At 31.6% G+C, this 71,514-nt stretch overlaps 4 protein-coding genes and 3 pseudogenes across 25 annotated transcripts; 5 read left to right on the top strand and 2 right to left on the bottom strand.

The window, feature by feature from the left end:
- Window positions 1-12,173: 12,173 nt before the first annotated feature.
- LOC111282447 (amino acid transporter AVT3C-like) lies at window positions 12,174-17,136 on the bottom strand. Of its 3 annotated transcripts, none has more exons than XM_022870527.2 (3): window positions 16,120-17,136; window positions 14,525-15,487; window positions 12,174-12,680 (listed from the first exon to the last, which is right to left on the bottom strand). In XM_022870527.2, exons 1-2 carry the CDS (start codon window positions 16,473-16,475, stop codon window positions 14,545-14,547), a joined length of 1,299 nt encoding a protein of 432 aa, XP_022726262.2. In that variant the 5' UTR covers window positions 16,476-17,136; the 3' UTR covers window positions 12,174-12,680; window positions 14,525-14,544. The 3 variants fall into 3 exon arrangements, with proteins under 3 accessions (XP_022726262.2, XP_089617169.1, XP_022726260.2); XM_089761043.1 differs by lacking the exon at window positions 12,174-12,680 and adding an exon at window positions 14,033-14,304 and having other exon boundaries at window positions 16,120-17,135; XM_022870525.2 differs by lacking the exon at window positions 12,174-12,680 and having other exon boundaries at window positions 14,033-15,487; window positions 16,120-17,058.
- Window positions 17,137-23,627: 6,491 nt separating this feature from the next.
- LOC111281627 (alpha-1,3-mannosyl-glycoprotein 2-beta-N-acetylglucosaminyltransferase-like) lies at window positions 23,628-27,463 on the top strand (annotated as a pseudogene).
- A 909-nt stretch (window positions 27,464-28,372) lies between these two features.
- Window positions 28,373-32,290, top strand: LOC111281810 (putative anion transporter 5 pseudogene; annotated as a pseudogene). Of its 5 annotated transcripts, none has more exons than XR_016342271.1 (3): window positions 28,373-28,814; window positions 30,039-30,097; window positions 30,414-32,290. The product of XR_016342271.1 is annotated as a putative anion transporter 5 pseudogene, transcript variant X5 (transcript). The 5 variants fall into 5 exon arrangements; XR_016342268.1 differs by lacking the exon at window positions 30,039-30,097 and adding an exon at window positions 29,844-30,038; XR_016342269.1 differs by having other exon boundaries at window positions 29,844-30,097.
- A 2,378-nt stretch (window positions 32,291-34,668) lies between these two features.
- Window positions 34,669-39,872, top strand: LOC111281809 (glutamate receptor 3.2-like). 9 transcript variants are annotated; one of them, XM_022869508.2, is made up of 7 exons: window positions 34,669-34,718; window positions 35,388-35,582; window positions 35,780-37,116; window positions 37,220-37,497; window positions 38,261-38,292; window positions 38,401-38,795; window positions 39,157-39,872. In XM_022869508.2, exons 2-7 carry the CDS (start codon window positions 35,471-35,473, stop codon window positions 39,643-39,645), a joined length of 2,643 nt encoding a protein of 880 aa, XP_022725243.2. In that variant the 5' UTR covers window positions 34,669-34,718; window positions 35,388-35,470; the 3' UTR covers window positions 39,646-39,872. The 9 variants fall into 9 exon arrangements, with proteins under 9 accessions (XP_022725243.2, XP_089617167.1, XP_022725239.2 ...); XM_089761041.1 differs by having other exon boundaries at window positions 35,298-35,582; XM_022869504.2 differs by having other exon boundaries at window positions 35,294-35,582.
- A 9,989-nt stretch (window positions 39,873-49,861) lies between these two features.
- On the top strand, window positions 49,862-51,088 carry LOC111281808 (homoserine kinase pseudogene; annotated as a pseudogene).
- LOC111281806 (monosaccharide-sensing protein 2-like) lies at window positions 50,999-56,201 on the bottom strand. 4 transcript variants are annotated; one of them, XM_022869496.2, is made up of 7 exons: window positions 55,939-56,108; window positions 55,788-55,802; window positions 55,554-55,688; window positions 54,699-55,265; window positions 53,318-54,261; window positions 52,575-52,762; window positions 50,999-51,649 (listed from the first exon to the last, which is right to left on the bottom strand). In XM_022869496.2, exons 3-7 carry the CDS (start codon window positions 55,630-55,632, stop codon window positions 51,205-51,207), a joined length of 2,223 nt encoding a protein of 740 aa, XP_022725231.2. In that variant the 5' UTR covers window positions 55,633-55,688; window positions 55,788-55,802; window positions 55,939-56,108; the 3' UTR covers window positions 50,999-51,204. The 4 variants fall into 4 exon arrangements, with proteins under 4 accessions (XP_022725231.2, XP_022725233.2, XP_022725230.2 ...); XM_022869498.2 differs by lacking the exons at window positions 55,788-55,802; window positions 55,939-56,108 and adding an exon at window positions 56,158-56,201; XM_022869495.2 differs by lacking the exon at window positions 55,788-55,802 and having other exon boundaries at window positions 55,939-56,182.
- An 8,743-nt stretch (window positions 56,202-64,944) lies between these two features.
- Window positions 64,945-69,929, top strand: LOC111282520 (mitochondrial phosphate carrier protein 1, mitochondrial-like). Of its 4 annotated transcripts, none has more exons than XR_016342485.1 (7): window positions 64,945-65,454; window positions 66,765-67,114; window positions 67,190-67,233; window positions 67,923-68,137; window positions 68,229-68,353; window positions 68,629-68,802; window positions 69,217-69,929. XR_016342485.1 is itself a non-coding variant. In XM_089761501.1 (6 exons), exons 1-6 carry the CDS (start codon window positions 65,317-65,319, stop codon window positions 69,230-69,232), a joined length of 888 nt encoding a protein of 295 aa, XP_089617627.1. In that variant the 5' UTR covers window positions 64,945-65,316; the 3' UTR covers window positions 69,233-69,927. The 4 variants fall into 4 exon arrangements, 2 of the variants coding, with proteins under 2 accessions (XP_089617627.1, XP_022726367.2); XR_016342484.1 differs by having other exon boundaries at window positions 68,629-68,844; XM_089761501.1 differs by lacking the exon at window positions 68,629-68,802 and having other exon boundaries at window positions 69,217-69,927.
- Window positions 69,930-71,514: the final 1,585 nt, after the last annotated feature.

The following is a 71,514-nucleotide window of genomic DNA, read 5'->3' as shown; positions in this document are numbered from 1 at the left end:
TCTTCATTGTATAGAATATTAAATCATTCTTGATAAAAGCTTACATGTGTAATAGAAGAAGATTTACTGATAGCTCAACCTATAATACTCTTTATGTAAACGTGACAGACGAAGCTTTGGATGCTCTTATAAATTCTTTGAGATTACTACTACTACATATGTGGTTAAAAGATCTAAACTATATTCATCGCACTTGTTTATAACTATTAAAATGGTCATCAAGTAGCTTATTGAAATGGGATGGCAACTTGGAGCCAAACTTTGAAAGAATCTATAAGGAATTATGTTGCCACCAGCAATACAAGACAAGAAAGATAGATTTGGCTTAGGGTATAAGCCAACAATAGGGGATAGAATGAAAATGATGAATGAGAGGAAAAAAAAAAAAGAATGGCTAGTCTCAATGAATGTGAGCTAAAGTTAAAATCGATGGTTATTCCTTACCTATATGATTATTTTCGATCGAAAGAATGTATCTATCCAGATTCATTTAAAGCCCCAAGTATAGAATAAGTGGAAACTTTTTTTGAGCTAGTCATTTAGATGGTGGATAAAGAAAAAAAGAAGAGTCAGGATGAATCTGTTCGTGCACCCTTGCCTATGGATTTTGAGCTAAAAAATTGAAAAGTCATAGAGCTACTTGTTTTCTTTGCAACTCTTGAAAAGTAATGTGTTATGAAACTTTAAATCCCTATTTGCTTGTTTTATAAGCATTAGAAGATCTTTTATGTTGTGTTTTAAGTTTATCATCTTAATAAAATATTTAAAAGATGTATCCACATTTCTTCTATTATTTTCATTTTCATTCATTCCTTAATTTTTATTTTTCTTGCCATGCCAGTGTTGTGTGCCAATATTCTCTTAATTCCACCCATTTACAAGTTCTCAAATAATGAATATAAAAATAATCATGATAATAATCTTGGATTTGATTTTGAAAACCCAATTCATATTGATGAACTTGATAATAAAAAAGGATTCAGATGATTACATTTTGTTTCTTGATTTGTTGAAATTAATAGAGCATAAAGATAAGCCAATTGAGCTCCAATAGGAAGTTACTAAATTAGTGGTTTGGGAGATGATGAAAATAAAAGAAAAGTTAAGGTTGGTGTATCCCTTTTAGTAGCTGATAGACAAATGTTAAAAGAATTACTTAAAGAATACGTGGATGTTTTCGCATGGTCTTACCAAGATATACCAAGACTTAACACTGATATTGTAAAGTAAAAATTAACTTTGAAACCTGAATACAAATTGGTATAGCAAAAGTTAAAAAATTTAAAACAAAAATTATTGCTAAAAATTAAAAAAAAAAGTGAAAAAGTAGTTCGATGCTATATTTTTAGATGTGACAAAATATTCTGAATGGATAGCCAACATAGTGCCAGTTTTCAAGAAAGACGAAAAAATGAAAATATTTGTTGATTATCAGAATCTAAATAAGGCAAGTCTGAAGATGATTTTCCCTTGCCCTATATTGATTCCTTAGTTGATAACAATGTTCGAGATTTCACATTTTCTTTTATGGATAGCTTCTCAAGCTACAATCAGATTAAGATGGCTCGAGATGATATAGAGAAGACAAGATTTGTAACTACGTGGGGCATATTTTGCTAAAAAGTCATACCTTTTAAATTAAAAAATGTTGGTACTATTTATCAAAGAGTAATGGTGACTCTCTTTCATGACATAATGTATAAAAAGATAGAAGTATATGTGGATGATATAATTGTAAAGTCTTATGAATGAGATGATCATTTAATCATTCTCAAAAAGTTGTTTGATAAGTTGAAAAAATTTCAGTTAAAGTTTAATCATATCAAGTGTACATTCGATGCTAAACCAGAAAAATTATAGTGCTTTGTGGTCAATGAAAGAGAAATCAAAGTAGATCCAGATAAGATATATGCCATTCAGAACTTATCCCTTTCTTGTACCCAAAAAGAAGTGTGAGGCCTTTTAGAAAGATTAAATTATATTGCTTGATTCATCTCTCAACTCACCTACAAGTGTAATCTCATTTTCAAGCTTCGTAGAAAACATAATCCAAGAGAATAAAATGATGAATGTCAAGAAATATTTAATAAAATGAAAGAGCAATTTTCAAAACTACCTATGTTGGTACCACCAATTTCGAGAAAACCCTTAATTTTGTACTTAACAGTATATGAAAATTCAATGAGATATGTACTAGGGCAAAAAGATGAAACCAACAAGAAGGGACGAGTAATATACTACTTGAGTAAAAAGTTCACTAATTATAAGTCAAACTATCCACCAATAGAAAAGATATGTTGTGTACTGGCTTAAACATCTCAAAGGCTCAAACAATACATACTTTATCACACTACTTAGCTCATACCAAAGTTGAATCCCATTAAATATATCTTCGAGAAGCCTTCATTAATAAAAAGAATAATGCGATGGCAAGTTATGCTTTCAAAATATGATATTATTTATGTAACCCAAAAGATTAATAAAAAAAGTGCAATAATCGAGTTCCTTATTGATTATGTGACTGAAAATTATGAATTAATGAAGCTTGATTTTCTCGATGAAGATGTGATACTTATTTCTCAAATTGAAAAAAAAAAAGAACCTATTGAAAAATCTTGAAAAATGTATTCTGATAGAGCTATTAATGCCCTAAATCATGGTATTGGGGCAATTTTAATATATTCTAATGGATACTATTATCCAATCACAACTAGATTGAATTTTAATTGTCTAAATAATGTAACTGAATATAAGGCTTGTTATGAGTTTACAAGTAGTAATTGAAAAAAAGATGAAAGTATTAGATGTATTTAGATATTCAACGCTGGTTATATATTTGTTATGAGAAGAGTGGGAAATAAGATATCCAAAGTTGATTCAATACAATAAGTATGTCTCTTAGCAAGTTAAACAATTTTAAAAACTTCAATTCGAGTATCTGCCTAAATATGAAAACTCAATTGCTGACGCATTGACTACTTTAGCTATAATAATCAAACTAGATGTAAATATTAAGATCCAACCCATCAAGTTAAATGTAAAAGATATATCAACACGTTGCTCAAGTATTGAAGAAGAAGTGGATGGGAAGCCATGGTTGTATGATATTCTGTAATACATCAAAAGTCAACAATATGTGAAGTATGTAACAAAAAATGATAAAAAGATTATTAGAAGTCTGGCTATAAGTTTCTTCTTTGATGGAGATAACCTTTATAAAAAAAGCCGAGATCAAGTGCTTCTAAGATGTGTGAATGCAGCTGAAGCAAAGAAGATTCTTGAAGAAATACATGATAGGGTTTGTAGGGCATACACTAATGGTCACATGATGGCTAGACAAATTATAAGGGTTGGCTATTATTAATAGACAATGGAGAATGATTGTATTAATTACGCTAAAAGATATCATAAATGTCAAATTTATGCTGATAAGGTTCATGCTTATCTGTCAACTTTGTATGTTTTGGCACCTTCATAACAATTTTTATTGAAGCATGGATGTCATTGGTCCTATCACCACAAAAGCTTTAAATGGGCATAGATTCATTTTTGTAATAATTGATTATTTCATGAAATAGGTAGAAGCTACATCATATGCTAATGTGACTTGATCGGTGGTATGTAAGTTCATTAAAAAAAAGATAATACACAAATATAGGCTTTCAGAAAAGATTATTTCTAACAATACCAAAAACTTGAATAGCAAAATGATGAATAAAATGTGCATTCAGTTTAAGATCTATTATCATAATTCAACACCATATCATCGAAAGATGAATAAGGCAATATAAGTTACAAATAAGAATATCAAGAGACTATTAAAAAATATGACTGACACTTACAAAAATTGACATGAGAAGTTATCTTTTACTTTGCATGCTTATAAAACATCAGTTAAAACATCTACTAAGGCTACCTCATTTTCATTAGTTTATGGAATATAAGTCATGTTGCCAGTTGAAGTGGACATTCCTTCATTGAGAGTTCTAATAGAAGTTAAGCTAAAAAAAGTAGAATGGGTCTGAAATCACTACGAGTAGTTAAATCTCATTGAAAAGAAAAGACTTACAATATTTTACCATGGTCAACTACATTAGAAGAGGATGATGAGAACATGTGATAAAAAAATCCATCCTTATCATTTTCAAGAAAGAGAATTAGTGCTGAAAAAGATCTTTTCAAATCACTATGACAATTAAGAAAAATAGACAGCAAATTAAAAAGGTTCATATGTGGTAAAGAAAGCTTTTTTCAATAAGGTATTGATTTTAGCGAAAATGGATAGAAATGATTTGCCTACTCCAATAAACTCAAATTCTGTGAAAAGATACTTTACTTAAACAAAAAATAAGAAAAAAAAAAGAGAAAAAGTGGATATATCTAAGTTGAAAACCTAAAAAGGTAACTTGGATATAAATGAGAGATAGCATCGTAAGATGACCTCACAACACAAAGGCAAATGTGTTTTGATGAGCTATGAATGATCAAGGATGTTATCTGGTTGAGTTTTGAAAAAAGAATATGAGAATAACTTGTTCATGATTATCTTGTAATTATTCTTTAGGTGCTTTTATCCTACCTAAACATTTTTATTGTTATGCTTTTGTTATTTGTTTAATGAAATGTGTTCCCTCTTTTTTGAAAAATAAAAATAATATATCCATTCCTTTATCTCATGTACCTCATTTGTCCACCCTACAAATGAATAAGAGAAATATATGATGCATTTTATTTATCTTGAACTTAAAATGATGAAAAACTAACCAATAACATGAAAGATCCTAGCATTACTTTTTAAAAGTTGATAAAGGTAGATAAAAAAAGATAAGAAAAGCATGACATGATATTGGTATTACAGACTTCTAAAAAAAGGAAAGAATATTGTTGAAAAATGCAATGACCAAATGTCAATGACAAGTTGGTCTTATGGCAATTGTTGAAAATTTTGATGACCAAAGCAAAAATGGTGAGATATTTTGATAACCTTTTACCATAATTGAAAGTGAATAATTTGATTGCATTACATGTATTGCATTTAGAGCATTTGGTACATGCATTTATGAAAGGTTAAGATCACAAGTTGTAGTAAGGACAAAGATTTTTCATTCCTTAATGAAAATAAGATTTTTGGCCTTTGTAAAAAGATAACGAAGATAAAATTTCAATCCTCAAAAGAGAGAAATTTGCTTTTCAAAAATCAGATTTCAGTTTGAAGAAAAAATGAGAATTTTAAAATTGTAGAGCTTCTACTTAGAGGAGTTTTTTAACTTTTTTAAAGTTGTTAAGCTTTTGCTTAGAGGTGCATTCATTATCAAGATTTGTAAATCCTCTAAATATAATATTTTAAATCTTCAAAAGTTGTAAAGCCTCTACTTAGAGGAGTTTTTTTTTTTTAAGTTGTTGAGCCTCTACTTAGAAGAGCTTTCATTATCTAAATTCGTAAGTCCTCTAGGTAGAATATTTTAATTTTTCAAAGTTGTTGAACCTTTGCTTAAATAAGCCTTTTAAAGTTTCAAAATTGTTGAGCCTCTATTTAGATGAGCCTTTTAAAGTTTTTAAAATTGTCGAGCTTCTACTCAAATGAGTCTTTTAAATTTTTAAAGTTATTAAGCTTCTGCTTAGAGGAGCTTTTTAAAATTTCAAAGTTCTTGACCTTCCACTTAGAGGAGTCTTTTAAATTTTTCAAAATTATTAAGCCTCTAATTAGATTAGCCTTTTAAAATTTCAAAGTTGTCAAACCTTTGTTTAAAGGAGTTTTTTAATTTTCAAAGTTGTCGAGCCTTTGTATAGAGGAGTTTTTAATTTTAAAAAATTATTCTACTTAAAAGAGACTTTAATTTTTAAAAGTTGTCAAGCCTCCACTAAAATGAGCCTCTTAAATTTTTTTTTTAAAAAAAAAACCTTCATGTCCAACATTTAATTTTTTCATATCTATTTACTAGAACAAAATTGTTATCCTTTGGTCTTTGCATTATTCTTAATTTTTAGTAATATGCAAAAAAGGATAGCTGTGACACCAATTTTTTCTGAAAAATAAAAAATAAAATAAAATAAAAAGTAAATGTTAATCAATTTATATATTTTGATAAATCTAATTTAAAATTTTTATTATTAATTTGTTTTGCCTTTCCATTTTTTTTCTTCTTGTTTTGCCAGCCTCTTTGCCCTTATTTAACTTGGCAATGTAGAATCTGATCATCAAAAGTCCATCAGTGACTTTAAAAATTTACCATAAACTTTTGAAAAATTGAGATCTCAATCTCAAAAAATTTGGGATTTGAATCCCATAAGCTGTATAAATAGTGCTCTTTTCTTGCAAGCAAGGGATAAAAAAAGAACCCAAACAAAAAAAAAACTAAACAAAAAAAAAAGTTTTGCCAAAACAAAAAACCAAACCTTTGGTTGAAACAAAAAAAAAAATCTTCTTAATCTACTAGAAAAAACAAAAAAAAAATCTTCTTAGTCTACTAAAAAAAAAAGAAAAAACACACACACAAAAATAAAAAGCCATTGCCCCTAGAACAAAACCTAATGCCAAAAAAAAAAAGAAAAAAAAAAAAAGGTTTGACTAAAACTTTCAAAGAGGATTTGGGATTTTGGTGGCCATTTTTGGTGAAAAAGAGGCTAGATAGGGGTAAAGGAGGTCAAAGGAAGACATTTGGTGTTTTTTAGGAAATATTTTGGTCATAGGCAATGGCGGCAGTGCAACGACAGTGACTGGCTATTTTATGAGTAAAAGTTGAAAGAGTTTTTTGGGAGTTTGTAGTTTTTTTCCTAAAATGTGTTGAAATGAATCTTAAAAAATAAAGTTTGATTTATATAGCAAAAAAAAAAAAACCAAAACGATGTCGTTTCAAGCCCAGAGAAAATCTCTAAGTGACCCGCGACCTGAACCCAAGGTCCATGCACCCAACCTGGCTCCATCTTAATTAATCAGCTCTTGATCGATCTGAATGAATCGTAGGTGATCGCTTCGGTCTGCTCAAACCGCAAGAAAAAACCACCAGAAACTAGGATAAACAGCGAAAAATCACTAGAAAATTGTCTCAGATTGACTGAACCATGCCTAGATTGTTGATTAACTGTTGACCAACTATTTCTGGTTTGTTTTTTAATTTTTATTTAATTTTTATTTTTGTTATATATATTATTTAAATAATATGCATGTTTAAACTTTGAACTTATTATAATATAAGATATTTATAAAATAAAATTTTAATTAAATTTTATTTACATGACTTTACCCTAAAATTTAACAAACTTTAAGAAAATTTAAAAAATATAATAAAAAGAATAAATAAAATAAAAATAAATATTTTTTAAAAATAATAATAATAAATTTTCAAACAGTTGCGAATGTGCAACTGATAAAAGAAAACCTTTTAAATTCTACCATAATAATGGTAAATTTAAAAGAAAATTCTAAAAATATTTATTTTGAAACAAAAATAAATAATAAAATAAATAATAAAAATTAAATAAAAATACGATAAAACTAACAATAGAAAAATCTAAAAAATTACCAACAAGCAATTTTTTATAGAAGAATTTTTTTTTAATTCTATTAGAATGATGAAAAATTTTTAAAAATAAAACAACAAAGGTCACAAAAAAAAAAAACAAAAAATAAAGCTTGGGAATAATGAAAATCCCCTCAATCATGAAGTTACAAGAAATCACGAAAAATTGATTTTTAAAGTTCTTATAAGCGAAAATTTATCGAAATTTTATCAAAAAGTTGAAAATTTTGAAAAAAAAACTTTTACTGATGATTTACATTTATTCCTAAGTAAAATAATAATAATAATAATAATAATAATAATAATAATAATAATAATAAATGCTATAAAATTTCAATAAATCAAAATAACTAAGAACGATTGTTAATCGATAATAAGATTCTTTTAAAAAATTACGAACGAATAATTTTTTAAAAATAATAATAAAATAAAAATATTTCGATTTAAATTATTCCAGAACGATGGATAATTTATGATTTAAATCATTTTTAAAATAATAAAAAAATCTTCATGAAATTCTAAAAATTACGAATGAGTAATCCTTAAAAAAACTTTTTAAAGAATAAGATATTTCTAAATTTTGCCATAATTATGGAAAATTTAGAATAAAAATTTTTTTATAAAATTATAAAAAGTTTTTTTTTTAATTTATTAAAGTTTTTATGAATATGATGAAGTCTTTTTAAGAAAATGAATGAATTTCTTAAATACTTTTGAGGTGAAAAAAATTTTCTAGATTTTTTACCAAAATGATGGAAAAATCTTACAAAATTTTTTTATATTTAAATATTTAAATTAAATTAAAAAAAAAAAAAACAAAAACCAAAACAAAACAAAACAAAGCAAATTACCATTTAATTAAAGACCAATTTAGTGCAACACAAAGTTATTTGGTGTTGCTTTCGGACGGACGCTATAAGGGTGTTAATCTTTTCTTACGCGTAACCGTACTCTCGAACTCAGCTCTATAATGTAGACCAAAACTTATCCTTTTTACAAAGTTTTAAATGAACTTAGGATTTCTTTAAAAAGGATAATTTTAATTTGGTGGCCAATTGCACTTCGACAAAAAAATTTGGTGGTGACTCCTCTTATATTACATCTAGCGATCGAATCCCAAGATCGATAAGATATGACAGTGCTTTCCAATTTAATCAGTTCAACACTTGGAGTAGTTGTTAATATTCCTATCTGTATAACCTTCTGCTCATTCTTTTTTGTTTTCACCTTTGCTGTTACATCTCATAGTGCAAGTTGTTGTCCATAATGCAAGTTGTTGTCGTTTCTTAGCTCCAGCTTCATTCTCTTTAATTTCTTGTGCAATTTAAACAATGGATTTCCTATCACTGGTAGCTTCCAAGAGTTTTCAACTATGTTCTTGAACTCTTGGTTCCTAGTCCAAAAATTAAAGAACTTAAATGGCTTGGGAGGGCAATATCAGGCCATATTAAGTTTTATTAGTGTAACACAATGGTTTATGTTATTGTGATTGTGCAATGAACTTCACCTGTGATTGTGCAAATGCAGTGATTCATAAGTCATTTATTTATACCCTATCCAACTTTCTTGCTACATGGCTTTCTTGCTGATGATTAGTCCACGTGAACAGAGGGCAAGTTGCTGCGTGATCAAACAATGCTAGTTAAGTCATGTAGTCCTATAGCTCTTTCATCTCTGAACTGGCTATTGAGAATTATTGAAATCTGAACTCTTTGAAGGATATGCTATAACATTGAAATCACCAGCTAAGATCTAGGGACTATTTGAAAGTATTCCTTTTAAAGATAGCAAGTGTGACCCTAGCCTCATCTCAACTCTATTATTACTCTTATAAATGGCAAAGAAAAAGAATATCTAACTTTCAAAGAACATATTGCAGGTAATACTTTGATCAGTGAGATTCACCATGTCAATCTGCACATATGATCTCCACAAAATCCAAATCCTCCTATTGCATGCTTTTGAGTAGTTATGGTACATATCCCAACCTTGGAAATTACTGTCTAGTATAGCCTGCATCCAATGCTGCTTGACTCTTGTTTCAATTAGACAAATCAAATCAATATTTAATCTTTGTATTCTATCTACTACATCTTTTCTTTTTAGAGGACAGTTAAATCCTCTAGTGTTCCATACTATACAACTCATATTAGAGAATTGGAATTATGATCTATCAAGGCACAAGTGCCTGCCTTTACTCGTTTTTTTCCCTTGTCAATTGGTCTTTTCTTTTTACTTTTGATAACATTCATCAAATCTGCCACCTTAGCAGCTACAGCTCTAGGCTTCTTTGGTGAATGAAGAATCATCACATCCATTATTCCTTTAAAATCACTAATTTCACACCTTATAGTATGTAATTCCTTTATAGACTCCAATATAGCAAATTTGATCACAGAATTAGCCTTAGTAGAAGGGTTTTATGTTACTACCTTGTCATCATCCTTAGTAGCAGAGAAAGTTTTTGTTACTTTGACTTTCTTCATTTCACTCATTCTTTTACTTGTAGACGGCTCTGTATTTCCCTCATTCTTTTTATTCTCTAGCAATGTAGCATTAGCCTTATCCTTAGTCATCCACACTTTAGTTGTAACTATCACTGGCTTACTTAGACAACTTTTATCAGAATGTCCAAAAATGCAACAAGAAAAGCACTTTTAAGGCATCCATGGTATTTCCATTTTGACTAAAACCAGAGATCCATCTTTCACTACAACATCAATCGTTCTTAGAACTTCTAGTACTGCCCGCATCTTTATACAAACTTCAATTGTATAAAGACCTAATTGGTTTTTTCATAAAATACACATATAATTAGAAATTAACTAAATTTAACCCTGTATAAAATACATAATAATATGATTAAAATAGCGATACTAGAAGATTTTGCTAATTAATTAGAACATAACTTACTAATTAATTAGAGAAAATGACAATTTTTTCTTAAATACATGAGTTTTAATGATAAAATATCTAAGGTCCCGTTTAGTGTTGTATTTGGGTTACAATATCTAAGTTTTGAACACAAAAGCAATGATAAACAAACAATGATTTGTGTTAAAAATATTTTTTTTACTATTAAAAGTGAGCTAACTGCAAAAGTTAATTAAGAAGTGTAGTTGTAGTTTAAAATTTATGATTTGAAAACAATATAATTAAATATTCAATTATTTATTTTTGGCAAAAATAACATAAATTAAATTAGACTTCAAATTTAAAATAACAACACTTTTTATGCATAAAAACAACATTAATCTGTGATGCCAAAAAAATTTAAGATTTAGTCGTAGTTTTACTCACTTCTAGAATCTAGACAACTCGAATTAATCTAAGTCGGATGTGAAGTCTTCAATGACCAAATTGATTACCATGAGTGTCAGGCTGTCAGCTACTTATCTTATCATTTATTTGCATTGGATTTTACACATATATATATATATATATATATATATATAATAGGACGTAGTAGTATTAAAAGAAAAGATGGTAACTGATGGTATTTGAAATTAGATTTTTTTTAAATGTTATTTTTTAAAAATATATCATTAAATTAAAATTTGAATTTATTTTTATTACAATCTTTTTTTCATGTTTCTTTATGAATTTATTTTTCCGCTAAATGCAAGGACTACATTTTTTTTCCTTTGTATAAATAATGGTATAATATATTAATTTTCTTTTGGAATAAACAATTATAATTTTAAATGTTGTTTAATCTTTCAATTATGGGATTTCGAATTAAAACTCCAAAGAATGTGATTAAAAGAAAAGTTTTCCTTTTTTTCTAGATTATACATGTAAAAAAAGCATTAAATTTTTTTTTTGTTTGTAATGAGATGCTTAGTAAAATAAATTAGCTTATCTAGTAAAATGAGGACAAAAATATAATTCTTCAATTTAAAGTGGTTTTTTTAAACCTGACAATTTGAATCATGACATAGTGATACAATACAAAAACAATAAGAATAAAAAATATAGAGATAACATGATTTAAAATTAAAAAAATTATAAATAGATTTAATAAAATCAAAAAATTATTTGTTATGTTTTCATATTGACATAAACTGTAACATGCGATTTTCGTGTAAAAAACAACACGAATATAATATTTTACACGATATAATAATATGAATCGTCAAATCTAGTTTTTTCCTCTTAGTGAACTGATATTTTATATTTGTTCTTATACCTTAGTATATTTTATAGGATAAATTCAAATCCATATGAAAAGGGTTTATGAAAATGGATCCAAGGAAATTTATAGCTTCATTTTTGAGAAAAGCAAGTAAGAATCAAATAACTATATACTATAATATATACACATAATAAACGCAAAAATTAAAGAAGTCAATATTGCATGTATTAATTCCATATTTACTATAACGCGTGAAGGAAATAAAAGCTATGAATGAAACAAAGACTCCCAGAAATGTGTAAACAACAAACTTAATAGAGGAATTCAACTACTACTTGGAATCCAAGCTCTACTAACGTCCTACTGGGAATCATGGTTTTCTTTATGATTATGCATTATTGTACTTGTGAGAGGACTCGATACTGAGGATCAAAAGCGTGAGATAAAAATAGTTTTTCCCCAGTTGAGCCGGAAATATTGTGTTGAAATCAATGTAAAGTGTTTTAAGCTGTGAAGTGTGAACTAGTACAAGTGTCAATCTAGTTTACTTATGAAATGAATTAAAATTCAAGGGCTTTAATATAAGAGCAGCTGCTCCCACCAACATATAATGTGCTCACATGGCACATGTATGAGATATGAGGCAGTTTGACATTGTTAAATTAATTACACTTAAAATACAAAAAATAGATAACAAAAATGAAAGAAGCTGAACCCTAACACCATTTTGGGGGCAGGCAAATGCCCCATATTTCTGATGAATGTGGGCTTGCATTTGGACTTGGGGAACACGTATTGTTAGGCCCAAGAGTGGGGGCCTAGCCCCAATCCCCCTCCTCTCCGCCTCTATCAAAACCATTGTGTTTAGGAAAATAATTCATATCTTAATTATCAATCCCAGCCTTTTTTGGTTGATAAAGGAAAGACTCCTATTCCTGCTTTTTATTATTTTTTAGGTCCCACCTTTAATAACATATGAAAAACTGTTGCTGTCTTTGACTTAAGCAATCATCAATCCTCAAACCCTGTTCCAAAAATATTAAGAAATCAATAATTTTCTTTCTAGAATGGTTGCTATTTTTTTTCTTGCTAAAAATAAATCCAACTAACCAAATTATATTGAACCATATTATTATTATTAAATTAAGTGGGTTGCTTATCTTAACATTTTAATAAGTTAATAGAAAAAGAATCCAATTATTAAAGTCAAATGAATAACAAAACACTTCTAGAAGAAATATTAAATGGAAATAATATTTTCAAGATTAAGAATTTTGATATTATATTAAGTTGGGTATCCGATTATCTCTAAAACTTAAACTAATAGAAAGGGTTAAACTATTATATTTAAGTTTTAACATAACTATAAAATATATATAAAAAAGAGTAAAATTTTGTGTGAGAAATTAAAAAAAAATGGAAAATTGAAAAGCAAATTTAGAGCCAAAAGTAGGAAAAAAAAAGGCTCCAGTACACTGGCAGGGGCCTTTTGTGGCTTGAAAACACGTTCCCAATTCCCTCCTAAGTCGAAACATACAAAATGTATAATGGAGACACCATTACCACCAAAGACATCGGCGACAAAGCCAGGCATGCAAAATCATTAGAAGGGCTTAAAAGGAGAACAATATTCACCCCAAGGCCTAGCTTGGCTCCGTTCCCCCTATCATGCAGTGACGGATACAATTTTGTTTTTTAGTGTTTATTTATAATATATATATATATATAAATATTAACAAATTTATTATTTTTATCAATGAAAAGATATCCCAAAAATAATTCAGCGTTCGGAAAAAAAATTTTATTTAAATTTTCTTTTTCTAAAAATTTTGACTCTATATGTGAATACGCCACTGCTACTATGTGATGGATCTATTTGCTGGATTACGCAGATACATATACCTTTGCTTAATGCTCTAAGCTTAACTTTCTGGCAGTGGTTATCTCTAACTGGATCATCTTTCTATATGGCATAAAATTTGGAAACTGGTTATAACATATGATGAATGTATTTGTTTTATAGCAAGGTTGCAACTCGCACCATGCTACACTGCACCCTTAGCTTTCATTGAACCCCCAAGGCTAGTGGTGCAAAACAAAACCTAATATGGATGTCAATGGAACAGCCACAAAGCAGAGACCATTTTCCATCACAGTCCCCACCCCCCCCCCCCCTTTTTTTACTATATTCCCATCTCCATATTCATACTTGTTTTCAGACAATAAATTATGTTCATTCTCATTCTCGTGGAGATTTAAAGAGTACAGATTTTAAAATAAATTAAATAAACATTAAAATATATTCAATATTTATTAAAATAAATAAAAATGTACAAACAATGATGCATATTAAAAGTTTAAAACAAATACAATAACGTTAAAACAAATTTAAACAACAATAATTTAAAATAAGTAAAAATTTATACATATTTATTAACATAATAACAAAAATATATTTATATTTATATATTTATTAAACATACATACAATAAATCCGTACGATATAAGATGGATGCTATGCAATTCGTCCCCATCCCCGCACCTCATGAGTATTTCAAGAACATACCCATCTTTTTTCCTGTCCTCGAAATTTGATACTCAAACTTGTCTTCATTGGGATAAAAAATTAATAGTTCTAACATCTACCACCTAAGAGATGGATGAATGGGGAACAGTTACTAATTATAGCACAACTAATGTCCCACACTAGACTATCAACGATTCACACTTGCGTTGAGGTAAAATATCATGTCTTTTCAACTTTATGATGATTGATGAGGTAATTTCTTACCTAAAGATAATAATTAGATTTTATAAATGAGATACTAAAACAAAGAGCAGTTTATCAAGGAGCAGTTCAGAACTTCACCTTCGTTGTAAACTGTAGCTCTACACCTTAACAGATAAAATCTCCATCAGAGAAGACCAAGTTCCTGAAACTCCAAGAACAAGGCCCAAGACCACAATTCCAACATCCAAAGTCCATCCCTTCCACCCCAGCTCTTCCTTGAACACCAACAAATGAAACAAAGCTGGCAATACAAACCCCAAACCACAGCACACACTGCTTCCAACCAAGGACAAGAAATCAGCGAAATTTGGCACGAACAAAGCCACCAAACTTACAATCAAAACCAGCAGCCATCTTAGCCACAAACAGTAACTCCCTCCCCAAAATCGCCTCTCTACAATCTCATAAACTGGATTCATCATCAATGGGAAAGTGAAAAATAAATTAATGCAAAGACCTAGTTGAACCAAAGTGCTGACCCAGCCTGCCCCCATATTAGCAGTAATAATATCTTTGGTTTCTGCACCAAAAGCAAAATAACCAAGCGCACCAAATGCTCCATATATCAAAGAAATCAAACCCATGCTCAGTGCCAATATTTTTCCAAACTTAGCATTGTCTTTCATCTCAGATTCTATAGGCAAAACCATACCAATCCCTTCAAATGCATAAACAGCCACACCCATGCCATAAAAGAACACAGAGAGACCCCCAAAAGCCATAACCTCGCGCCTTTGCTTCAAGATCAGTGACAAATCCTCAACCAACACCACTCCCATTGCCCCAAGATCCACCACATCAGCGAAAATACTCAATGGGGCTAAATGGGTTAATGTTGCAATTGAATTCAACCCCAACTGAAACGGAAAACATCCCCATATATACATACTCTTAGCTGTAAAACTGGACATCCCCAAACTTAAGCTTGAAATCATGGGTATTTCATTGTTAAAAAGATTGGCTAGAGTGTTAGCAATGAATATAAGATACCCAACACAAAATCCAGCTTGAGAGAGAATAATAAGTATATCGACAACAAGCCTGCCAACAGAAATATTAAAAGATTTAGCAACAAGAGGATAAAAAATAATCAAATTAGGATGCTTTCTCATTGGAAAAAGATTAGCCATAAAATTATCAACTAGTATAAGACGCAGCTTTCAATTCAGCCAAAATTTACTGGCTCATTTTTAGTTTCATTGTTGAAAGAGGATCCAAGTTTTAGTAACCAAAACCAATCCTATTGTACAATAATAACTTTAAAAAGGAACCTGACATAATAAGTAATCCAATGCAGACTAATGAGCATCTTTTGTGTTTCATAAACCATAAGATTAACCAAATTAGCAGCAATTTCCACAACACACCCAATATAAAACCAGCTCAAGCAACAATAATGATCAGAAAGTCTATTGATCTACCAAAGAACATAATCAATAACAACCAAAGTTACCCAACAGAAAAACTTAATTTTAATACCTAGCTTTAACCCCCAAATCGTGGATTTTTTTTTTTATCGTTCAAAACAGATATTAAAATGCAATTTAATGGACAATTTCGTGTTTCCATCACAAAAAATATTTCCCCAAAAGCATAGACAATCAAAAGCAAGGCAACCCCAAAAAAATCCAAATCAAGATAGAATTCAAAACGTAACAAAAACAACAACAAACCTGCCAACGGTGCCACAAACAATGAAACCCAGATCACCAAAAGAAGCGATTTTGGAAAGACCATTGTCAAAAGACTCGAGCTTCCGGCGGGTGTAAACCAAAAGCATCATACAATAGGTGGTCAAGCCAGAAACGGAGAAAAGCATGAGCAGGCCCATGATCCATCCGGTTCTCTTGAAGGCGTAAGGCAAGCCCAAAACGCCAGCACCGACTATGGCTATGAAAACATTTGCAAAGGTCTTGGATTGCGACGACACCGGCTCTGCCTTGCCTAGAAGAGGCGTGTCTTCTTTTGGTAGAGGAGACTTCAAAATTTTTGAAGATAAGGACGAGATCTGTTTCTTCTGAAAAACCATGGTTGATTTTGGATAAAAATTAAAAATTTCGAGTCTGAGAGTTTGTCTGCAGATAGAAATTTTGATTTTTATCAGAAAATTCAAATGCAAAATTTTAATTGGTGTTGTTTATTTTAGAGAAAATAATTAGTGGTTCAGCAGAACGGCGCTGTAAATTTGGAGGCGTGGAGAAGAGACCGTTTCAAAACGATGGTGGTTCCGTGAATGGTCAGCGTTTTGGCTATGCTCAAGTGCTTAAAATAATAGCGGCACACGTGTTAAAATGAGCCATTGTTATTAGTACAAAACCAACGTGTTCAAGTTGCCAATGTCTTTCACCTGAAGTCGGGTAAATCCGCCTGATGGAATTTCTGAATGGGCGGCACGACGGAATTATGGTCGAATCTATCTCCAAGAAGCTGGGAACTGAAATTGAAATTTACATGAGATTTGACCAATGATGTTTAGAAAAAAACCATTGACGTCTCCGGGTAATGGCAGCATTTAGCCTGTCCTGACCATGTGGATAGGCTGGAGCTCTTCTAATACTAAGATGAAGACACGATCACCCGGCCACGGCCATGTACTTTCGAGAACAAGCTCTAGTTCTAGTAGTAGTATTCGAAACTGTTTTGGACTTGACGATTGAGACTCAACTCCTGTGGTAAGTTTTCATTGTGAAGTTTTCAAATAATTTTGGCTTTGTTGAAAATTGAAAATAAGTATGGTAAACAGTAAACACCTCGTACTCGGGGGTTTCGCCTTGCCTTGATTTAATAGAACTTTTTTTTTTTTTTTTTGTTTCAAAATGGAGGCGAGTGACATGAAAATAAAAAAGTTAGGTCAGTATAAATTTAGAATATTTTCTCTCAATCAAAATATATATATTTAAAAATATATCATCTATAATTATTTTTATTATAATTTTATAACTATTTAATTATAATAAAAAATTATGTAAAGACTTTTTACTCATAACATTAGATTTCACATAAAATTTTAATGAATTTCGTATTATTTTAAATTATAATGATTGTAAGTAAAATGCTTTCATATTTTTTATTTTTTAGTTTTGTATTGCTAAACTTATGTATAATATTTTAATAAATTTATTATTAAATACCAATTAGGAAGATTAATTCAATTTTATATAGTCTGAGTTCGTTTTAGGACAGATAAAAAACTATCTTGCCCTATCCTATTGTCAAATCTAATTGAAAAGTCTCTTTAGAAGAGATTAATTGAATTAGTAAATTGGTGAAACAACTCACGAATAAAATGGGTTAAAATTCATTTTATTTTTGTTGCATTTATTAAAACATAAAATGCATTTAGAATTTGATGATAATTAATTATATTACAATCCTTAATTTTATATGTCTATAATTTATTGAAATACACGCTTAGTTCAAAATATTAGGGAAAAAAAAGAAACAGATACAAAATAATAAAAATTTTGTAGAAGAGAAAAACCTCAAAATAAAAGAATAGAAAGTGGAAGGCGCATGTTAGCGAAGACTTTGTAAATCGGACTCAGCGGCCAAGTCAAAAACATAGTAACATCAAAAACAAAAAAGCCCCCCAAAGTCTAGTTTTCTATTTACTACTGCTTCTTCTTCAATCACTATAATTCAAGAAATGAAGATTGAATAACAAAAATCAAAATCAAATTGGCGAAAAAAAAAGAAGATCAAAATCAAAATCTCTATAGTTCTGAGTCAGCTGAAGAAGAAGTATACTATACCTGGCTAAGGCAAGTTACGATTACCTGGTTTTTTGTTATATTCATTTATTCGACCAACAAAGTTAATTCTTGTGATTACGTAGTCTATATGTCACGAATTTAAAAAAAAATCATGAATCTCACATCAAATATAATAGGAAGATCATTTAAATATAAAAAGAGTTTACATTATTTTTTCATTATGATATATCTTTTGTAAGATAAAATCGTGAGATTAAAAGATCAAAACGAATAATACATCACAAAAGTATAAACCGTTACAAATAAATTGATCTAAAAAATTAGATGAGTGAATGTTCGAATCTCAAAATTACACGAATTCAAAAATTAAGTCTTAATCCGTAATATATGCACGTTCAATTGTCACGTTTTAGCTGGTCCTTCGTCGAAAAAAAAATCATCTAATACCTCTTATTAAGATATTGTTTTAGAATTAAATATTTGATTTTTAATTTATCTGAAATGATCAAATATAATTTGTGTTTGTTTTAAATTATTAAATGTAGTTGAAAATCATTTACGTCGATTTTTTTAAATATTTTTTAAATTTATTATCATCTATAAATTGTTTTAATTAAGTTATTTTATTTTATTTCATATATAAAATAAAAATAAAAAAAAAGTTAAAGTATAGAAGACTTCAACATTTTCTTTCCATTTTAACTTTTTTCACATAATTCATCTTTTCTTTCATCAAATCCTAAACGCTTTATTGGCTCGAAGTCTGATTTGAAATGTATCGACCCGCAATGACGATATAATTGTTATAAAAAATTAAGCTAACAGCAGTTTCAAACGTTATTGTGATACGTTGAAATTTTCATCAATTGTTCACTGGACGCAATTTCTTCAATTTTTCTTTTTCATTTTTTTCCTTAAATTAACAATTTTTAACTTTTCTTTAAATATTTTTATTTGATTTTTTTATTATTTTTTCTCCAAGTTTTTTATTTAAAAATTATAAAGTATTTTTGTTACTTTAATATAAAAATAAATTTTATTAATATATAATTAATTAATTAAAAAATCATTTAAATTTATTTATTAATAAAACTATTATTTGATTTTAAAATAATTTAATAATAATTTATTAATTTTAAAATATTAAACAATTAAAATTTTTTAATATAATTTTTAGTTAATATATTTAATATTCTTAACAGTTATTTTTTTTATTATTTATCTTATCACAATCATTATTTTTATATTTAAACACATATTTCAACACAAATTTTAATTTTATCACTATAATAATTAATCTTATTTTTATACTGTTCATCGCCCTTCCAAATCAACCGAGTATTGGTGTTGGTGTTTTGATCGTACTTTCTTTAGGTCTAGGTTTCCTCATCCTCAACCACCAACCAGCTCTCGGCCAGAACACTAAAAAATGTTAGGGAACACCATACTTCTAATACCATTTGTTGGGGATCACCACAACTCTGATATCACTTATTGGGGAACATCACGACTCCGATACCATTTGTTGGGCTAAAAGCCTCCAATCTAATCACATCAGCGAAAGTGAAATCAAATAATAAATCAAACACATAATATAAAATAATTTAACGTGGTTCGATCCAATCAACCTGCGTCCACGAATGATAACAATTGAGAAACCAATTTATTAAACTCATTCAGGTGATTATAAAGACTCATACCTTCTTTCATCTTTAGAGAATACAGATCCATCTTCAAACATAATCTATTAGTCAACGACTTCGAAGCATAAATACTTTCAAGCTTATCCTATAAACTTTTCGGAGTACTTTCAGTCAATACACTGTATTTTACCTCTAGAGCTAGCGTCAATCTAATAGTACTAACAGCTTTCTTCTGAATCATATTTCAATTAGCGTCAGACATTTCTTCAGGCTTACTACTCTCTAATGCCTGATCCAACCCTTATTGTACTAATAGATCTTGAATCGTACTTTGCCATAACATAAAATTATTCTTTTCATCAAATAACGAAATCTCAAACTTAGGCATAGGCATACCAGAAATATTTTCTTCAGACATCTTCAAACACTGCTTCACGATCTCTTAGGTCTACGAACCTTAAACCTCGAACCTTGCTTTGATACCACTTGTTGTACTAACAGATCTTGAATCAAGGTTTAAGGTTTGTGAACCTAAAAAATTGTGAAGTAATGTTTGAAGATGTCTGAAGAAGATATGTCTGGTATGCCTATACCCAAGTTTGAGATTCTGTTATTTGATGAAAATAGTAATTTTATGTTATGGTAAAGTACGATTCAAGATTTATTAGTACAATAAGGGTTGGATCAGGCATTAAAGAATAGTAAGCCTGAAGGAATGTCTGACGTTAATTGGAATAGGATTCAGAAGAAAGCTGTTAGTACTATTAGATTGACGCTAGCTCTAGAGGTAAAATACAGTGTATTGACTGAGAGTACTCCGAAGAGTTTGTGGGATAAGCTTGAAGGTATTTAGGCTTCGAAGTCATTGACAATAGATTATGTTTGAAGATAGATCTATATTCTCTGAAGATGCAAAAAGGTATGAGTCTTCATAATCACCTGAATGAGTTTAATAGATTGGTTTCTCAATTACTAGCGGTTTTCTGTTGATGAGTTAAAAGATGAAAAGAAGGCTTTAATTTTGCTGTCATCTTTGCCCAAGTCTTATAGGTCTTTAATTCAGACTGTGTTGGTAGGCAAGTCTACTTTGAAGTTGGATGATGTGGCTACCTTGTTGCGTGAGAATGAAAGGTTTATGAAAGCTCAGAACTCATCACCTAAGGGAGTACACTAGCTGTAGAGGGTTTTGATCGAGGGAGGACTTAAAATAGGATTGATGGATCAAGAAGGAGATCCAAGTCAAGAGACAGAGATTACAGTGATATAGAATGTTATTATTGTGATGAAAAGGGACATATCCAAGTGCGCTGCAGGAAGTTGAGAAGGGATATGACTACTTTTAAAAGGGCAAATGATGAGAAAAAATCATATGAAAAAAATAGTGATATTGCTATTATCGTGTCTGATGATGATGATGTTGTTTTGACAACTTATGTTGATTTCAGACTTTGAAAAGTGATAAAGGTTGAGTTTTAGATTCAGCTACTACAATTCATGTTTGCAATGATAGGAGTTACTTTGTAGAGTTGGATGAGAATGAAAAGTATGGAGATATTGTGGTTACTAACAAAGAAAATGTGAAGATTCAAGGCATTGGGAGTGTTTACCTTAGATCTTACAATGGTGTTATTAGGACATTTCGTCATGTAAGGTATGTTTCAAGTTGTCACTACAATTTGATTGCTTTGGGTGAGTTAGCTTCTCGAGGGTACACATATTATGATAGTAATGATTGATTGAAAGTGTACAAGAATGGTAGTGTGATTCTACAAGAGAATAAGTTCAAAAATCACTTGTACATACTTGATAAAAGCTCAATTGCTGGGATCCTTATGATGAAAGAAAAGAAAAAAAATAAGTGTGTTAGCTTTATAGATACTGTTGAAGTGTTTAGAGATTCAAGTCAAGGGAGGATTTGTTGAGATTTGCCTTGAATCTCATAATCTCACATCGAAAGTTAGTGAGTTTTGAATTTGTCCAGTATCCCACATCGAGAGTTTAGTAAAAGTATAAGGGGTTTCACCCTTATAAATAAGGTATTTTATTTTTAATTTGATAATCCTAGAAAGTTAGACACCAAGAGAATAGCTAAGTGAGTAGGCTATTAAAGGGTGTAATTGAATTTTGGGAGTTTTAGGAGACTTTTCTCATTCTAAAAGTCTCACAGTTGTAAAGATTTATTTGTTAGTGGATTGTGTTTGGAGTAGGTCATTTTGAGTTGGACCGAACCAAATATATTTGTATATTCTTATTTTTTATTTAAGCTTGCTATTTTATGTGTGGTTGTTGTGTGTGGGTGTTATTACCATTTGTTGAAAAAAAATAACAACCACACGTAGTAATCATACACAAAACAGCAAGCTCAAATTAACAATAAGAACATATAAATATATTTGATTCGACCCAACTCAAAATAACCTACTCCAAATCTAATCTACTATCAAATAAATCTTTACAATTGTGAGACTTTTAGAATAAAAAATATCTTCTAAAACTCCTTACTCAAAACTTAACCCAAAACTCAATTATACCCTTTTAATAGCCTACTCACTTAGCTATTCTCTTGGTGTTTAACTCTTTGAGATTATCAAACTAAAACCAAAACATCTTATTTATAAGGATGAAACTCCTTATACTTTTACTAAACTTCGATGTGGGATACTGGACAAATTTAAAACTCACTAACTTTCGATGTGGGATTATGAGATTCAAAGCAAATCCCAACAAATTTTATTAGGCTAAAAGCCTCCAATCCAATCACACCAGCGAATACTGGACAAATTCACCAGCGAATACTGGACAAATTCAAAACTTACTAACTTTTGATGTAGGATTATGAAATTCAAGACAAATCCCAACAAATTTTGTTGGGCTAAAAGCCTCCAATCCAATCACACCAACGGAAGCGAAATCAAACAATAAATCAAACACACAAGAGACAACAATTTAACGTGGTTCGATCTAATCAACTTACGTCCATGGATGAGAAATAAGATCCATTAGTTGTAGAGAATTACAAATATACATCAAATCATCAACCTCACTCAACAATTAATACTCATAAGACACTCTCAATCTCCTCTAGTCCTATGAAGTATTCTCAGCCCAAAACAAACATAAACCCAAACCTTTGTGCACCCTTTCAACATAACGAAACACATACTCATATGCTCCCATACATCATACCTATATGAACCTTCTCAGTCTCCTCTAGTCCACTCACAAATATATACACCCATAAGACATAGAGCCCCAATACTCCTATAGGATGTTTATCCCATAAAACCCTACAGCTCTCTTACATCTTTTTCTCATCCGTGGACGTAAGTTGATTGGACCAAACCACGTTAAATTGTTGTCTCTTGTGTGTTTTATTTATTGTTTGATTTCACTTTCGCTGGTGTGATTGGATTGAAAGCTTTTAGCCCAACAAATAATATCAGAGCGGTGATGTTCCCCAACAAATGATATCATAACTGTGATGATCATTAACAAAAAAACACCATTAACACTTCTCATCTCCCATTGCAATTGTATTCATTTACGTCCAGGCAGTTAAAAAAAAAAAAAAAAAAAAAAAAAACCCTTGTTTCCTTTCCATTTGCTCTTTATTATCGAAATTCAAAATTTTCAAATCTATGTATATGAAATTATATGCTTGTTTCCAAAATTGCTTTCTAAAAAACTTCAGTGTTCTTTTAAAGTTTAAACTCAATAAGGATTATGAAAAGTTTGTCTTTTCCATTCATATCTTGTCTAATTAATAATGGAGAAGTTTTTTAATGATTGTAGTACTGGGGATATTATTATGTTTGAATTTGGCACATGGATGCTAAGCACCATTGTACTAGTGAAGTGCAACTTCTTAGTGATCAAATAAGTATTCAACAAGAACAAATTATGGCTCTGGAAGGTGTAAATTTCCCCCCTTTAATACTTTATACATGCTTCTTTTCCGTATACAAGGTCGAAATTGTTGTTGTTTTTCTTTTTTTATTATATTCAATTCATTCGCTCCGATTGTGTTACAATTTCAGAGGGGAAGACGCGAAAGAAGCAGGAGTGTGCACAACTGAAGGCTCTTGTTCAAGATCGTGAAAGTACTTTCCTATCTGAAACAAACTGTTTATGTCTTGTTGTTTCCTTCTTATTGGATTGTTACTACTATTTTATTTTGCTTGATTGCTAGTATACAGTATTTCTTTAGAAGATTCTTCTACTAGGCAGACATTAAGTGATGTTCATGCCGTATGATCCGTTCAAAATTATTATCTATGTAGTTATTATGTACTTCTGTTTATTAGGGCCTTTAATTGCAAATAAATTTCATTACCATTTATAAGGTTGTTATCCATGTCATTGCATCACTCACTCAATGTGGGTCTGTAGCTGGCTCTTGAATGAAGGCTATTATACTCCTTCAGCTATGTAGTTTGGCATTTATTTCCTACCTTTTATCTAATTATTTTTGCTAAGCGTCTTTAAATATTTCTTCTAAAATGTTATTTTTTTTATTTTTGTTTTTTCACGTTTGTTTCTACCAGTCTTTTTTGTATTATTCCTTCAACTAAAGCATTTTCTTTGATTTGGCACTTGGAATCTTTTATAGACACTTAGTATTCTTTCTTTTTGGTTGCTTCAGAGAAAGGCTTTCAAAGAATAACTGGAAAAAACACAGGTTTGTGAGAAATGACTAATGAGCATTCTTATCTCCACAAATCACCGCTTGTAATAATTGCAACCATCTTAGGGTTGAGTGTTTTAGGTACCAGTGGCAGCGGTTGTCATAATGGCACGCAATCGGGCTGATTAAGTGGAAAGGACTATTGCTTCTGTCTTTAAGTATGTTGATATTGACATGAGTTTGTTTTGATAGTTAGACTGTTTGACCAAATAGTTTGTAATTTTTAGCTGACTTACTTTGGCTTAAATCTCTGCAGGTATCAGAGCTCTGTTGCTTCAAAATATCCCCTTTTTCTATCTCAGGTATTTAGTACTTTATAATCTTATTCTTTATTTGCGATAAAAGGTATGATTTGTCTGACTTGATTGACACCATTATACTTCATGCACAAAGAACGCATAGCTGTTCTTATGTAGTAATTAAAAGAAGCAAGGCTTCGAATTGTGATAGTTGCCTCTCAGGATGGATCAGATCCAAATGTTAGAAGCAAGGCTTCTAGTTGTAATTGGCTAACTTATATGTGGGTAAATTGTGTTTTTCTAGATCTCCAACTGTGTTTTTCTCCCCATTGGAAAAGTTGATTTGGATGAATCCTCTTCTTTTTTCCTGCCCCACTCATATGATTTATTATATCCCTATATCAAAACCAATCCAGTCAATACTTACTTCAGTTTTTTCAGCACTTGGATTATGGTCTGGGGAACTGATCACATACTACAAAATTGCTCGTAAGGATTGTTCTCTTTTTTCTTCATGTTCACATGGCTTCTATAAATTTCAGATCTTAAACATTTGGTTTCTTAAGGTCACTACAAATGGGCATTGGATGAGTTGTTCTACAAGCACAATTGTGACCTGAGTACTCATACTTGAAGCTGATGTTGTCTTCTTTGGGATTTTTGTTTTGAATTTTCTTCTGTATATTTATGGAAAAAAAGAAATTGTACTGACTGAGAATCACTTTTGAAGACAGATGGTATGGAAATTGCCCCTGATTTTTTCAATTACTTTGAGGCAGCTTCAGCCCTTCTTGACAAGGATAAGTATGTTACATGAATGAAATCAAGCTCTCTCTCTCTCTCTCTCTCTCTCTCTCTCTCTCTCTCTCTCTCTCTCTCTCTCTCTCTCTCTCTCTCTCTCTTTGTGTGGAGACCCACACTTAACTTGCGAGATTTTGTATGTTTTGACCGGCACCCAAAGCATATCCTTCTTGATTAAGTATATTGTAATTGGTCTAATTTGCACATTAGACTAATGCATATGATGTAGTTTCATCAATGAATTTTCCTTGACAAAAGATCACTTACTGGGATGACTGGTTGAGATTAAAAGAGAATCACAAAGGTTGACAATTCCTTCACCCTGAAGTATGCTGAACATATAATTTTGGTGAGCATGTATGTATGTCACCTTGCTGTTGAGAAGATTTCTTGTTTAAATGGCTGTGATAACAAATTTGTGAATGTGTTAGCTCTGATGAGAATATTTGCATGGTATACCATCCAGTGATATGCTTGTCTTTGTTGTGCATAGGAACTAGGTAGAACAATGATGCACAAAATGTTTTATGTTGAGAATTTTATGTGCAGTTATTCTGCTGCATTGCTTTTGCAAGAATGTACAATAAACATGGACGAATATAATACCTTAATGGCTTGAGTCATTTTTTTAATTAAGGAATTACCTTCTTCAAGTTTTGGAGGGACTTGTTTTCATGCTTAAATAAAAGATTTCCTCAAATTTAGGTGCATGTTCTTCTCATTAACTCAGCCTAGGCAGCTTCAGTAATTTTAAATTTCCTTCAGAAAGGGTGTTAACATTTTGTGGCTTTTTGGTAGGATCTTTACATCTCCCTTTTACAACTGTGGGTTCATTTCCTGTTTTTCAATCTTTTATTTCATTCAGGGTTCTAGCCTGGGACAGTTTTTCCGACAATATCTTGAGCCTATAAAGATGAATGACGTTAAGGTTGGCATAAAAATTGTCTATAATTCTCGTTAGAATTTAAAATTTCTGTATATTCCTGTCATCATCATCATCATAATGCTGTTGCTTTTCTGTGTGAAAGGTGGACTGGAAGTCATAGGATTTGAGCTACCTAATGGAGGTAAAATCAGTGGAACTGAAAACTGCTTTTCTCTCTGTTCTATTTTTTTTACATTTTTCATGTATAATTGTGTTTTCTTCTTTCTAGGACAAATATAAGAAATATTTTGCTGACATTGTAAAAGAAGCGAAACCTGTCCCTGCAGCAGATGCTGTTCTCAAGGTATCTAATATAAAACGTGATGTGCGTATTCAGTATAAAGACCAATTAGACTTTGAATGCATTGCACGCCATTTTGGAGTTTTTGAAGAATGGAATGTAAAATATTTTTGTGATATGTGGGATATTTTTCTTCTTTATTTGCTGAGAAAATGCTTAGAGTTTTTGCTGATAATAGTGGAGAAATGCCTGCACTATCATATCTGGTTTCCTTGGTTGATACTTGATTCTTGGCCTTCTAGTACCACTTTAAAAATTTTTGGTGGATATGTGGTTTATTAACTGTTAAGTACCATGTGAACCTATTTATTATCAATTGCATATAGTCTTTGCAACAACATTATGAAGCACCATACACGACATTTGATACTGTTGAAATAACTTATCTTATTTTCATGTGCTCTATAAGCATGTAGAGCATAATAAGCATACATTCACTTTCACCTGATGCATGATAAATTAACGACCTTTAATTTAAAGAGCATTGCTGCTCTACTTTTGTTGTTGCAATACAAAGAAACCACAAAAATTTTCTCATGTCTATGATTTAATAGTTCCATTCTTCTAAAAAACTTGCATTGCTTCACTATCTAGGATGGTGCACCAAGGACAGCATATAAAGGAGTAGTGTTTTTCTGATACAAGCCACTGAAGCGTGTCTTTCTTGTTGTTCCGGACTCTCTACAGCAGCTCGGGGTTGAAAATGCTTGAAACCTAAAAGGTTAGCAACAATGTCTAGTTTTGTTTATTTCCTTTTATTATATAATCATAGCAGTCACTAAAGTTTGTATAGCACAATTATAGGAGGAATCAGTAACGACACAAAGTTTTTATTTGTTTTAGTTAAGAAGTTTGAAATTTTTACTGATAATGATTTGCATTGTAATCTTTGGTTGTGTGATCAGTGATCCTGACGAAATATTTCCAAATGAAAGGCAGAGAAACACTGGCAGACAAATTTAATTTTGAAGCAGAAGGGATTAAAGTGGGATGGAGATAAAGAGTAGCTGGTCATGCTTCTCGTCGTCCAAAAGTTCTATGGACTCGAGGAAATTTGACTTGAATACATCCGCACTGGCGCAGGCATTCTCACATCGAAATACGCACAAATATGGCTTTTGATACGATGACTTGCTCTTTTTATCTTTCTTTTTACTTGATTGTTAGGTACTTCTTCCATGTTGGGCGTTCAAATACGAAGAAAATGAGGAAAATTACACTGCAAAGAAGAAGCAGAGCACTGCAAATACATACGAAGATGATGTTAACGACATGCCCGGTTCAGAATTTGTGCCTTTGCCTGTTTAGTTTTAAATTTTTTTTTTTTAAAAGAATCACAGTTACGAAATCCCCATACCCATTAAATTAAAAAAAAAATGAATATAAATTTTTTTCCGGAAATAAACATGATAATAAATATAATATAGAAAAACGGAGACGAAGATTAAAAATGTTATACCGACCCACGCCCATGAGACCCGTGTCATTGGGCTCTGACATCTTAGATCTAACTGTCTTTTAATAATTTAGTCGGTAAAAAGGTTCAATGTCTGTTCCATTACGAGTTGTCGTTATGGAAAGGCTTGTCCTGTTATCGGAATGAGATGGTTTTTAATACTGAACGAAGACAAACCAAGCACAAAATGAATTGCACTACTATAGGAAAGTAGAGTTGAGCCCGCTTCAATTCAACTTAACTGTTTGATGATTTCTTTTTGGTACTTTGTTTAGCCGATTCTTAAACGCAAACAAGGAAGGAGAAAATGAAAACTTAGCGATACTCTCTTCCCTCCCTTAGTAGTAGTAGTATAGGAAGAGAGGGAAGCCAACGAACACGTGAAGTTGGAAGTAGTTATCAGTAGGACAAGCCCCTTCACCACGTTGACTTCCTCTTTCACTCTCCCTCTCTTGTTTTTTCTTTCTATCAATGTGCTTACATTTTTTTCTTTTGACGCTGACATAAAACATTTACCTGCCTGCCTGCCTGCCTGCATCCCATTCACGCTTTTCTTTCTTGGATTTAGCTTCTTCCATGAAATTCCAATGACCCCAAAATTTCAAGGTATGCTTTTAATGTCTCTGCTTTCTGGGTCTTTCCTTATTGTTTCATTTTGGCCAATCTTTTCCTCTCTCTCTCTCTCTCTCTCTCTCTCTCTCTCTCTCTCTCTTTTTGTTGATTTTGCTTCCCCTCTGTTTGTTGAAATTTCCCAATTAATTGCATTTCTCGCTTCTTCTTTTCTTAAGAATTGCGGGATTGTTGGTTACTAAGATTTTTGGGTTTTTTTTTTCTTGTTCATTAAAGTTGACTCGCAGGTAGATTTCTGGGGAAAGAAACCGAATTTTAAACCGAAACTCAGCTCTCTGATCCCTTTCATATGATGAGATCGGAAATGATAATTTCTTCTTGTATTTAGACTCAGCTTGAATAGTATATTTCTTGAATATTTTATTGCCTTGTTTCTTTCCTGCCAATGTCTGTTCTGATGTTGAATCTGTCAGTACTGGGATCAGTTCATTCATTTGGTAGATATTTGATAAAATGGTTAACATACTGAAATCGGTGCACTTTTCTAGATCTTGATTAAAATGCCAATCCCATTTGAAAGGTAAAATACCATGGTGTCATGAAATTGCAAACGCTGGCCGTTATCCTGTGTTCAAAATTCATGAAAGGAAATAGGTGTGTGAAAATTTCATGACCAATTTTAGTTCATTGGCTAGATGTTTTGACTTGTGAAAATCTCATCTTTATGTCTGATAACGCTTTCATGGGAGAATTGAAACTTTTCAAGCATATTGTTAGATGTGGTTGTTTTGAATTTATTATTGCAATGTCTGCTAATGAGTTTCATCTTCTTTTTTTTTTTCATTTTTCTTCTTATAAACTTCTATTGATTCTTGGGCACAAATGTGAGTGATTAAATATGTCTCCAGGAATATGTGGCTGCTGCTTTTTGTGTCAACATAGCACTTGTATATTACATGTTAAATATTATTAACATTTATATATATATATATATGTATATTTTACACTTAAATAGTTAAATATTATTAGTTTGAAACTTCTCTTATTACGTTACATGTTAACTAGATATCTGCACCAATCCTAGTTACCGGTTATCATCCGGATGCAGTTAAGGCTAGATGCCAAACTTTACTTCATGCTCGTACCAGCAATCTCTCTAAAAGAAAATTTTGATGTGCTGCAACAATCTGTTAACCAATATTTTCATGATTGGCCTTTGCAAATACTGCAGCTCCTAAACTTTTTTTTGTGTGTCAATAGGTAAGTCATTTCTATCCCCTTTGCCATTTGTGGGTTCAATATTTTGGGTGAGATTTCAGGTAAAGTCTGCTTGAAATACTGCTGTTCACACATGATTTTGGTAGATTAAGAAACTCTTTTCATGGTCATGACAATCTTTTTTTATCCGATATTTTGGACCATTTTCAATGTGTCATCCATGCCTAAGAAGTCAGTGAATCATACTGATAGAATCGAGCAATCACTGTGAGGTTTTCACTTAAAATATCACCAATAAAGCAAATTGAGCATGTATTCCTTCTTAACTAATGTCTACTTAACATTTAGCTTTGGGAAGTTGATGTGATGGCACTTTATCCTGCATTTTTAACATTTGCATGATTTTTTTCCATCCAGGCTTCGCTAATATCTTGAAGGCCTGGAACAGCAATGAAGAAACTGCTGTCTTGTTATGAAATGCTTCCTAATAGGGATTGAAAAACCAAGCTGTTGGATAGTTGATTTGTTTGAAGACAGTTGACAATAAAGATTCCTTTATAAGAGAAAGTGAATTATGAATTGGATGAAATTCCCAAAACGATACTTAATTGTCATTTTAACCTTTGTCAGCACATGTGTTTGTTATATAGAACGTGTGGGCTTCTCCATAGCATACACAGTTGCAGCTGATGCGGCTGGGATTAACCAATCAAGCAAAGGCACTATACTTTCTACATTCTATTATGGCTATGCTTGTTCTCAGGTGCCTGGAGGATGGGCTGCTCAAAAGATTGGGGGAAGGAAGGTTCTTCTTCTCTCATTTGTATTATGGTCATCAACTTGTTTTTTGGTTCCACTAGATCCATATAGAGTCACAAGCTTGGTTGTTACACGCTTGCTTGTTGGTGTGGCACAAGGTTTCATCTTCCCTTCCATCCACACTGTCCTAGCACAGTGGGTTCCACCACATGAGAGATCAAGATCTGTTTCACTTACAACTTCTGGGATGTACCTTGGTGCAGCTATGGCAATGCTTGTCCTTCCAAGCCTGGTGAAGTTCAAAGGTCCTCAATCTGTATTTCTTACAGAAGCAGCATTAGGTGTCATGTGGTCTTTGCTCTGGTTTGAATATGCTACTGAACCCCCTCGATCCGAGCATCAGAAAGCCACTGCTGCTGGTTTTGGAGAATCATTGTTACCTAACAAAGCAAGTCAGAAGATAAAAGTGGAGAATGGAGTAAGTACTGTCAGGACTTCCAAAATCCCATGGAAGAGAATTTTAGTTAGCATGCCAGTTTGGGCAATTGTGGTAAATAATTTCACATTCCACTATGCTCTTTATGTATTGATGAACTGGCTTCCAACGTACTTTGAGCTGGGCCTCCAGCTCAGTCTTCAGGAGATGGGTTCTTCTAAAATGATGCCCTATTTCAATATGTTCATATTCTCAAATATTGGTGGGGTTCTTGCTGACCACTTGATCACCAAAAGAATAATGTCTGTGACTAAAACTAGGAAGTTCTTGAACACAGTAGGATTTATAGTTGCTTCTCTTGCATTGATGGCACTTCCAATCTTCAGAACTTCTGGTGGAGCTATTTTCTGTTCTTCCGTGGCTCTTGGTTTCTTGGCACTGGGTAGGGCTGGATTTGCAGTGAATCATATGGATATTGCACCCAGATATGCAGGAATTGTAATGGGTGTCTCTAATACAGCTGGTACACTAGCTGGGATTATTGGGGTTGATATGACTGGAAAGCTTCTTGAAACTGCTAAAGCTGAATATTCAGATCTTTCTAGTCCAGAAAGCTGGAGAGCGATCTTTTTCATTCCTGGGTTGCTGTGCATTTTTAGTTCTTTCATATTCTTGCTATTCTCAACAGGGGAGAGGATTTTTGACTGAAGTAAGCCATGCACACTTCTATTTTTAATTGCTACAGCCCTCTGGTCAGGGGTTTCATTCGCAAATCTATCATTGTGATTGGTGAGCTATCTGATATTAATGAATGGTACGGATATATTAAAATTCAGAAGACCATAGAAGGTCAAAAGAAATCAACACAGATCAGTAGCGATTAGAAACCATTTTTTGATTGTTAATGTGATTTAGTTGGAGCTCATGTGCTCATTTTTGTTTGCACATGGAAGGATGAAACTTTTATTACAAGCATATAGAGATGGATTTGTAATGAGGTAGTTGCTCTGAGATGGTAAAAACTTATGGTAGTATTATTGTGTAACTAGAAAAGTTTTAATTTTGCACTAATGAAATTGAATAATTATTTCTCTTTAAATATTATTATTATTATCAAAGTTTTAAAGAAAAATTATTTGGTAGGATTTGGATTGCTTTAACCTAATTATTAGGTTTCATTCAATTTAAAACCGGTAAGGGAGAATTTAATTGTCCAATGAAAAATATAATGCATATCAGAACTCAAGTCATGCAAGTCTTTAAAACTATAGTAGTAATTGTTTGATGAAAGCAGTGAATATCATGCTTCTGAGAATTAGGAATATGTATGTTGTTAGCCAAATTTTAAGTTTCTACTGTACTCTTGAATCAATTTGATGTATAGTTATTAAGGAAATACAGATTTACAACATTCGATTGTATGTATTTTTTTGGTTGAAAGGAGGTTGTAGCTAGGGAAAACATTGTGATTTGAATATTTAATTTATTAGATATCATTTTTTAAAATAATTATATAAATAAATTGAATTAATTTTTTATTTCAAACTATTAGATTGCGAGAGCATTAGACGCGAAAATTTTGATGGACTGGCTGCTAGTGGTGTTTCTACAAATTTGCTGTCAATGTTAGTGGAACACCGTCCGCCTGTCAATGTTATGCTGCGCACTTCAAAACTTCAAATCTCATTTTTCTAGCAGTATCCATGGTAGGATTTCTTTTACACAACTTGGAGGGACATTATGAAATTATTGCTTGGATGCCAACGAAACTGAACCGAAATATCTTCTTGCCAGGATAAAGTCTAAGTACCTTGCTATCCGATCAAATTTTCTTTTTCTGTATTCACGTTAAATCCAAACCACAGATCATCTGAATTACCTGTTAGTGCATGTCGGAACAAAATCTCAACTCTAATCCTGAAGCGGAAGACTGCTGAAATCCTAAAGCAATGTGGGCCAAACACACTGAAACCGTGAGTGGTTTCCATCCATTTCAATCAGCTAAAGCCACCGAGGAATTGAATAGAAGGCCCTACCATTATAATAATGAACATATGCTCCAAAATAATACTGACAAAATGAAAAATCATAAAGCCAAAAGCATTAATAGTCCCTGCTTAATTGTACCGCTTTCCAGAATTCTAAGCATTCTTCATGTTTCTGTTCCTTTCTCTCATCCGTGTCAAAAGTTGAATGATCCGTCTCAAGCAAGTTGCTTTGTTCTTTTCACGAAACAGAAAATCAAGATTGACATCGATACGAAAAGAAGAAAAAAAAAACCTAAATCATTACTCTCATCCATGAATCATGATCAATTAAAATAAAAAGTTTAGAACCAAAATCCCCATTATGACTTATAGCTTGGAAATTCAATTGACAGTGGCTTCCATTTAAGATCACCATCACAGTTTTACAGCCACTAACATTGTTTTCAATTCATATGTGGTCAGTCACCATATCTCGGATGGTACATATGCTTTCCTTGAAAAAGTCTTTCTCCTAGTAAACTATGTAAATTATTAAAGACTTTTGTTGCTGAAAAGAGACTGAGAACGGAAAGGGAAACAGCGAGAGTCGCCGGAACCCAACAACATAAAAGCTAAGTTGCTCCTTTTTCTCTATCTTATAGTATTTGGATTGGACTATTGGTATAAATAACACTAAAATATATAAGGGAAAATTGCTTTTTTTCTTCTTGAGAAATTTTAAATGCACCTCAAGTTTTGATATTTACATTTAAAGAAAATTAAGTAAAATTATTTAATTATTTTTTTAACAAAATTTTTTATATTAATGGCCAGTAAATTTGCTAACTGTTGAAAAGTTTTTAAAAAATTATAAAAAAATTTTATTATAAATTTTTATAAATTAGTATAATGAAAAAATTATAAATTTTAAAATTAATAAAAAATAAGATGATTTTATTATTTTGATTTAAAAAAATAAAATTTTTTTGAAATCTTAATTAAATATTTTATTTTTGGATATTACGAGATGATAAAAAATTTATTAGGTTCGATCAACATTTAAAACTTAAAACTCTTAAAAATTATATAAATAATATTATTTAATATTTATAATTTTAACAAAATTTAATATTTTAATTGAAAAAATTCATTATGATTAGTAGATAAAAAGATTTTTTTAAAGAGTAATTTAATTAAAGTTATTATAAAATTTTAATAATTAATATAAAAAAATATTTATTAAAAAATAAATTTTAAATATATAAAAAAATTATATTTATTATTTTATTTTTAGTTTAATTATGATTTCATAAAATTTTATTTTTTAAAATTAAAATAATAAAATTAATTTTTTTATTAATTTTAAAATTTATAACTTTTTTTAATAATAATTTGTTTTTACACGAATTAAAAGGATAAGAAGAAAGAAAAAGAGTGTTCGTAAAAGCACACTTTTTTTTTCCTGTAGCACCCGAAAGCTTTTTTACTTGACATTTTCTCTTGCTCGTTTGCTGCTCTATTGATTGTTTCCATTGACGTGTTCTTTTTGAGCTCTTTGTGGTATGGTTCTTGCCTTCCTTTCATGCACTTCTTCTGAATTTGATCTCCTTGTCTTTCCTTTGAGCTTGTGGTGAGTGTTTGTTCCCTCGTGAAAATTCAGAAACCACCTCAACTTTTACATTTGCAACTTTGCTTGCTGTTGATGGGGTATTTGTTGCTTTATCCAGTTTGCTATCTTCAAGTTTCGTGCTTTCTTTGCTGTGCTTGTTGCTTTTTGTATTTTTTTTTAATCAATAAAGCGTTATGCTGTTGGTTAATTAATTGTTCTTTAGTTCTCCATGCCAAGAATTGAAATGGATTTGTCTTATTCTTATGTTTGACTTACTTTTTTTGGCCAATTTTATGCGACTGACTAGTAAACTAAATTTCTTTAAAATGTTTTTTGGTCTCTTTGCCTTTTGGGTTTGTTAATGTTGCTACTTGCTTGAAACTGAATGACTCTCTTTCTTTCTGTGGATAAAACGGGTTTCTGGTTAATTTTGGGTTAGCACTGTTAGTCTGCTTATCTGATTCTAATATTCGTTCAGTGTGAATTTGAGAATTCAGTTTATTCATTTTCCGTTTGTTGCATGAAGATAGAGGATCAGTGGTCAAATATGTCATTCGTTATCACCATGAACCTGGTTTTGTTGCTGTCAACTTTCATTCTCTTTATTGGAGTGTTTTCAGAAGAGACTTTGAAGCCTGATGTTGTGAATGTTGGAGCTATTTTCTCATTTAAAACTATTAATGGGAAAGTTGCAAAGGTTGCAATGAAGGCTGCTGAGAATGATATCAACTCTGATCCAAGTATTCTTGGTGGAAGGATATTGTCTATAACAATGCATGATTCTAACTTCAGCTCATTTCTTGGCGTTATTGGAGGTATATTCTTCGCTAGTCTCTTCAATCTCCCCTTATTCCTAACTTTTAATTCTATATGCCCCCTTATTCCTAACTTTTAATTCTATATGCTTGGTTAATTTCATTCATATCCCATCACGAGACCTATGATCAATCATTACAGATATTTTCATTGGGAAATAACAATACTCATGATTTGAATTCTTTGCTATTCACAGCATTACGGTTTATGGAGACTGATAAAGTAGCAATAATTGGTCCACAACATGCTGTGATGGCCCACGTTCTATCACATCTTGTAAATGAACTCCATGTTCCACTATTGTCATTCACGGCCCTAGATCCCAGCCTATCACCTCTCCAGTACCCTTTCTTTGTTCAAACAGCACCTAGTGATGAATTCCAGATGATTGCCATTGCTGAGATAGTTAGTTATTTTGGTTGGGCTGAAATAATTGCAGTTTTTAGTGATGATGATCAGAGTCGAAATGGTATAATTACCTTGGGGGATAAACTTGCACAGAGACATTGCAGAATTTCTTATAAAGCTGCACTTCCGCCAGACCAAAAAGCAAAAAGAAGTGATGTTTTGAGAGAATTAGTTAGGGTTCAAATGATGGAATCTAGAGTAATTGTTCTGCATACTTTCTCAAAAACAGGTCTCTTGGTCTTTGAAGTGGCCAAGAGCCTAGGAATGACGGAGAGAGGATATGTGTGGATAGCTTCCACTTGGCTGTCCACTGTTCTAGATTCATTGTCCCCTCTTAAATCAGAGACAGCAAACACAATCCGAGGAGCACTTACACTTCGCCCTCATACACCTGATTCAAAAAGGAAAAGGGATTTTCTGTCACGTTGGAACCGGCTCAGTAATGGTTCCATTGGGTTTAACCCTTATGGTCTATATGCTTATGATACTGTTTGGATGGTTGCTCATGCAGTAAAGTTGTTATTAGATCAGGGCGGCACCATTACATTTTCCAACGATACAAGATTAAATGGTCTTGAAGGGAGGACTCTAAATCTTTCTGCTTTAAATGTATTTGATGGAGGGAAGCAGTTGCTTAAGAACATACTGGAGACAAATATGACTGGTCTGACAGGCCCTGTTCAGTTTAATCAAGACAGATCCCTAATAAATCCTTCGTATGACATTATTAATGTGGTTGAAACAGGGTATCGACAGATTGGATACTGGTCTAACTACTCCAGTCTTTCCATAGTGCAACCAGAGACACTTTATAGTAAGAAGGCTAATCGTTCTAGTTCAAATCAACAATTAGACAGTGTGGTATGGCCTGGAGGAGAAACAACAAAGCCTCGAGGATGGGTTTTTCCAAACAATGGGAGAGAATTAAGAATTGGAGTTCCAAGGCGTGTTAGTTACAGAGATTTTGTCTTTCTAGTCAATGGCACGGTACAAGGATATTGCATAGATGTATTTCTTGCTGCAATTAGATGTCTGCCATATGCTGTTCCATACAGGTTCATTCCATTTGGAGATGGCCGTAGCAACCCAAGCTATCATGAGCTTGTCAGTCAAATCAATTCTGGTGTGAGTAGACTACAATGAAAAGTGCTACTGGTTCCTTAAATGATAAAATGATAGATAAAAGATAATTATTTTTCATATCAGTTCTGATATTGTGTTTCTGTAGGTCTTTGATGGCGTGGTAGGTGACATTAACATTGTGACAGACCGAACAAAAATAGTAGATTTCACTCTGCCGTATATAGAATCAGGGCTGGTTGTGGTAGCTCCAGTAAAAAAGATAAGTTCGAGTGCCTGGTCCTTCTCACGGCCATTTACTCCATTAATGTGGTCTGTCACGACAACATTTTTCCTCATTGTGGGAGCAGTTGTGTGGATCCTTGAGCATAGAATAAATGATGAATTCCGGGGCCCTCCTAAGCAGCAAATTGTCACAATTTTGTGGTGAGTACATAATCATCTGAAATTCATATTTGCATGGATGCATTAGCATATGATGTTCATAAATGAGGACAAAACATAAAATTTAACATTTTCTCATTGCTGATCGTTATAAAATCCAATTTGTTTGAAAGTCTTCAAAACCCGAAATCTAACTACAGATGAGTAGATTCAAGTTTGACAGAGGGCCCTTCTTAATGTTAGAAGGAAATCAAGCATGATTAGAGCAGTTGCTATTAAGTTCTTATGAATCTGTATATAGTCACCATTTCATCTGTACAAGAATCATACCATATAACCATCTCTGCCTCCTCCGTTGTAATTACAACCACCAGTACCTCTTTACTTACATACCTATCCTCTGTCTAAAGTAAGAGGCTCTCCTTGAAGAGATTCCTTGTCTTTTTAATGTTTTCTTTAGCTGGAGCAATGAAAACACCTAACTAGCACAATATTACCTGATAAAATATGTCAGCTTATCTCCTTCCGTCTTGCCTTTGCCCTCTTATTATCATGATATGTTCTATTTCTTGTGAATACTTTCATCACCTCTGAATTTCGGATGTTCTTTTTACTACACTCAACATTGAGCAACAGGTACCATATATCTAAGCATTCATCCTGATTGTGAGAAATCATATGTGCAAATTTGAAATATAGACAGTTTAAAAACAACTCTGTTTTGCTTTTCTTTCCATTTGACCCACAACTTATTCATTGTCTTTCTGACTCCTCACCCGCCTCGCTCTATTTTTTCCCTTTGCAGGTTCAGCTTCTCTACAATGTTTTTTGCCCACCGTAAGTTCTTTCCATTTTGACAGTGTCACTTATTTCTACCAAGAATTTAGAACTTAGAAGTACCCCATGCCTATCATACACCAACCCTGTAGTTTTTGAAATTTTCAGGAGAAAATACAGTGAGCATGCTTGGACGCCTTGTGTTGATTATCTGGCTTTTTGTAGTTATGATAATAAACTCAAGCTACATTGCAAGCCTGACATCAATCCTCACGGTGCAACAGTTATCATCACCCATCAAAGGAATTGATACCTTAATTAGTAGCAATGAACCTATCGGCTTCCAAGTTGGGTCTTTTGCTCAAGACTATCTAATTGAGGAACGGCATATTCCAAAATCTAGACTTGTTCCACTTGGCTCACCTGAAGAATATGCCCTTGCCCTTGAGAGGAGAACAGTAGCTGCTGTAATTGATGAGCGACCATATGTCGACCTCTTCCTCTCACACAACTGTGAATTCTCAATTATAGGCCAGGAGTTTACCAAAAGCGGATGGGGATTTGTGAGTTATTCACATGAGGCTATTTCATTTTTATTTTTTTCCTCTGCATATTCAGGAAATAGTCAATTTAAAGTTGCTAGAATAACAAAATAAGAACCTGGTATATTTAAACACAGTTAAAACTATAATTTTCAACGATGTGCCTCCTCAATGAAGCATAATACCCTGGAACAGCATTCAATAGAATATAAAGAGGTTTTCTCAAGTTGTGTCTTGCATGATATTCAGATAGAGTCCTTCTTGATCTATAAAAAATTCACAATTCAAGTTATTATAGTGTCTTGATCTTCAACACCCTATCTCCATTCTATTATGTGCAGAAAATGAACTCCACTAAATTTTTATTTTTATTTTGTTTCAGGCATTTCCTAGAGGCTCTCCATTAGCCATTGACATGTCTACTGCCATTCTTGCTCTATCTGAGAATGGTGAGCTTCAGAAGATTCATGACCAATGGCTGTCAAAAAGGCCTTGTAGTTCTGAGAGTTCTGAGGCTGATTCAGAACAGCTTGACTTACAAAGCTTCTGGGGATTATTCCTTATATGTGGAATTGCATGTATTCTCGCTCTCCTTTTGTACTTTTGGTTGATGTTTCGCCAGTTCAGCCAGCACCATCCAGAGGAACCTGATCCTACCGGTCCTGGTAGCTGCCATTCTGCTCGTCTTCAAACATTTCTGTCATTCTTTGACGGAAAGGTAGAGAAATCCAAAAGCAGCTCAAATAGAAAACGTAAGAGTGTGTTCTCAGTTGGTTATGATAAAGAAGATGAATCGACATATACATCTGGGAGGATAGAGGGGGACATTTCCCTAGAAAGGCAGAATGGTGATACTTGCCCTATTAAATAACCAGTTCAAAAGAATCGACTTCTGCTCCTTTAGGTATACATTTTCCTCCTTTCCTCTACTCTACCGGTCCTTTTATGCTTTTCAGCTTGATTCAATCATCTATACAAAGGCATATACTTAAAATGTAACATATGTAATTATCATTCTTAAGAAATAGTGTAAAAGTAATAATGTTTCTCGACTATAATACTCCACAGCTTATAGAATTGATTACTGCAGTTCTTGAATGCAATACTACCCCCCCCCCCCCCCCCCAAAAAAAAAAAAAAAAACCACAACATTTTCCTACCAAGCTTGTTGCCCCATTTTGATTCTCGTGTTGGCCCTAAAAGGAAAATGCTGGAACTTTCCATTCAACTGATTAATAGCTGCTGGAGTTCCTCCCAAGTTTATGCTTGTAGAATATATAAAATATATATGAGTTTGGATATCATTTTATTTGTATTTTTATATGAATGGAAAATCATATTTTGCATCATAATATGAGTCTAATTAAAAATAAATAAAAAACCATTTAAGGTGAAATTTATTTTAATTTTGATGCAAGATCTTTGTCCAACCTAGCTCCAAAAGATGTGAATGAGAACATATTATTGGAAGATCCACTGTATTTTTAAAATTCAATGGTTTCTTCAATTTGAAATGCAAAAAAATGATATAATTGTTCTAGAACAGAAGTGGTAGCTAACTTGACTGGTTTGACAATAAAATGAAAGAGGCTTGTATTGGAACTTTTTACCATCATAGTAGTTACAACAGTAAATAATTTTTAACTGATATAACTGAGAAAACAAATAAGTATACAACATTTCTCATAATAAATGAGTTTCATATTAATTCTAAAGAAATTTAAAATCAATACATTTATATATTTTTCATTGACATATCATAGAAAACTAATTTTATTTGTCATATAAAGAAAATATAGTTATACATAACTAGTCAATCTTTTATCTTCTTTTTGCTTAGGATTATTCTCTATTAGTGCTTTCATTGATTGAAGATAATTATAGGTCCTACTAATTGATTGCTTAATTTTTTTGTTATTTGAAAAATTATTATAAATAAATTTTTATTATATATAAATATTAAAAAACATAATTTTAAAAATTAAAATAAATAAAATAAATTTCTAACCAAGGTATGTTGTCATATTTTTTTTTAAAGGACATTTTAATTCTCAAAATGACAAATTTGTTGTGTAACTCCTATATAATTTACAATGATTTCCTTTTAAGTACTAGGAATATAAATTTTCATAAATGAATGTAATTTTGATATAAACATATTTAAAATATTGTTTCAATAAATTTTATCTCATCTTGAAAGAATTTTATCTTTTCCTTTTAGTGATAAGTGTTCTTTTTAGAATGATTAATAGGGCTATTGAATCCAACAATCTTATTGGTATTAAGTTGAGTAAGGAATGTACCTATCTTTCTTATCTTTTATTTGCAAATGACCTTTTTATTTTTTATGCAGGCTAATATTGATAATCTTCCACTGTTGTTTGTAATTATTGGTGATTCTTTTATCCCTTATAGATTTTTGCCTAGCTTAACTCCAATATTTCAACCTTTATTAATCATCTGATTGATCACAATTTTACTAAACTTAGGACCTCCACCCACAGCATTAACAAGTTCAAAGGATCGATAAGAGCATTCTAACAACTCCTTTGTAGCCTCTAGGTATGGAGCATTCATGGGCTGAGTTACCAGCAAGTTCTTTTCTCCAGCCATAATCACCAATTGATCCTTCATATTGAGTTTAACCTTTTGATGCAGAAAGGAAAGAACAACACCTACCATGTAAATCCATGGTTTTCCTAACAAACAATTGTAGGATGGAGAAACATCCATAACTTGAAACTTTATGTTGAAGAGATAAGATCCAATTTGCATATGCATTTCAAATTCAATCGAAAAATTCAAACATTTAAATAAAATACTCAAATTTTTCTAAATTTCCCAAAATTTTCCAGAAAACTCTCATATTTTAGTTTTCTCCAGGGATTCCAAACAATTTTGCTTTTTACCAAACTCAAAAATTCGACTATCAATTAGTCCTAAAACAAAATCGTCCAAACAACAACTAAACCCAGAATCTTTCCCCTTTTCTTCCTTACCTCTCTGTGTAATTTAAGGATTCATTTGTAGGGTCCGTTTAACACAAATTTAGTGATTTAACGGTGTTAATCTATGCTTGAATGCTGGGATTTTATTGTGGTCAATGATTTCATTGATTTTGGTTTCCAATAAAGCCAATCCTCTTTGCCCAATTCGCATACAGGATTTTAGCAAGCTTTTGCTGATCAATTTCCTTTTATGAATGAAAGAAATAATAATAATAATAATATTGGGCCTAAAGACTATATTTAATGAATCACATTCTCGAACAAAAACAGATGTCTACAGTTGCTCTTTTTTGCACAGTTTCTGTGAAATAAGAGTTACGCAAAGACAAAAGACATCCATTTTATTCATGTTTGAAACTGAAGCCAAATTAAAATGAAAACAACTGAATTGAGTCAAAGTTGAAATTAATTGAGGTATACCAAAGTATAAAAGTGACGATGATCAAGACTAAGCTATGAATCATAAGATTAAATAATCTGAACTGAAACAAGACTGAGGATGATTGACCATAGTCGACCCATGAGTTAGAAAACATAACATGATATAGACCGAGCAGATATCAAAAACAAGTGATCGGGATCAAATGACGAGTCAAAAAAATAAAATGATCTGGATCAAGCTGAGATTAAAAACAACTAGGATCGAACCGCGAGTCAAAAAAATTTTAAAATTTTTAGCTTGAAATCCCAAAGATTCACAATTTAAAAATCCAAAGATTTGAAGGATTCCACCACAGGGAGTTGAAAGATCTCAATACTCCAAGTTTCATAAAAAATTCACAAAAATTTCAAAATTTGTAAAAAGTTAAGATTTACAAAAGTTTGCAAGAATTCCAAGTTTCGCAAAAGTTTCAAGTTTGTAAAAATTTTAGGTTCGCAAGAATTTTCATCATTGTAAAGATTCACAAATTGTATCGAAAAATTCACATTTCAAAATATTTAAAGTTTCATATAAAAAATTCATGGATTCACATAAAAAATTTCAACGTTCACCTCCAAAATTCAAAGATTTTAATTCAAAAATTTTAGAAATTCATATCCAAAGTTTCAAAAAATCTCATTCGAAACAAATTTAAGATTCATATCCAAAATTTCCTTTAAACCAAGGCTCTAGAACTTTAGAAGTTTGAAAATTTTTCCTTGTCAAAAAATAAAAGATCTTTCTCATTCGAGGAATCAAAAGTAAAATATTTTCTCTCACAAAAATAAATGTCTTGCTAGTAATGCAAATGCCTTTTAAATGTAACAAATGCCCGAATCCAGATTCTTAATGTTGCAAATGCCAATGTCTTACTATAATTCAAATGTTCTTTACATGATGTAAATGTATGCCCTAACAATGATGCAAATGCAATTATCACAATGTATGTAATGCAAATGTCACTAAATCAATGTCATGAAATTCTAATCATGGTAATAAGGTTTTCAAGACTCCACCATTCTGTCTTAACTTCTCAATAGTAACAATCCCAAAACAAATTTTGTTAACTGATCCATGTCATTCTTCTCATCTAATCACAACTTACAGGTCATGTCAAACAATCTATCATAAACTCATCACTGTGTCACCTTGTTTGTCCCTTTTAAATAATTTTTTTAGGCTTCTTTCACTTCTTTCATTTTGGGTTTCTTTCAAAAGAATGAAAAAATCTTTTACGAACATTGTCATTCATTTATTTATCATCATTCTAATTTATGATAAATATGATACATTTCTTCAATTCATCCATTGGATGTACACTTAGTAAAGAATAAGATAAATGGGTCTTCATATCGAAAAGAAATATGGTCAATAACAAATCAAAGGTGAACAAAGGTAAAATACTATGACTATTTAAATATGATATCAACATCCAAAATAATGATTGGTAAGATAATTTTGAACTCTAACTCAAAATTTTCTTTCAAAAATGCATTCCATCAATATCATCGATCTTTAAATCAATCATCACTTTTATTCTTGGGATCTTCACATGAAGTTATTTTTTAAAATTTTTATCTTTACTTAAACCGCCTTTTCGGATTTTTTATTTAAGTTTCCCTTTTTTTTTTCTTTTTTGTTTGTTTGTTTTTTTTTTTTTTGCACATTTTTTTCTCATCTTTTCTTCTCATTTCCTTTTCCTTTAATCCATCAATGATATTTTAATCAAAATCCTAAACAATTCAATGGCAAATTTTAGTTCAATTTATGATTATCCAATTCGAGTATTCACATTCAATCAAAATAGACTTTTAAGGACATAATATAGGCTAAGGTAAGAGGTTATAAAAGAAATGGATAAAATAGGCCCAAATTATATTTGAAAGGTTATAAAACCAAGAACCATTTATTTTCATGTAGAGCACCTCGATATTTTATCCCATCATTTTCTCTTTCATTTTTTTATATTATTTTTTAAGAAAAATTTGAGCACAAAAGGGCTTTACCTCTAAAATCACTAAAGATAAACAAGCTTCTCAAATTTTACCCCTAGTGTGGGGGTGATCCTTGGTTATAGTTCCCAAAAAAAAATTTTTAACAAACTCAAATGGGGTTTGTAAAGGATAATTTTACTCATTTTGTGAAAGGTAAAAAAAAAATGGTCATTTATCATTTCAAACATGATACTCTCAATGAAGAACATTTATTGACTAATAACAGACTTGTAAATAAACAATTGTAATGATCATGTATTGAATCACTTTCACCTTTCAATAAGCTAAATTTTAACTAGAGTTATCTTTTTTTATTTAGTAGTCCCAATGAATTAACAATCTCAATTTATCAATCATATTATCATGAATGATGTTTTCAAAATCAAATCCTAAATTATTATCATGACTGTTTGAACATTCATTATTTGAAATCAAATAATGGATATGAAAAAAGATATGAAAAAGTAAAAGTATATAATGGTGATTCACACAAAAGAGAAAATGTCATAAAAAGGTATCAAATCTATCACTTTTATTAAAATGATGAAAATAAAATGAAATCTAAATACATAAAAGAGATCCATATTCTCAAAAAATCCTAAAATGACAAGCAATTTCAATCAGTCTTTCCAAAATTATGCTCTTTGATGATTGGGCAAAGATTTTTTATTGATATTCAATTCTCATGATTTGTTGAAACTCACCAAGCCTGTTAGGATTAAACTTTACACTTTTTGCTTGAAAGTAGGGTATGTTTCTATAGAGAGACTCATATTCTCATTACAATGGTCACATGTGGCATTGATATTATACCATTTGAAATAAGGTGATTTCAATGGTTCCAAAAGATTAGGGATACTAGGTCATTCTTAACCAACTTTGAAAATAGCTTAGTATAGATTATGAGGATTGGCTCAATATGAACTCTCTCTTGGTTGCCTCTAAATCTTTCCAAACTACTTACTTGATTGTAATGCTTTGAAATTGGCATATTGATAAAACTAAGCCCATATGTAGATATTTGAAAGGCTGATTGATAAGGACCTGAAACGATATTGTTCATGGTTGGGTAATGAGGTTGGTAAGGGACTTGTGCAATATTATTGGCTATTAGTTAGTAAGCAGCATGAACATATAATGGATATAAAGCATAACTTCTAGATTGTTGTCTCTTAAAACTCATTGCTTGGGCTTCAGCTTCTTCTTTCTTAGGCATCCCACCTTTTTTAGTACTCTTGGCCTCTCATTTCTTAAGTTGGCCACTCTTGATGGCATTTTTAATAATCTCTTCAGAAATCACCATGTCAGTAAAATTTTTTGTTACATTCCCTATCATCTTCTTATAATAGAATTTTTTAGGGTGCTAACAAATAATATGATCATTTCTTTTTTAATCAGAGATGGTTGAACTTAAGCAACCATATCCATTCATTATTGGACATATTCGTTGAAAGACTCCGTTGTCTTTTTCTTCATACTTTGTAAAAAAAGGTAATCATAAGCTAAGTCTATGATGTAGCGATACTGATTAATAAATGAGTGAATCAAGTCATTTTATTTTTAAATAAGAGTCATGTCTAACTGAACATATCATCTTGTAATAGACCTAGTATGACTGTTTTGAAAAATGTACATGAGTTACTTTTCGTCACTAGAATGGATAACCATTTTTTGATAATATATAGTGACATGTGATCGGGCACTTAGTATCATTGTACTTTTCAAACTAAAAAATGTTAAACTTTGGCAAGATGACAACATTTGGGACTAAGCAAAGGTTGGCTATATCCATGGAGCCATAAAAGTCTATACTTTCAACTGTTCATAGTCTTTCACCCAATAAGTTCATCTTATGTTTAGACCTTAAGTCCTTTAAACTTTCAATCACTTTTAATTTCAGCTTATTGTTCTCCTTGAGGTCATTTGATTTGGGGACTGAGATTAGCTCTACTATATTTTAGTGAAGACAGGATTAGCAAAACTTTAAAATTGCCTCTGAATTAGGGCAGATGACATTCTTGTGTAAGTGTACTATACATGAAATGTGAACTACTGTGGTGATGTGCCTTTAATGGATTGGACCTGATATGAGCTATAGCCAAAAAGATACAAAAGGTCAAAAACATCATACAACGAATGGTCTTTAAGTCTAGCCCATTCCTTTACAATATTCCCTTTGTTAAGCTTGCTTAGCTTTTCTAAAATTTTGCTCAACTCCCCTTTAAGCTTTTCTTAGGCCCTCTCCAACTTTTCAATGCAGATTGCATTATCTTGTTCTACTATTTTAGCTTAAGCTCAAGTTTTATACTTATGATGAGATAGTTAAGCTATCTTTGAACCTTAATTTTTCATAATTAGGATACAAATTTAGAGTGATGTTTATATGACCATTAGATTATACATGAGATTGAATATAAAGAAATATGAATGCAACAATGAAGATTTAATAATGTAAGTGCATACATATACAATAAAAGAAAAAGGGTTAGTAAACATAATATATACAAAGAATAATATTATATATACAAAAAATAACGGAAAGGCTTAGTATGCAAAGAAAATATATAAATTTACAAGCAAAATAAATGTCCTATCATGTATCTTATTAAGAATTTTCTAATACAAAAGAAGGTATGGCTCTAACTTAAGTTTGGACCTTTAAGGTTTACTTATATGCTAGGTTCAAAAGTTTGATAGTCTAGGGGTTCCCAAATTATTTCTTACTTCATTGTCCATTATAGACTAATAAGGCATCTCAATCTTCATCCAGTATAGGCTACAAGCAAAAAGGGTTAAATTTGAGTTAGAGTTTTTCGTTAGCCCATACGGAGACATGAAATCTCATGAAGGTGTACGTACTTTACTTCCTCTTAGGGGATAAAACTCGGGTGTAGAGCTCATATTATGCATATGCAAATGAATGATATATATATATATGAAAATAAATAAATAAATAAATAAAATACAAACAAAGGAAAGAAAAAAAAATCTCAAATTTATTAGGTTAGGCTTTAATAACAAGAAATCATTCATTGGCTTGACTCTCGATGTCTCTAGTGAAGTCATCAAATTGTTATAATATATAGATCTGTGAATATACCGCTAAATATAGATTAAAGGAGTCATCACCAATCTTTTTTTGTTTAGGCATGATTGACCATCTGATAGAATATGTCCTATTTAAAAAAAAGTCTTAAGATTAATTTAGGTATCTTTAAATAGTATACTTTAGTCTACGAAACTAGATTTTAGATTTGGGAGTACGGTTATGCGTAAGAAATGTTATAGCACATTCATAGCACTCATCCAAAGGATGATACGAATTTGATTTCAAATTATCCAAGCCTTAACCATATTTATAATTTACCAAAATATTTAATATCGAAAATTAATCTCAAAATTACTCCAATAGTTTGGTAGTAATTTAATATAATTTTCTCACCTAAAAAGTATTCATAGAGACTAGTGTCTTACTCTAAAGAGGTTTCGTTGTCGGATTCATTTAAATTTTAGTTAAAAAAATAATCAGTAAAATTTTTTAATAGTTTGATAAAATTTACTTTGATACAGATCTCTCAATAGTTTAGTGAGATTTTATTATAAGATTATTTTTTTAGAAAATATATTAAATCTTTCAATAGTTTGGTAATATTTAATTTAAGATGCAAATCTTTCAATAGTTTGATAGGATCAAAACAAAATATTTTATTAATAATTATTTTTTTATGAAAATTGATTTATGAGATTCTCCAATAATTTTGATAGAATTCATAAAAAATTAAATTTGTTAAGAAACATTCAATAGTTTGGCAAGATTCATGAATTTTCTTTAAAAATATTATTATTATTATTATTTAGAAAAAATGAAATTTATATAAATATTTAAAAGAAATTACTAATAATGATAATAAATGAAATTAAAAAGAATCTAAAAAATAAAAATAAAACAAATAAAATGAAATAGAAAATAAATAGGAAAATTTAGAAAAATAAAATAAATAAAAATGCAAATGAAAAATAAAACGAAAAAAAAAAAAAAAAAACTTACGATTGGGTCGGATCTAGAGTGCGGATCAGCACGCAGGTTAGTAGGTCGACATGAGGATCCTAGGCCTTTAGAACGGCATCGTTTTGACACAGTATAAAAGCCCAAACCTTTTGTTTTTCCTTGGAACCGCCTCAACCTTCTTTTTCTCTAGCTTCTTTTCCTCTCTCGCCTCTCTTTAGAAACCCAAACTTGGTCACCAGAAACTAAGTTTGATCATCGATTTTTGAAAAACTAATCGAAATTTGATCGAAAACTTCAAACTTCACTGAAAAATTCAAACATTCAAACAAAAAACCCAAATTTTTCTAGATTTTTTCAGAAAACTCTCCTCTTTCAAATTTTTTTAAGGATTCCAAACAATTTTGCTTTTCACCAAACTCAAAAATTCAACTATCAACTAATCCTATAACATAATCGTCCAAATAGTAGCCAAACCCAAAATCTTTCCCCTTTTCTTCCTTACCTCTCTATGTAATTTAGGAATTCATATATTGGGTTCATTTAACACAAATTTAAGGATTTAACAACGTTAATCTATGCCTGCATTATGGGATTTTATTGTGATCACTGATTCCACTAATTTTGGTTTCCAATAAAGCCAATCCTCTTTGCTTGATTCACATACAGGATTTCAACAAGCTTTTGTTGATATGCTTTCTTTTTGTGAATGAAAGAAATAATAATAATAATAATAGTAATAATAAGAACAAAAATAATAATAATATTGGGCTCAAAGCCTGTATTTAATGAATCATATTTCCAAACAAAAACGGGTGTCTATAATCACGAGGAGTATCTTGCTCTCTTACTGTAATGCCTCAGGTCAGATTACATAAGGGCAAGGGATAATAGTTTTGAGCAGGCAAAAGTCAACTGGACTTAGAGAACCGCCAATGCATCTGCATACTGGTTGACTGGGTTGCAAAACAGTTTGGGAGGCAGGATCCATTTGGAGAGATGACGAGATATATTGAATATAGAAATGACAGTCATAATTAAAAATATTTATTTTTCAATTTCACACTAAGACTGTTCTAGGTGGGGCGGTCAACTGCCGAGGGAGGAGAAAACCATTGGAGTAGCAGTGCAGTTGGGGTAGGGTACTATCTAGATGTATCACATTTTGCATTTGGAGTAGCAGTGCAGTTGGGCTGCTATCCAAAATATTGCATTTGGTTTGGGACTCCAATTCCCTTAAATATCACTGTATCGGAGGTGTGATGAAATTCAAACGGATCCTTACTGTTTATCCGGGATAAAGGTTGGCTGCCTGCCCCGACTCCTGATCAGTAAAGAGTGATAACCCTTGCTATGCTGGTGCTGGTTTTTATTGAGCAATAGAATCCTACATGTTTTGATGGCCCTATAAACCCAATTTGAAGCCGTCTTTACGTGAGTGAATATGAGTAGATTAACACTAACAGTAGACAGCAGTAGCAGCTGTAGTAGAAGCAGTATATTTTATTTTTAATGTAATTTTTTAAGTTTAATGCCCCGTGTCTCTCTCAATCTAAACAAGAAAGAATCCAAAAACACACCAGCCCACAACTGCCATTGGTGACACTGTTCCCTCTTTCTCCTTACACTAAAATTTCCCACATTTACAACATTTCCCGATGGCAATTTGATTCCAAATTCAACCCCTATAAAACCCATCAACCTACCTCCATCCACAAGCAAAAGAGTCCCCATTTTTAGATGCATCACCACTAATACAGAGCCTGAGCCCATCTTCACTTCCGTCAAGTCCTTCGCCCCTGCCACGGTAGCCAATCTCGGCCCAGGATTTAACTTCCTCGGCGCTGCCGTCGATGGCCTTGGCGACTTCGTCTCCCTCAGCATCGACTCTTCTGTCCGCCCTGGTCACTTGTCCATCTCAGAAATCTCTGGATCCTCTAAACTCTCCCACAACCCTCTCTTCAATTGCGCCGGTATCGCCGCCATCGCCACCATGAAAATGCTCAACATTCGCTCGTTTGGCCTTTACCTCAAACTTGAAAAAGGCTTACCTTTAGTCAGCGGCCTCGGTTCCAGCGCCGCCTCCGCCGCTGCCGCCGCTGTGTGGCGGTCAACGAACTCTTCGGCGCCAAACTCGGAGTCGACCAGCTTGTTCTCGCCGTATTAGAATCCGAAGCCAAAGTTTCAGGTTATCACGCTGATAATATCGCTCCGGCAGTTTTGGGAGGTTTCGTCCTAATCAAAAGCTACGATCCTCTAGAACTTAAACCCTTAATTTTTCCCCCCTAATCAGGAACTGTTTTTCATTTTAGTTAGCCCGGAATTCGAGGCCCCCACGAAGAAAATGAGGGCGGCTTTGCCCGCGGAAATCGGGATGCCACAACACGTCTGGAATTGTAGTCAAGCGGGTGCACTGGTAGCTTCGGTATTGGAGGGTGACGTGGCAGGGTTGGGGAAAGTGGTGTCGTCGGACAAGATCGTGGAGCCGAAACGGGTACCGTTGATTCCGGGGACGGAAGGGGTGAAGAAGGCGGCGATCAAGGCTGGTGCTTTTGCGTGTGCGATTAGTGGGGCGGGGCCGACGGCCGTAGCTGTGATTGATAATGAAGAGAAGGGGAAGGAAATTGGGCAACGAATGGTGGAGGCGTTCCTAGAAGAAGGGAATTTGAGGTCGGTGGCAATGGCTAAAAGGCTTGATCGAGTTGGTGCTAGGCTTATTGACAGTGTTCCCAGATGAATTTTTTTTTTTTTTTTGGTGCGTGTGTGTATGTGTGTGAGGAAAGCTTTCAATCAAATTATTAGAGACATGAACATTTGGTTTTGTTTTCACTAGTTGTAGCCAAATATGAGCTTTTGATGAATAAAGCTTCAACTTCATGGCAAAATCTTCTTTTTTTCGACATAAATCAAACTGCCTAGTCGATAACACTAGGGAAAAATGGAAAGACGGAGAAAATTTCAACACCCCTCAAAACTTTCAATATCCAACAAAACAACCAACTCAGTTGTTCTTGGCAGCCGCAACTTGCTTTGCACCAACGGAAAAGAATTCTGTAATGACTTCAAGAGGCATGCCTTTGGTTTCTGGTACTTTTAAGAAGACAAACACCCATGATATAACACACACGACTGCATACATACCAAACACACCAGCAAGACCAACTGATTTGAGCAGCACTGGGAGTGAATATGTGACAATGATGTCACAAATCCAAAATGTAAGGGCGCATATAGCAATGCAAATGCCTCGAACCCGCGTCGGGAAGATCTCGGCGCAGAGTATGTTTGGAATCGGCCCAAAACCCATTACAAAGAAACAGAAGTAGAGCACGACACTTATGGTTGAGATAGCTGCATGCACAACGTTCCCTATTGTCACAACACTTCCAATGACTAAGATGAGAAGAGATGTTATCAGGACTGGAATTGTGGTGAGTAGCAAACTCCTGCAACAGAGTAAGACAGGAACAATGATTTACCGGTGGAAAATTTGTAAATCAGCGTATCAATGTCAAATTTCTCTGCAACTTTAAATTAAGAGAGCTTCTACAATATTCTTTTTCGACTGGAATGGTTTGTAAGTCTTGTTGCAGCAACAGACTCAAACAACAATGTCAATGAGCAGGAACGTTAAATGCAACCAATCACCATGGTCAGCATCCACTGACCCAAACAAGACAAGAATGGACAGCCAAGGGTTAGGGAAGAGTTAACATTTCTTCCTAAGCGCTAACGCTGCTAAGAATAAACATATTTTTCAATTTGAATTTGGTAATACATGCAAAGACCTGCTTAATTTTGAGATATTACAAAAAAGTAAAAAAACTCGTATATTAACCACAGACTAGTCATACAATAAAAGATAAAAGCAGAAACACAACATTGAATATTAGCTGTACTACTACAGAAACTAGAATTCCTTTTGGCATTTCTCAGTTCTTTTTCACTATGTAAATTCCATTAAGGACTAGCTTATAGACTCGCCTTAATAGAGGATAAATTATTCTAACTTCGGTGGTTTTCCAAGGAAACCACATTGAACATAAGCCATTCAGCCAAATCTGACTCAACAGTGAAGCTTAAATTGTAGGCAAGGCATCGTTTAATGATATCACAAAATAGCAGTTACAAAACTAACCTCTTCTTTATCTATCCTATCAAATACACACTAGTAATTAACAAAATCCACCATCATAATATCGGCACATTTGAGACAATAACTACAATTACACCACCAGAAAGGTATAAGAATAAAGGTTAAGCAATTTCGACTCAACTAAAATTTTTAAATTCCACATGGCAACAGATATCTTGTGTTTCAGGTGAGACTTCTTATCATTCCAAAGGAACTCAAAAAGTAAACAAATTTACCTTCTACCAGCAATATCCATAAGCCGCATGGCAACAGCTATACTTGGAAGCATCAACAAGGTTGTAATACCACTGATAAGCAGTGATGCAGAAGATGAACTGATGCCCAAGTTAGAAAGAAGAACTCCAACTCCTGCCTGCTCAAGAATTTGGGGAGTGTAATATAGAACTCCATTTATACCAGAGAACTGCATTTTAAAAGGAAAGAGAAAAACGGATTGTCCATAAGCAAGTAAGGCAAAAGTGGAAAATAATTTTGCTACTATACTATACCCCACTGACAGTAGTGCATCAAGCACCACTACAGGATAAAAAGAGGTCGCAGGTGTTCCATTTGAAGAATGCTGTGTATGAGGCTACACAAGATTCTGATATCATAGCAAAAAAGTGGCTGTTTGTAGCAGCGGTTTTTAATCTCAGACAGTGTTGTTTGAAGAGCAAAAGGCAATGCCATGTGTTCTATTCCAGGAATGTTATTTCTGAAGGTTTAAACAACATTCTGATATCAAACCTAAAAGTATCTGTTCTATAAATTGCATCTAACCTCTGACTGATTCAATGTTCCTAGAATAGTAAAGCAGGCGGTAAAGCAGAGCCATAGGAAACCGATTTTAAAATGAGAAACAAGAACATAACAGAATACTTGATACTCGCATGCACAAGCTAGAAGGGTTATTTGAGCTGTTTTCTGGAAAGAGAACAAGCAGATCAATAAAGGATTATGATTAGGTTCTCCACATTACCTGCTGAAGTATTTGAATTCCAACCCCTACTACTAAAGCATGCTTGACTCCTGGTTCAAAGAGATCATTCCAACTTGGTCCCTTTGCAGTTTCAGCTGGATGAACCAAAGCTGGTCCAACCAGATGCTGCTTCATAAGCTCCTTGGAATAAAGAGCTGGCTGACTCACCAAAGCTGCAGCATGGACATACTCACTGTCTGTAGGGGCATCAGCACCGGGAAGAGAAACTAGTGACCCACGCCTAGATCCAGGCACACCCTCTTGGTGCAAATAAATTCTTTTGAATCCCCCTTCTTTTTTTCCATTTTGGCCTTCTTTTTCAGACCATTTCCATGCCAGCTGCCAACCACCACCGATCCCCATGCTACCAACTTGTTCTCCACCATTTGCTTGCATTAGACTATCATGTCTCAGGCTTGTAAGGCTTCCATGGGCAGTTGGAACCATGTCCTTCTCCAAACTGGTTGCCTGCCGTGAGATCAAAGGACTCTGCAAATTGCCATCAGAATCACCACCAGCACCATCAGATTGGTAGTCCTCGCCTTCTCTATCAACACTCTCCTCATCCCACTCTTCATTTCTGGCTTGATTTCCTCCCACACTGAACATGCTGCCGAAGTGTGGAAAAAGTGTGCTTCGCATACTTCCTGTTTCCGGAAGCTTCTCATGGACACTTCCAAAGAGGGTGACAAGAGGATCCACAAGACCAAGAGCACTCCGGTTAGCTAAGCTTCCATGCTGAGAAACAAGACCAAGAGTACTCCGTCCAGTGACAGGTCTAGCCACCCAGGAAAGACCTTCTTCAGGTCCATATAACTTGATTCGATCTTTATCAGCAGATGTATCATGGTCTTCAATGTCCTCATTGGCTGGACCAATTATGTACTCCTCTATGGATGTTTCACCTCCAACACCAAGTCCCTCAACTAGCAAAGCCATCTCACCTGTTCATTTAAATAATATCAGTACCATCCACAAGATGCATCATTATTCATCATATTGCAGCCCATGGTGGGCAGTACTTGCAATTTAAAACTTCTATCTAAAAAGGAAAAGCAGTCTCAAAAATTACATTATGTATCAGTTACCAAGAAGGATCAAATTAAAAAACACACACACACACACACACACACACATACAGACACAACATTTGACTGATTTTATTGTCAGATAAATTAATTTTACATAGATGGTTTTCTATTTACCTGTGTGTTAAGGGGGAGCAAATACTAATAACGTTTGACAAGTACCTATTTTGTGAGATCTGACATGCACACATGAACCAGATGTACACAACCACAATTTGGGTGGCAAGTGCAATATGCATAGTGTTAGTAAAACAACAACGCAATTTTAAAAGAGTGACTGCAGATGAACTAACCAGCAACATCTTCCCTGCCACGCAGCCTCTGCAGAACCTTTTTTGCCTCACTCATTCGCCCTTTGCTTACTAACCATCTCGGTGACTCTGGCAAGAAGAATACAGTTAATGCAAAATATACGAGGGAGGGAATAGAAAGAACTCCAAGCATTAATCTCCAATTTGGTAATGCCATTAACGACATTCCAAAAACCATGCAATATGACAGAAACATTCCGATGGAACCAGTAAACTGTGGAAGGGTATTCAACAACCCCCTTATTTCTGGTGGTGCAGTCTCAGATATGTAAACTGGGACCAGAGTTACAGCCAAACCAACTCCAAAGCCATCCAAAAGTCTTGCCAGAAGTAAGATATAAACATTAGGAGACCATAACATTACAAGACCACTAAGAAAATAAAGGAAAGATGAGATTATTAGCATGGGGCGGCGGCCTAGCCAGTCTGATATGCCTCCTGAGCACGTAGTGATGCAGGTGGCTCCAATAAGAGACATGGCTACAATCAGGCCTTCTATAGTTGGTTCGCTTTCCAATTTAAACTCTCTCTTTATGTACAAAACAGCACCTGCAGTGTAAAACACAAAGAGGATAATTAACTAGGGAATCTGAAGAGATAGCCAAACAAACACGTGTTTACATTGAATTAAAGAACTGTAAAAGTTAACTATTGAGCAGAGAAAACTCCACCAAGCCAATTAGATCATCAATTCAAATTTACACAGATCTTTGACATCTGAATGTTATCATATTAGTCCTAAAGACCGAATTTTCAATGTAGAATTTTATATATATATATATATATATATATATAGCAATTCATGAAATCAATGAAGAACTAAAAGGAGTAAATTACCTGCAATGGTGGCATTATCCCATCCTTGCAATAAGTTACCAATAGCTGCTGCAACAGCTACTAGCACTGCTCCACTCATTTTCACAAGAAACAAAAATTCCAATCCTCTCAACAGTGATCACTAAACTAAGTACCCTGAAAGTTAAACAAGACAATCCAGATCATGGATCAAAATAATTAAACCAGTTATACCATCTGAAGAGGTAACATATCACAGTTTCCGTACAGACAGACCATAATCACCATACCCTGAAAACAAAAACTTGTCTGCGTATTAAAAGAAATTAAACCCAAAATGGAAATAAACAAAAAGTACAAAAATCAAAGGCAATAAAACCCAGATGTCCATATCCAACATGAAACCAAAAAAAGTGGTTAACTTTACCTAGGGAAGCAAAGACAGATATGGCAGAAGCACCGTTGATAAGAGTTTCACGAATCATCAGATACAGAAAAATGATACTTGCCGTTGGGTTGATAAGATTTTTTTTTTTTTTTACCAAAATGAAATGCCAGATTAAAAAAAAAAAGGAAAGTGACCTCATGAACCAGAGCGAAAGGTTAAGGGAAACGAAAAGCCAAAACAGAGAAACAGAGGGTATGCCTTTGCAACCGTGCCACCTGCCCTCTCTCTAACCTGCACGTATTGGATTGTAGTTATTTGTCAATCTGTAAAATATCACTTCACTCGCTTTCCTTTGGTCTCATCAAAACAAAATTAAAATTTAAAAACACCCATAAAAAAAAAAAAAAAAAGGCAGAATTAGCTCTCAAGTCCTTTTAAGTCTTTTTTAAGTTTCTTGCTTGTTTAAAAAAGCCAGTATAACACTTATCAATTATGTAAAAATTTACTGTTTGCAAGTATAAATTTTATATAAATTTTTGATAAATTTTATTCGATTTTAAATTATGATTATTTAATTATATTATAACAATTATAAGTGATATTATCTTTAAAAAAAAATCAATTTGGTGAAGATTAATACTATGAAATATGTGAAAAAAAGAATAAAAAGATAATTTTTATTGGGAAATTTTTATTGGGAACTGTTTTTATACAATGTAAGTGAACTATTTAATAATGAAGAAGTGACCTTGAAGAATAATGGGTATTAATTTTTATGATAAAATACAGGAATAATCATTTAATTTTAAATAATAATATTACTAATGATGATTGCGTCAAGTAATGTACTTCCCTTGTGGGTCTTCCTTTTAAATGTTTAAAAAATTAAATTTTATTTATTGAAGTTAAAATTTTAATCTTTTATTAATAAAATACATAAATGTTGAGATGTACAATCAACTTTATCAGTAAATAAGTCCTTAAATTTGAAATATTATGTTTAATAAGTCTTATATTTAAAAAAAAAAATCATCAAGGGTTTATTTGATTTTTAATTAATTAACAAATTAGTTTATATGTTTAATTTAATTAATTAATTATTATTCAAAAATCTAATTTTTTATTATAATTATAATTTTTATCAATAAATTCAAAAAAAAACTTTTTTTATTTATAATCACAATGATGCTTATTATTTTTTTTATTTTCTTGCATTAAAAATTATGGCAAATATGTTTAGCAGTCCTTTCATTGATCATTTAAAAAAATGATTCAAAATCAAATTAAAGGTTAAAAGTATGTTCCAGTTGTTGGTGTGTATATAGGATTTTAGATTAATTATTGATTAATTACATAGCAAAGAAAAAATTAGTAGTGGGGTTAAAAAGAAATATAATAATTAGAGCCAAAGCCTATGTGTGCGCTTATAAGAAAAGGTTGTGAATCATTTTTATATATTTAATTTTTAATTATAATCGTTAAGGGGTATCTAGAATTATTTTTTATGATGTCATTAATATATTTAAAAAATAGTTTACGAATTTATTAATTTTATCAATAGAAAATATTCAGATAAAAATTTTGAAAGTGTTTAAAAAAAATTTTATGTTTAAATTTTTGAGATGTTTATAAGCATCTTAGCTTTACATTAAGATCTGTTTTTATAAATATTTTATTTAGTCTGAAATTTTAGTTAGATTTAAATTTTTATTTTTTTATTAATTTTTTATTTTGGTTATTTTTATGGATTTTATTGACCCAAAAAAAGGTTTGGGGGAAGAGTTGGGTTTAAAGAAAGATTGAAGTTCTTAAACTTGTTTTTAATTTAAAAGTCTTGCTTTGTCTATTAGACTTTCAGTTGGGATTGTAATACAATTAAATAGAAAAATGTATTAGCCCTAATTTTGGGAAAAAAGATTTAAAATAAAATTGGATTTAAACTTTAAGATTAACTTTTGGTGAGAATAGATTAGATTAATTCTCTTTAAATTTGGATTTTAACTTAAATAAGAATTAGTTTTTTATTTAAGCACAGGGAGGAAATAGGGGAAAGAAAAGTAAGATTTGGGAAAATAAAAATTAAAATCAGATTTAGGAAATTATTCTAAGAATTTTTTTAGATTGTACTTTGAAATTTTTGGTTAAATATTTTAACAATTTTCAATTTTTTTATTGATAATTCTAATGGTAGTTTGAAGTTTTCAAGGAATTTTTAAAGCTTCCAATGTTGGCAATGGATTTTTAAAGAGAGGTGAGAAATTTTTTAAAATTTTCAAAACGTTGAAGAATTTGGAAATTAGTTTCAATATAAGAAATTTTTTATTTATTTATAATTTGAAAAAAATAAAATTGAAATAAATTGTGATTTTCTTTCATGATTAATTATTTGTGATTACATGTATTAATTAAATTTTGTATTTGATTATTATATTTTTGTTTTTATGAATTTGACTATATATATTATCATATATTTATATGCAATTTTTTTAATAAAATATTTAATAAATTCAATGAGCAAAATAGATATGTTATTTGAATACTTGTGAGGTGAAAAAAAATTTTAAGCAATTGACTAAGGTATTGAAGAAAACTTTAAAATATTTTTAATATTTAAATATTCAAATTAACAAAAATAGTAAATAATAAGAATAAATTAAGAATATGTTAACTAAGACTAAAAAATACTTTAAGATTAATTGGTATCAATTTAAGAGTATTATGAGAGTACTATAACCTTCTTTACATATAATCAAATTTTCGAACTTAGTTTTATTTAGAATACCAAAACCTATTTTTTTTTTAAGGATCCTTAATCAAATTTAGGATTTTCTTAAATATGGTAGATTCATTAGGTAGTCAATTACATCTAGTTAAAAAAAAAATTAGTGACAACTCCATGCGTTGTGTCTAATAAGTTAGTTTTAGACTTATATGATATGACAACTTCTGATAACCATAACTCAAATTTTGGTGTCATATAGACAGACTTTTTTTTAGAAGAAACTAAATACATTGAAAAATAATAATAAAACTATCTAATAAGAGTCCATTTAGATAGACACTCAGATTAAAAATAAGTTAGTGTGTGAAATGTTCAATATGATTTTTAAAGTTAAAATTTTTTTAATATGATATCTTAACTATAAACTTGTTAACTAATATAGTCCTTGAAAGGTTGTTTGTCTATCATGCACCATCATTTAAAGTTAGTTATGTTAGGTGTGAATACCATATTAGTTAACAAATTTATAATTCAGATATTACATTATAAATTTTTAAAATTTAGATATCATATTTAGCATTTCTCTACAGTTTAAAGAGTTATTCTATTACAGGCTCAATTAGGTGGGTTAAATTGATTTTCTTGTATTGGGCTTATTTACTTTATTTTGTTTGTTAAAGCCTATGTCCTTCCAAGGCTCTTTATTTCCTCTTCAATTATCTCAGTCTATTGTTATGTTTGCAAGAAGAAAGAATGAGAATGGTTGCTATGCTCCAAAATTCTTATTATACTGCTATAAATTTTGTTAAGAGAATTACAAAAGGTAGTGGAATGGAATTGTATAGATGCTATTAAGAAATATAAAAAAAAAGGCTTATTTTCCTTTCCAACTTTCTTTTCTTTATTCTTCTTTTTCTTTCTATTAGAATAATATTTTAAGGCTGAGAAAATTCTTGATGCAACTAAGAATGAAGATTTCAAGGGTAGGTTTCTGAAATTAGAATAGTATTGTAACATCCCAAAGGGGTTTTGAATACCTAGTTTGGTTGAGGTATATTAAGGACATGAAGGAATAATTTGTCTAAAAAAAGTATGAAGATCTCGTGGCAAAATTGGTTGAGCTCAAACAATCAACCATTACAGCGTAATATTATAAAGATTTATTTGGCATTCTTAATCTCTTATAGCTATTTAATCAATATGCTTTAAGCATATTCATTAATAACCTAAAACCTAATATATCTAAATCCATCAAGTTGTTCAAATATAAATCCTTAACCCTAGCTTTAAACTTAGACAAACAAATTGAGTCCATTATTGATCCTATTTATAAGAAAAGCTATGTATCTCCATATCATCTTTTCCATTATAATATGCTACTACCAATAATATTCATACTAAAATTAATAACCTACTTCCATTGTTACCAACACCTAAAGCTCCATTAGATCTTAACTTATTACAAACCACCAATACAAAAATTGTTAACCAACACTAGATATAACCCATACTTTTCACAACAACACAAATAGTTAAAAAAACCATTACCTGAAGGCCTACACCAATTGAAATGAAGAAAAGAAAGAAAAAAGGATTATGTTATTGGTGTGGAGCTAGGTATACAATGGGCCATAAGTGTAAGAGGTCATAACTATATCAATTACTTGTTGATGATTGTGAAGAGGAGATGATAAATGAATTTTCTAATTTTGTAGACATTTTTGAAGTGTTGATGAGTGAAAAAGAAGGGGTGATCAATCAATTCTTTCTTTACATGCAATGCATGGTATTTCTAAATTTCAAACCATGAGAATACAAAAGAGTGGTACAAAGTCATGAGCTGATTGTGATTGTAAACTTCGAGAGCACCTACAATTTTATAGACTTAATAGTGGCTGAGGCACTAGGAGTATTCACTAGACATAACTATCAAGTTTGTGTAAGATTAGCAAATGGTGAAAGTGTGAAAACTGCAAAGTTATGTCAGAATTTGCTATGGTTAGTTATGGATTTAGCTTTCTCAGCAGATTTTATGGCTTTGTCTTTGAAAGATTGTAACATCGTTTGGAAGTTAAAATGGTTAATAACCTTAGGGCTATATTAAAGGATTTATTAGCCTTAACTATGTAGTTTCAGCACAAGAATCAATGGAAAAAACTTCAAGGAATACAATATGAATTGTTAGATATGAATAATGAGAAGCAATTTTTCAAACTTTCATAATCGTTAACTGTTGGTCCTATATACTACCCTTACACCTTGACATTCATTTCCAACCATCATATGCAATTGAATACTATTACCAGGACAGTAGTTAATCAACTTAGTATAATTCTAAAAGATGAGATCAAGAAGAAAGACAAGGTAGTTGTTGAGTTCAAGACTTGGCTTGCAATTGCAGCATTAAAAATAGTTAAAGTAAATGCCTTGGCCAAGACAATAGTCGAGCAACAGGATAAAATTGCAGAAGGTTGTTGCTACCTGGTGGAATTTTCATCACCATCGTGCCATAAAATGTCACATATGGTGGTGAAATTCACCTTAGTGTTTTAAATATTGTTCATGGTATAGTCATGCCTGATTTAAACAAGGATGCCATTTTAAATGCTTTAAAGATGGCAATGGATCAAATAGAGGCGAGTTTTTACTCGAACTGATTTCAACTCCAACTTAGACTTTTAATATTCACACTCAACCCAACATCAAAATATTATTTTTTCTTACCTAATTAATATATTCATAAATTGCAACTGATCCAAAATTAATTTAATAATTTTAATTTTGTATAATATTCATAAAATATTTTTTAATATAAATTACATCTTAATTGTACATTAATATAGTATTTTTATTAAGTCAATATATTAATTAAAATATTAATTAATAATTTTATTCATATAATATATATGCAAATATAAAATTAAATAAATAATAAAAATATATATATTTTGTGTGTATATATATATATATTTATATATATATATATGAGTCAGGTCAAAACAATATATTTTAAAATTCAACTTTCATTTAAACATAATTTTAGAAAAAGATTTAACCCACCTCTGACCTGACTTTTGATTTTTTAAAAAAATTGCCTTTATCAAATCAGAGTAAGTCAAAATCCTTCAAGTACCCTAGCTTTAATTATTACTGATTTTAGTTTTATTGGATAAAAGGGCATGGCACTTAGCATAATAGTCTTTGTTAATGACTCAGAATCATGGGAGTAAAAACTAATAGAACATGTCACAACTTTTACAATTAATGCTGAAAACAGAACCTGATGTAGACCTTGGTCCAATGATTCACAAACAGGTTAAGGGACGAATATGTAAATTAATCCAATCTAAAGTTTTGAACCATTTTTTGTACTTAATGTGTGTAGCAAATATATTCAAATGTGTTGCCACTCATCAAAAACAATATACCGCTTACACAACTAAGGATTATAACAATATAAGCATAGTTAGGCTTCAAGCTAGTTACATGTTTCCTGTACATTGGCTAAAATATCCAAATACATAAGTGATAAGTCTTGGGATTGGTGATACTCAAATTTTATTACTTTTGCAAATGTTACAAAATCTCATGCATTGTGTACACTAAAGGATTATGACGGTTATGGAGCTAAACAAGGTGAAAAAACTTTCAGATAACCACTTGCTTCAACATTTTATAACAACCTTGGCATTGAAGAAGATGATATATTTATCTCAAATGGTGCTAAATATGCTATATCACGCCTTTAAGTGCTCCATGTGATATTCCTAGCTTTCATCTTTGAGGACAAGGATGCTCTACTTGGTGGGATTATTGTTATAGGTTCAATTACTTAGGTTAAGTTATTTACTTGTTTTAGGCTTATTTATTTTATTTTTATTTGTTAAAGTCTTTGTCCTTTCAAGGTATTTTATTTTTTCTTCAATTATCTCAATCTGTTGTTATATTTGTAAGGAGAGAACAAGAATGGCTGTTGTGCTCTGAAATTCTTGATATCTAATTGTGAATTTTGTTAGGAATATTAGAAATGGTAGTGGAATGGAATTGTACAGATGCTATTGAGAAATATAAAAAGAATTCATTCTCTCTTCCCAACTTTCTCTTCCTTATTTTTCTTTTTATTATAGAATTTTGGAATTTTTTCTCTTTTTTTTTCTACATTTCTTCTTGATAACTTTCATTTTTGTTAAACAAATTTTGGTTTACATCACATTCATGACATTAACCCATTGAAAATAGTGTTAACTGTGATACTAATTACTATCACAATGAAATTAAATTAATAATAAAAATATATATTTAGATGCAAATGCAATGATGGTGATGAAATTAGATATGAAAGTTGATTACTCAACAAAAAATAAATAATTACCATGCTTGGTGCTAAGTATCCAACTCAAAACCAATTAATAGTAAATGAAGGGGCTCAACCTGAATATAAGACTTTGAGATGTTGAAAATTTATTAGATGTGGGATAATCCATTTTAAAAGGCCCCTATCACATATAAACGAAGATGAAAAAACCTTTCTACATACAATCAGGAAAAGGTAACAGAAAAAAATCTTAACTCTGATACCATGTTAAGCATTGAATTTAAAACCAATTGACAGTAAGTGAAGGAGCTCAACCTAAATATAAGACTACAAGATGTTAAAAATTTATTAGATGTAAGATAACAAACTTTAAAAGGCCCCTAACCTGAATATAAAACTATAGCATGTTAAAAATTTATTAGATGTGGGATAACCCATTTTAAAAGGCCCCCATCACATGCAAACAAAGATGGAAAAAACCTTTCATGTGATAATTAGAAAAGGGCAATGGAAAGAAAATCTTGACTCTGATATCATGTTAAGCATCCAACTTAAAATCAATTGGTTGTAAGTGGAGTGGCTCAACTTGAATATAATACTATAAAAAATTTGATATTTATTAGATTTGGGATAACACCATACTAATAGGCCCTCATCACGTGTTGGTAGAGATAAAAGAAACGGATTATATGATAAATTATGACAGGGCTACGAAAAAAAATCGTGGTTCTGATACTATGTTAAGCATCCAACTCAAAACCACGATTTCTTTTCACAGTCATTTTCTAATTTATTAGTAGTAGGTTTCTTCCATCTTCGTCTACACGCGATGTGGATTTGTTAGTGTGGTGTTATCCCAAATCTAATAAATATCAAATTTCTTATAGTCTTATATTCAAGTTAGATCCCTTCATTTAGAACTAATTGATTTTAAGTTGGGTATTTAATACCTAAAAATGAGGCAGTTGAAAGTCTGATAAAAAATAGTCGACTAATGTAATTAAAAAATATTTTTATTTCAATTTTATATTAAAATAATCGAATGATTTAAACAAAGAAGTCCACAGCCTAAAATCTAATAAACCATTGGATCTTTTTCCCTCTAATTGCCAAGTAGAGAAGCAGTTAAATTAAAACCTTCAACTACATTGTTAAAGATATAATCTAAATGTACTTCATAATGCAGTTGAAAGAAAAAAAAAAGTGTAATAAACCATTGGATCTTTTTCCCTATAATTGCTAATTAGAGAAGTAGTTAAATTAAAACCTTCAACTACATTGTTAAAGATATAATCTAAATGTACTTCACAATGTAGTTGAAAGAAAAAAAAAAAAAAAGCTTGAATACCATCTCATCAAAGGTGGGATGTGATACGAGGACTTGGAAATGGCCATGAGAAAATCTTTCTAACTTATGCTTTTAGGAGATTTGATCATCCATTAAATCAATTAAATTAAACTATTTTTTTTTCTTTTTGCCTCTAGTTTGTTTGCCCCTAGTAGAGTTTCGTTTTTATCTTTTAGAATTTTCTTTCATACCTTCCCAATTTTATATTTTATTTTAAAAATTTATTCGAATCTTGAAATGAGCTAGTGGGGTTTTATGAAGGCATGAGAGTGGTCCATCTCTTTGTAACTTAAATTGTTTAAGAGACAAATGAACTTATTTTGATGGATTAAATAAGGGAATAATGCCTAGTCATCTTGTCTTTGTTGCTTAATAATTCAAATTTGACGTTTCCTAATTTGTCATGGTATGAACAACGACTGCACGAATAATTTCTATTTAGATTATAAAATCATTTTTAGTAAGGAAACTGTACCTAGAATATTAGTTGGGGCCTGGGCTAAGAAGAAAATGCCCCGAACTTCAAGGAAAAAGGTTGGAAAGCCCAACTGAAATAGACATCCAAAGCCCAATATAAATGGGGCTTACATTTCTCTTCAAACCCAACTAGGCCAACAATTCTCAGTTGATCCTATACTAGTTATGGTAACCTGGTTAGGGCTTCTGGTAGCCTCGTTGGGCTTCCCCGTCTTTCCTTATTTAACTCCATGATCCACTTTTTGGTTAACCTGACAGCATCTGCCGTCTCTCACCTTTCAAAGGTAAGCGACCCCGTATTTTCGAACTGTAATCGTGGAACTGTTCCAAGCAATAAAAAAAAAAAAGGGGGAAAAGCAGAAGTTTTTAGTCATGGCAGCCTAATATTCTTTCAAACCATAGTAAAGTACGATAAACGCACTCCTTCATTCCCTGAATGTCACGGCATTTTTGCTTCTAAAAAGCTGAGAGAAATGTGGGTTTTTGTTTCTCTTTTCTAGTTTCTCCTGAATAGAACAGTTTGGCAGTGAGAGTTAGTTGTAAAAGAGGAAAAGGATGAAAAGGCTTGAACGGAGGTTTTGTGAGGAGTTTTCACCTGGATATTATGGGATTTGTACTGTTGGAGGAATGCTTAGTGCTGGGACTACTCACCTTTTTGTTACACCTCTTGATGTCTTGAAAGTAAATATGCAGGTGGGATCACTATGATTCTTTTTTATTTTCTTTTTAAACTGTTAAATATGATGATCTGAGTTGTTTTTTTTTTTTAAAAGAATGTATTTGAGCTTTGAGGTTTTGAGTAATGCTGACTTGCTTTTTACTTGTGCTTGTATTTGTTTGTGTATCACCCGCTGCCCATATTTTTCTTGTGGACTTGTGGCTGCTGTTTGGTCTTGCTATATATTGATTGGTTTCTTAAAAATACTTAGAATATGTTAGAAAATTATGAGAAAATAAAAATAATAACAAGAAATATGATTTTGAGATGTGAAAAATATTATTTTAAAAGTAATTATGCTTATAGGTTAATAAAGTTTTAAAATTCTCAAATTAGAAGTGCTGAAATTGGTCTAACAAAAATATTTATTTATAATAAACGAAAAATCACAAAATTCTTATTTAAAAAGTCATGACAATTTGTATAGTTATGTTTTCTTGTTTAAAACAAACTTAATCAGACAGTCATTTTTTTTATTCAAACATATTTATTCAGACAATTATATTTTTCTATTCAAGCATGCTTATTCAGAATAAAAATAGTATTTTATTAATATTTAAAATTTTAAAAATTAAATAAAATATAAATTTATTTATTAATCCAAATGCCCAAGTGCTTAATCTTTTGACTTTTAAAATTATTTAATCCATTAAGAAAACATCTAGTAAATCCAAATGACTTGATTTATTCCAACACTTAGATTAGTTACTTAATACACAAGTAATCTCTTTTAAACTACATATAAATTATCTTTCTATTCAATATATCACATTTTAAACTACCAACAGATGTAAGGCTAAATACTAACTTTTCCCTTTTGGCTACACATTTCTTACATATTCTGTAAGTTAGCAGCTAGTGAGAAGACAATGAGATTGCCAAATTGTTTTCTTGATTACTTAGAAAACTTTATTGCGCTTGGTCCAGTTTGGAAGATGGAAATTCTTCCTGAATTTGAGAGTGAAGGAGAAGGGTGTGTGGAACAGAAACTTTTAAGAAGGGGAAGTCTTGGAATATCCATCAAGGAAAGAGTTCTGCTGTTAGTTTGCTTGCTATGGTATAATCAGTTTATATAGCAGCAGGGAAATTAAATTCTTAGATGTTATTTTAACACATCTTTGGATGCTTTACCTTTATTATGGTACTTCGGTTGTCTTAAAAAATAGAAACACCATGTGTGTTTTAACTGCTTCGTATAGTTCATTGCACTTCTTGATCTCCTAAGTTTCCCTCCTTCCTTTATTCTTTGTAGGCTACTCATCTAATTATTTGATTTTTTCTTTAGGTTAATCCGATCAAGTATAGCAGCATTTCATCAGGGTTCTCTGCCCTTTGGAGAGAGCAGGGGCCATCTTCTCTTTGGAGAGGTTGGTCTGGCAAGTTCTTCGGATATGGTGTTCAAGGAGGTTGCAGATTTGGTCTTTATGAATACTTTAAGGGGCTTTACTCCAATGTTTTGGTAGATCAAAACAAGACTTTCATATTCTTTCTCAGCAGTGCATCTGCTCAAGTATTTGCTGATGTGGCTCTCTGTCCTTTCGAAGCCATTAAAGTTCGTGTTCAGACAGAGCCCACTTTTGCGAAGGGTTTGGTTGATGGATTTCCAAAACTTTATAAAACTGAAGGGCTTACTGGGTACGCTATACTAATGCCTGAACCTTTTCTGCTTTTCCTTTGTCAGTGATGTTTATCCATTTCAATTTGATGCAGCTTCTACAAGGGACTTTGTCCACTTTGGGGCCGCAATCTTCCATGTAATGTTAATACTTTGCTGCGCATTTAGAATTTTCAGTTGATTGTTCCTAGAAAAGAATTTAAGATGTGTTTACTGGTGGTTATTGCCCAGGAGGGCCTTTCTAGTCTATCTTGATATTCACTCTATTAGCTTGTAAGCTTATGTCGACAAATTCTGATTTGCAAATATTATGCTTGTCATTTATGATTTCTGTATCCTCTCATTATTATATTAGTAATAACTTACTAATGCATGCCTTGCTAATGCTTTCTATCTGTTTGAAGTTGGGATCGTGAGGTAGTTTGGCTAAATAGAGAAGATAACGAAAGTGACATTGCTTCTTGCTAGTCACTGGTTTTATGACCATACTCTTATGACACCTATGTCTCTTTTCTATATCTGGGTTTGAGCACATGATACATATAATAATCTTGCTTAGACATAGGAATTTAAGCACAAGGACTTTGACACTTTACCTTTCAGAATGAAGTTTAAAGTCAAGCTAGAATGCTTAGATTGTAGGCAAAAGGATATGTGCTCAGTTAACCTTCTTGTCAACAAGCAAGTAGCTACAAGGACATCTGAGATGTTAATCTTGACATACTACTTGCTTGCCTGTATATGTCTGTTTTGGCATGTATTGGAATTGTCAAGTCTAGTGCATTTTATATCTAATTCTGTTTCTTAATGTGATATTCTGATTGGCAGTCTCAGTGATAATGTTCTCAACATTTGAGCATTCAGTGGACTTTATCTATAGAAGTATCATTAAACAGAGAAAAGAAGATTGTTCCAGAGCTCAACAACTTGGTGTCACATGCTTAGCAGGGTATGCAGCTGGAGCAGTTGGTGCCGTAGTCTCTAACCCTGCTGATGTCATTGTTTCTTCTATTTACAACAAAAAGGCGGATAATGTGTTGCAGGTAGCACCTATGAGTAATGTTTTTCTTTGTCTTATTTGAAGTACAACAATTTAAAATGATTAATTGTGTTATTTGATATTGTAACTTTCAGGCTGTTAAAAAGATTGGGCTTGTTAATCTGTTTACTAGAAGTCTTCCTGTTCGCATAACACTCGTGGGACCTGTTGTTACCATGCAATGGTTTTTCTATGACACCATCAAAGTGCTATGTGGACTGTAAGTGTTTTCACTAACTCCAAATTCTGAAGTCATTAGAAGAAAGACTAGTATTAGGCTGCATTCAATTTTAGACGTAACAAATTTTGGTTTTCTGCTTCATGAATTTATAAATTATTATCAGAGGATTGAAGCATGAACTTGATTGTTCTTCAAGGATGTAATGTGGTTGTGGATATCTCCTTAGCATTGTGCAGTTCTCGAGTTAATGTTTAGTGCAATGATCACTTTCCTTTATTGTTATAGTCTTTCTTCTAACAAAGCGAATATCTTAGGCCTACTAGCGGAGGACTCAACAGACAATTACAAGAAGCTGATTTATCATCTTAACCTCTTTGGAGTAGAATCTACAATTCCATCAGGCCAAGTTCTGTAAACATCAAAAGTTAACAATCCCTGCAATTTGGGCGTATGATACATAATCATTCTGATCATGGAGATGTCAGAAGGTTATTTAAACCTATCTTAATGGGTACCAACTATTGTAAAAGGTTCAACATTGCCTTAAAATGATTCTTTCCATTGTTGAAAATGATACTCCCTTCCCCATCCTTCCCCTTCCTTTTATTTTTTATCTGGAGGGGTATCATACTTTGTTTTGTCACGAGAGAATTCTTATCAGACTTTCGTGTGACTAATAAATTGCTGTCATTGCTATAATTAAGGATTCTAATGACTCTTAACTTGTTGTATGACAGCATATTTAGTAGTTAATATTGCATGATCCTAGTTGACAGCTTATTTTGGCACATTGGTGTTTCTATCTTGGCTCTTCTCGTTTTTTTGTTCTTTATTTATATTTGGTTCAACATGAATTGTCTTTGTCGATTGCTATGGCATGATATGTGGCCTTGACTGGACAGGCTACACGCAACATAAACCAGCCAATGGAAATGGAAATCAGTTAAGCAACATCACTGTTTACTGAGGCGGAATGGGTGCCCGGTCTGCATGGCAAATACTTAGTAAGAGCCTCTAACAAAGATTATGTTTGGAAGGGCGATGGAGGGTCCAGTTCAACAAGGGCCAACTGGGAGCGCATTAAGTGGGAAATCTTGTGTATCAGTATATGTATTTTGTTTATAATTGTAATCTAATCAGACCATAATTGATCTTGGCCAATGCTATCATTATCTTTGCTTTAATTATCCTTACTAAATGTAGGTAGGGAAAGTGGAAGTGGAACTCACAAGTCACTTCCTTGAATTACAAAGTTGGCAGCCCACTTGCTGAGGGTAGAGATGACAGACAACCCAAAAGGCACAAAGTCTGTGCTTTATGTTTGAAAAAAAAAAAAAAGGGTCAAAGTAAACCAGTGCAAAAGAAATTTTGAGTATTAAATGTGGTAGAATCCAATGTATGCGAATGCAATTGGAAACAAACAGTAGTGGCAGCAGCCAGCTGCACGTTTTATATGGTTTGGAAATTATTTGCTTTCCGCGTCCACGTTCAGACTTATCTGACAAAAGCAAGGGCAATTTTTGTTCTATTTTTGGCCAAGAAACATAGAGCCGTGTCATATGCAAAACCCCAACATTCCTGCAAACTCCGGATGCAATTGATATGTTACTATCAAATCAGTCTATGTAACTTAATGCAATAGCTGTGGGTTCATCACTGACCCATATACTGCAGTAATTATGTACTTTCTTTCCCGGATAATTTAATTTTGTCTCAAGTCTGATAAGATTAATTTGAGTAAGATTAAAAATAATAATAAAAATTATTATAATTATAATTAAAAAAATATTATTTTTACAATTAAAAAAATTTTAATAAAAAATTTATATTAAATAAATTTTATTAAAATTAATATTTAAATTTAATTAATAATATAACGAAATCAATCGCATCGCATAAAAAATATGACGTGCTCAACTTGCTTGCCTCCGTGTTCTTTTCTATCCATCCTCTTCTGTTCTAGAGTTTCTGCTGTTTAGCCAAAACAAGAAAAACTATCAGGGGGTGAAATCTAGAGGATCAGTTCAGTTGCATTCACTTCATGTATCTTGGAACAATATGAAAAATAATATAAAACAATAAATGATTTAAAATTTTAATAAAAATTATATATAAATTAAAAAAAATATGTATTAAAATCAATTTGATATGATAAATTTTGTATTTTACATTTATTTAATATGAAGCAAATGTGATATAATAAACAAATTGTCATATCTTTACTTTTCTTTCTTTTTTACTAACAAAATCTTTTTAAGAGCAAGGAGAGTTTTCCAAAGAGAAGCTATTTAATAAAATTGGTTAAGAAATAATAAAATTATTTTGGGATCAAGATCAAATTATCATTGTATATTATAGATTAATATTGAAATATATTATTATATTTTAATTTCATTTAATTTTATCACAATATATATTAAATTTTATTTTTTAAAAAAATAACAAATTTGATGAACATTTGTCACTTACATTAAGGAAGGATTTCATAAAATATTTTAATTCCAACACAATTGTCCAAAAATATAATCTTATAGCTTTGAAATTATGGTGAAAAAAATTTATAAAATTAAAATATGGGGACAAAATTTAATATTAATTACAGTAAAATGACAACTTTGACTTTAACGTTTTTATCAAACTCGTTTCAACTTGACACTTGTACTAGCAAAACAAAAAGGAGTACTGCTCCTATTTTCTTTCTTTTTCTTTTTATTTTTATTTTATTTTATTTTTGTCAAAAGAGACAACTAATGACTCAGTCAAGAAGAAAATTGAATAAGATTACAAAATGCAAGATGTAATTTAAAAATTGCAAAAAAAAAAAAAAAAAAAAGAAAAAAAGAAAAAAGGAAAGAAGATAAAGTTTTGCGTGGTGTGCTAAGTTGGTTTGAGGCTCTTGACTTGGTCTCATCTCATGGAATGTATCTCTAACATTTTTTCATTGGGCATTAATAAGAAAAATTTTTCAACATCATGTCTTATGAACATGATTAAAATTGTTATTGGTTTAAACCCAATTGAGGGGGGAAATATTTATTTATTTTTTGGTTAGGCATATTTTAAATTTTGTTTTTATTTTATTTTTTATAATATTCATTTATGATTTTATTTTTTAAGTATTTTTGTAAAAATCAAATTGTAATTGATAATTTTTTTAATTAAAGGGATTAAATTCTTTGTAGGTGATAAATGCTTATCCT

This window comes from Durio zibethinus, chromosome 5 (assembly GCF_047325235.1).
Source record: "Durio zibethinus cultivar Kanyao isolate XHJ-2024 chromosome 5, ASM4732523v1, whole genome shotgun sequence".
In the NCBI taxonomy this organism is placed as follows: Eukaryota; Viridiplantae; Streptophyta; class Magnoliopsida; order Malvales; family Malvaceae; genus Durio; species Durio zibethinus.
This window is presented reverse-complemented; position numbering and strand designations above follow the sequence as displayed.

What these genes read in the sequence shown, in the direction of transcription:
- LOC111281806 (XM_022869498.2), bottom strand. Translation starts at nt 55,632, where the DNA reads ATGAGTGGAGCAGTGCTAGTAGCTGTTGCAGCAGCTATTGGTAACTTA. An exon ending in TGGCAGGGAAGATGTTGCTG is followed by an intron (nt 54,262 to 54,698) that starts GTTAGTTCATCT and finishes TTAAATGAACAG; the next exon opens with GTGAGATGGCTTTGCTAGTT. An exon ending in ATGGATATTGCTGGTAGAAG is followed by an intron (nt 51,650 to 52,574) that starts GTAAATTTGTTT and finishes ACTCTGTTGCAG; the next exon opens with GAGTTTGCTACTCACCACAA.
- LOC111282520 (XM_022870632.2), top strand. Translation starts at nt 65,317, where the DNA reads ATGAAAAGGCTTGAACGGAGGTTTTGTGAGGAGTTTTCACCTGGATAT. An exon ending in AGGCGGATAATGTGTTGCAG is followed by an intron (nt 68,138 to 68,228) that starts GTAGCACCTATG and finishes TGTAACTTTCAG; the next exon opens with GCTGTTAAAAAGATTGGGCT. An exon ending in ATCAAAGTGCTATGTGGACT is followed by an intron (nt 68,354 to 68,628) that starts GTAAGTGTTTTC and finishes CGAATATCTTAG; the next exon opens with GCCTACTAGCGGAGGACTCA.
- LOC111281809 (XM_089761040.1), top strand. Translation starts at nt 35,288, where the DNA reads ATGAAGATAGAGGATCAGTGGTCAAATATGTCATTCGTTATCACCATG. An exon ending in ATTTCTTGGCGTTATTGGAG is followed by an intron (nt 35,583 to 35,779) that starts GTATATTCTTCG and finishes TGCTATTCACAG; the next exon opens with CATTACGGTTTATGGAGACT. An exon ending in TACAATGTTTTTTGCCCACC is followed by an intron (nt 38,293 to 38,400) that starts GTAAGTTCTTTC and finishes TGAAATTTTCAG; the next exon opens with GAGAAAATACAGTGAGCATG.
- LOC111282447 (XM_022870527.2), bottom strand. Translation starts at nt 16,475, where the DNA reads ATGGTTTTTCAGAAGAAACAGATCTCGTCCTTATCTTCAAAAATTTTG. An exon ending in GTTTGTGGCACCGTTGGCAG is followed by an intron (nt 15,488 to 16,119) that starts GTTTGTTGTTGT and finishes TTCTGTTGGCAG; the next exon opens with GCTTGTTGTCGATATACTTA.